Here is a 70,011-nt window from a genome sequence, read left to right as displayed (position 1 = left end):
GTTAGCTTTAATGACAAAGACAGCAATTAATGCCATAATGAACAGCACAATCATCAAATAAGGCATGTCCTCAAACAATGTTATACGCAGCCAAGTAAATAGCACACACACCCAACTGGGTTAGAAACACTCATGTCCCACCTTGTTATTATTTTTTATTCACGAACAGCACTAAATAGTACTTTGTGTTGATAATTGTTGGCTTGAATGAAAGCAGTCGCTGCTTCCCAATAATAAAGAGCAGACTGACCCAGAATATTGCTTAAACCCTGGCTGGATTACAGAATGAGCCCTTGGGCCCAAAGTGGCAGGGGGCCCTCTGGCCTTCACTTGCAACATGTCACTCAAATTAACAAGTACCGACCAGAAGAAGACTCGAAATGACCACAAAGAGATACAAAACAACCAAAATAGACACAAAATTACCTCAAAGAGACACAACTACAAAGAGACGAAAAGCCACCACAAAGTCTGTGTCTTGCTTCTTTGTAGGAGAGGTGGTGGGGCCTGTTTCCAGGGGTCCATCTTCTCATAATCCACCTCTTGTCTTAAGCCCCATTCGCATGGGATTAGTATTACCTGAAACCTCATGTGATTTAAGAATACATCCCCCACATCTGTGTTTCATTTGCAAGATAAACAAAGTCTGTATTTTACTCAAATTTACTCCCAGTTATGATGTCAGTGTTACTATTAACAGGCTACCACATAAAAACAGTTGAGCCTGTTGAAAGATAGAAAATGTTTCCCTTCTGCATGTAGTCAAGCATGTCATCCATCTCATCTCTCGAGATTTTGCTCTTGTGATGGATTTGGGCTTGCCTTCTTCAAATGGATCTCCATGCTGTGTAGTGAGATCAGAGAAACTTGCATTTGTAATTGCCAATGCAGTCTGTCTAATTCTCGTCCATGTAAGAGGCAGAAAAAAGCATTTGAGAAACAAAAAAACTAGCAAAAAAAAAAAATGCAGTGATGCCAACCACAGAGATGCCAATTCAAACAGGACTAACATTATTACATTACCTCTGTGTTTGGCAAAATATGGTGGGTAATCTCCAGCAACAACTGCACTTCCTCTGGAGGCTCAACTGGTTTGGGGGTGGTTAGTCTGAGTGGGTGGAAGTTTGCTGCATAGATCAGCCTCTCATTGGGCGGAGCGAGCCACCCGCTGAAGTCCCGCCCCACCACCTCTTGTTGTGTAGCAGTTTTCAACATTTCAACACGTTCCTTTACTAACTTTTGCAGTGTTTGATCTTGCGGGGATGTAGCCATTTTTCTGCCATAGTTTGCATCCTGTAGGCGATATTTTTGTGGGCGTGTTACACCAAAACCTGTTTTCCCCCGGCAATATTTTTGCAAGCGCACCGTTGCTGTGGCACCGCCCAGAACGATTGTGATTGGTTGAAAGAAATAAAAAAAGCCGGGGCGTTTTTTTTTTCCAATCTTAAAGTGAGAGTCGGTGCAGCCAGACCTTTCTTTTCTTGAGAAAGGTCTGGTGAGCGAGACTAGTGGGTGATAAGCTCATAACGCTTTTTTGTAGCTCCCCCATTCATCAACTTCTCTGTTTATATTTGTTTATATATTCTGTCACAATGACCAGTAAGATCATTGGCGTGCTCCTCGATCTGTCTCACATTTTTTGTAAGAGAGCAATTCCAAAGGCTCAAAGTATTTTTCAGTTTGCTCTTCCTCTCTGGAATGGAGAGTTTGAGCTACTCTTCTTAAGACTGCCAAAGGCTGTCTTACTTTTTATTTTTTATTTTTTTTGTGGCTTGATGCATTCATGTTCTATGTATTTACTCGTATTTTTTATACTGTTCCTTAGTCTGTGTGCCTATGTGTTTTTCCTGGCTGCGAGACTATTGACCCTCTGGGACAGTAAAGTTGAAGTTTATAACAAACAGTGAGCTAGAAGGACCACGAGAGAGAAACCGTTATAAAAAGATGTATTTTAAAGTTCCTTTACCAGGGCCCTCTGCTCAGCACCACAAGACAAGAGAGCAGCTCCTACTTATTTTTCCAGATTTTAAATGACTCACAGCAGCTCTAGTCCAGAGTGATGGGATTGAAGCAGCCATTAATACTTAGAAAATAGGCCATTATATCATAAAATGTTTACAGAGGTAATTATTGTCATAGTTACTTTGCCCTGCAGTTGTGATGTTTGATGAGCCACACATCAAACCCTTTTGGCGTTACACTCTTTATTCTAGATACCTGTGTCTAATTTGTTTAGCTTCCACTTGTATTGGGTAGTTATTTGTTTATGCCAGTGTTTTTATGTTGAATTGCTAACTTTATATCTGTTATTTATTTGCTTTGTGTCAGCATGATGGCATTAGATTGTTGTTTTTCTTTAAGTGTGTCTAAATAATCCCATAAGGGGTGGGCCATGATGAAACGGCCAGACATGAAAATAAACAATTAATTAATTTTTATTAACTTTTTACTGTGGCCTTTTATTAATAAGAATAAACAACGTCGCTGAAGAGATTTTATAGTGGACAACAGCTGTTGGAAGATTCTTTAAAAAACGGCGCTGTGTCTGTGATCTTCGTGGCTTCCTCTCGGATGCATACAGTTTATAGTCTGGCTGCTTGTCACTACCTTATTATGAAGTCCTGACCTCACCTGTGCGCTGTGGGGATGCATCCCGACCTGGAGGTAAATACTCTGCCATAAATTCTAGTGGGTCGTAAACTGTGATTGAGAGAGACGACTTTTGAATGAGTCCATACATTGTTTTAAAGGAAAATCCTGCATAGTGTGTGTTTAACATGTACATGCATTTATAAATGAATGAAAGTATATGTAATTCACTGGTGAAAAATTGGGTGTCATGACATTAGTCATAGTTTTGTTTGCTTACTGAAAAGAGTTGGAAGTGAAATAAATGTAATAATATTCCCATTATTTTGGAATTTCAGTGGCGACAGGAAGCCTATGGAAGCCCATCTGAAAATGGTGGTGCTGACATTTCATGCATACATTTTCAAAGTGTTCCACCTTAAAAGCAAGCATAGCCATTATTATGTATGTTTTATAGAATCAACATTGATAAATCAGAAGAAATTGTTAATAAAACATCTTTTTACAATACCAATTTCTCATTCTCCACACCAGTACAGGGGTTTTCAGAAGCAGGAGTGACTGTTGTGGAAACGGCTGTTTTGGGAGTTGTTGTGGCAGTGTTTGTTGTAGCTGTATGGTCAGGAAAAACTAAAAGAACGAGAATCAGATATTTTGTGAACTCTTTAACTCTGTTTTATCAACACATCATATTTTCATATCACTGAGCATGACTGCTGAGATTTCTTCATAGAAAGAGCAGATATTTGCACTCTGCATGATAAAATGTAATAAAGTCAATAACAGGTGATTACATTAAGGCTGACCTAATTAAATCAAATACACACACAAAACCACCGGCCCATGTCAGGATAGGATAGAAACATTTTGGATTTTGATTACCTGGACACAGGAGAGTGTGCAGGTGGCTGATGAAAGGGTTGTTGCCCTGTTTACAGAACTGTCCACTAGTGTCATCCAGGTCCAGAGACCAGACAAAAGCTCCTCCAAAGTTGTTAGCCTTTAGGTAACTGGTCTGAGAGGATGATGAACAAAACACTTTAACCACTGATGTCATGTTAGGAATTACTGAGCAATACTTTAGTATGAATGAAGCAGATGACTACCTTAACTTCAAGGCTGTAGTGATTGTCAAATCCAACCCACTGATTTCCTGTGGTGGCGTATGGAACGCTCTGACCGGACTTCTACTCTTTCAAGATAAAGGCATGTGTATATATATATATATATATATACATACATACATACATACATACGTGTATGTGTGCATGTATATGTGTGTACATGTATATAATATCTTATCAATTTGAGTTAAAAGGTAGTGAAGAGCACCAAAATCCAAGCACAATCACTGTGTTGAGTTGTATTATCAAGATATTATCAATGTATAATTAGTTAATTACCACTGTGTTATCAATACATTACTGCATCATCAATATGTTATCACTGTGTGAATTTAAAAGATAAGCCAAGCAAGATCCAAATATAATAGTAGAATGAAGCCCCTATAGTAAAATCAAGCCAGGAGAATGGAGGGGGGAGCTGGAGAACAGAGACACCAGGACACATTGGCAGGCAAATAGACACCATAGTACATGCAAGGCCTGGGACATACAAACACCCTGAGGCCAGTCCAAGCACCTGCAACATACACACCAACTCAAACTTGGATGATTGGGATACATCAAAGAGGGGGAGATCAGATATGGAAGACGTAAAGTGCTGAGGTTGACACTTTTGTGAAGGAAGGCCCCCCCAACCGGTTTTAACTGGTTTTAGGGGTCTGTCAGGGTTCAAGTGACATAGAAGTGATGTTGTGACGTATATGACTTAGGAAAAATAAGGGTAATTCTGCACATATGATTGGTTACCAAACTCAAGAAAGTGAGCAAGAGAGAGAGAGAGAGAGAGAGACTAGGTATAAAGGTCAGTGCCCGAGCCTTTTGGGTTCAGTTCTTGGTTTGGACCACCAACTCAAATGGGTTTATTTGGATGTCATCTCTGAGCAAAGAATAAACCCTCTTGCATTGGACTTCTGATCAGCCTCATAAGAGGCCCAGAGTCCTTCTTCACCAGTGAAGAGACCTGCTATACCAGCACCACTGGCTGGTGCTCCAACAACACTGGATGCAGAGGAGAGGTTAAAAACTCGCCTGTATGCCGCTAACCCCATGTTTATGGCATAGTCCTACAATGTGGAGAAAAAAACAACTGGGATGATATGACATCTCTAAATGAAAAGGCATTTATACAGTTAGAATATGAATTCCTGTACTTACAGTGTTAAAGTAGGTTTTGTTTCCAGTGTCCTGGGATCCCTGATATAAGGGGCTGTGATGTCCTGTGACACTTTCCCAGGGGCCGTGAAAGTCAAATGTCAGCGCATTAATGAAGTCCAGGTACCTCATTAAGAATTACATCAAGGAAGTTTTACGTTGCAATCTGTGGGACTTCATAACTGGCATCGATGATTGCTTTCTCAGCAGAGACACTGGCAGTGATCAGTAATCGGTTATCTGCTGTTCCCTCAGCCATAAAGGCCTCTTTGAGCTCCTGTACAACACAGAAGCACAGTTCAGTCTCAGTTAAATATAAAAAGGTAATATTTTCATAAATTCTATATACAGCATATTTCTGACATCGAAACCATTTGCTCTCAGTAGTGTGATAGCAGACCTGATAAACTTTGCTCTGTTTTGTTGTGTTGCCACCATTGCACTGAATCTGGTAAACATTTAAACAAAACAGTGTTTTAAAGATGACACTCCACAAACTGCATTTAAGGACTGCATTTTAAGAGCACAAACACAAAGTGCAGCACAGAGCACAAGGTCATGTAGCAAAGACCAACATACAGCCATAAGTAAATGGCCAGGTTACCATGTTTAACACATGTGAAACACATTTTGTGAGTTTCAGTGGAGTAATATTTGTAGAAGTAGGAGTAAATGAAAATGCTTTTCCATGGGCCATGGGTGATGCATTCAGCTGCACTTACTTTGCATTAGATTGAATGCAAACACTCACTGGTTTGCCACAAACACATTACATTTTGTCATATCTTTTTTAAGGGAATGTTGTCACACATAACAAAAAAAATGTAAATCTTTCAATAAAACACCAATTCATTTGCAGATACTAACAATACTGACCCCTTTATGTGCACATATTTGTGTGATTCTTCTCCAGCGACGGCTGTTGGTTCCCCATGATGTCATGAAGATATCAGATATCAACATTCCTGCTTGTTGAACTATGTTGCAGTGTTTGCATTAATATATTGTTGCTAAAAACTGACATTTTGTGTGCTGATAGGATCAGGGAATTAACTTATTTATGTACTTAAATACCATCTCACTCTGCTACCTCATTTATATGAAACCACATACAATGTATGCTGTGCAGAGCACAAAAAACACATGGACACAACAAGTTTCATGGTCAGAAAATACCAACGTGTTGAAGTGATGATTACACTTGTCTTTTCAATGACACACAAAAAAGACCTCAGTGTTCATGTAAGTAACTCACTTTTGTGTGTTAAAGTTCAGGCCACCAACAGCCAACAGGGTTTTAAGCAGTGGATTTCTGTGGAGCAAAATAGTTCAGTAATGATTGTTTAACAAAACAGGAAATTCAGCATCATTTCCACAATATTTATAGACTAAGGGGACAAAAGTGAAAAGGTCTGAATGCACTGATTTGGCTGAAGCACTGACCTGGTTTTGAGTCCACTGAAGGCCTGATAGCGTAGTATGTCAGTTGCTGTGCTTGGGACCAGCCTGGGTTGTTTTTTAATGTCAGAGAAGGCGTAGATCAAGTTGGTACACTTGTTTGGATCAATATTTGAAACCGTGAACTTCCCTCTTTTTTCAGACAAGCTGTTGTAGTAACACACCAGCCTGTGGGAAGAGGCTGAGGGAGAGGCTGAGAGAGAGGCTGGGGTAGAGGCTGGGGTAGAGGCTGAGGGAGAGGCTGAGGTAGGAAGAAAAATCATGATGGTTCTAATTTGTTTCTGGAGACATTATATTAAAGTCCTTGTTAACCAACAATGAGTTAGTGAGATTATTTATCTGCTGGTAAAACTGTTGTTTATTAATTATTAATAATGTATGTTGTAAACTTACCCAAGCTGGCCATCATCAAACAGAGACCTTGAAAGTGACAGACTGGTCAGTATTTAGGTTAAAAATGTAGCTTAAGAGGTCAGTTTGCCCAAATTCCAAATTCCATTCACTCTCATTAATCTGAGAGACGTGTAAGCAATGCAAAAAATATCTTTATGGTTAGATACCACTGGAGGAAAATGAGAAAATGTGTGTTTTTGTGATTTGGGTGAATTGACTCTTTAAGGAAACAAAACACGAGCAGCATGTCTTACCTGCAGTCAGAGTGAGCCTGCACATGTTGTCACTGTGTGGATAAGCAGAGGAAATAGAAAAAAAAAAGTTTGATATGGATCTGAAAAAACAACAGGATTTTCAAACAAATCCTCACTCTGTTATAAACAACAATATAGTTCAAGTCAGAAAACAGCGCAACTAATTCTCAGTATTAAAAACGAAGAAGCAAAATATGGTCTAATAAAATCAGAGTTAAAGGGATACTTACAAAGTCATGATGAAAGAAGCATATACTGTCTCTCTGCTGTGACTGATGACTGGTGGATCTCTGGATGTGCTGCTTTAAATCAGGTGGACAGCTGACAGGGTGGGGCAGTTCACGAGGGTGTGGATAATTACTGCAATGTCAGAATTTCCAAAGCAATCGGATGCTGATTGAAACTGGGTCAGTGGTTAAAAGTCACCTCATGCCAGGCCCTTTTGACTTTACATTCAAATTTTGGTCACGCTTATAGAGGAACTGAGAGGCCTGCAGTCATCAGTATTGATGTGGGCTACAGATTCACACAGAGGAGAAGTTATGTGCAACGAAGGTCTCCTACCAGACTCAAACCAGGAGAGTTTCAACTTATTGTCAGCATCTTAAATCCCTAGACCACCAGGACGCCCTACGTCTGGGGTATATTTGTAGCCAATAATCCAGCAAGTCTATATTTATGTTAGCTCCATCAACTATTCAGACCAAAACAAAACAAAACAAAACAAAAAAAAACCATCTTAACATCAGTATCAGTAACAACAGGGTTATTTCTATGATGATCTCTACGATCAAAAGGTTAATAGGCAAATTTTCACCTGTAGTTCCCGGACATCCATTAAAACAACATAGTTACAGCAATTATTAAATACAAAGAAACAATACATGCACATAACAAAGCTATAATTTGTGGAAATGACCAACAGGAGCATTGTGGTGTAAGGTGTGTCTAAAAACAAAGTGGTTATGAATAACTCTAATGACCAGCACAATCATCAAATAAGTCACGTACTGAAACAGTTTTATTGAAAAAATAACAACCAAACAGACAAACAGGATACACACCCAACAGGGTTAGAAACACCTGTCTGACATGTTGTTCTTACTTTGTCATGACAAACAGAACTGAACAGTACTGGGTATTCTAAACATTGGCTGGGTTTGTGTACTGTTTTAACTCGACGGGCACACTGACAAAAATATACTGTTTAATCATGTTGTTCTCTCTTGTGATTTTTGTGAGGAGCAAATTGTCTGCACATGGTTCTCAACATGATGGACAAGCTGTCGGCTTGCAGCTAACACTGCTAACTCCATAAACACTGCTAACAACGGCAAAAGTGCTGACAACTAATGGTGTTAATCTGGGGGGGGACCAGAGGGTGGGCGATATGCTTCAGTGACAACGCCATGGGTTGAGATGGTGTTTTAAGCAGTTTGAGCACAGTGCAGAGCGGCCGTGATTAGCCAGACAGTGGGGCACGCACACAGGGACTCACTTGCACTAGCATGCACATGCTGGTGGACCGTCTACCACAACCACAAACAGAGAAGCTCAGATTACAAAGCACACATTTCATACTCTGCACTGGATCCTCTGCAGTCTACACAGAGAGGAGAAACAATATGCAAAAAATGTCTCCTACCAGACTCAAACCAGGAGTGTTTTAATTTATGGTCAGCATCTGAAATCCCTAAACCACATGGACGCCCTACGCCTGGGGTATATTTGTAGCCAATAATCCAGCAAGTCTATATTTATGTTATCTGCATCAGCTATACAGGCGAAAACAAAAAAATACAACTATTTAACATACTATCAGTAACAACAGTTATTTCTCTGGCATGAGAGTTTTTGCCTGTAGTTCCTGGACATCCATTAAAACAACATAATGCTATGTGCAGGGTAAGTCAAATTACAGCAATTATTAAATACAAAGAAACAAAACATGCACATAACAAAGCTAGATTTAATGGAAATGACCAACAGGAGCATTGTAGTGTAAGGTGTGTCTAAAAACACAGTGGTTATGAATAAATCTAATGACCAGCACAATCATCAAATAAGTCACGTACTGACACAGACAAACAAACAGGACACACACCCAACTGGGATAGAAACACCTATCTGACGTGTTGTTGTTCTTACTTGAAGGGGGGGCGATATGCTTCAGTGACAACGCCATGGGTTTGAACAGCATTTTAAGCGGTTTGAGCACAGTGCAGAGCAGTGGTGATTAGCCAGACAGTGGGGCATGCACACAGGGACTCACATGCACTAGCATGCACATGCTGGTGGACCGTCTACCACAACCACAAACAGAGAAGCTCAGATTACAAAGCACACATTTCATTCTCCGCTCAGGACACCATTACCTCACTATATCTGTACATAGCCAACAGTTGTTTGCTATAATGATGCTCTGAACGTCCTGTACAGCTCCTTTAGAAAGTCGCTTGGATGCTATACTCCATCGTATATACTTCATCAAAACAGGACCTTTTTTTCTGTCTCATATTTAAGCGTTCTTTTGAACAAATTAATAATTGTGCCAGTGGCTGAGAACAAGTCCTCTAAGAGCATCTGTAATTTTATTCCTGTGGTCCTGACTTCACTGATAATGATTCAAATAGCTTATCAAAAGGGAGTTTATTTGGTCTGTGGAGGACTCACTGGGTCCCCTGCCATTTGCATAGAGGAACAAAACAGGGGTTGTTTTGTTGCTGTTCAAACTCTTGTTTACTTGATTTTGAAACAGCTTAAAGGCCTGGTGCACAAACTGAATGTCACCAAACCTAAAGATGTGTGTGTACATTTTAGAAGAAAGTCTTACACACCAATTCAGACAGTCATTGGGGTCAGATCATTGAACATGGGTGATTCCTAAACAAGTCCAAATTTTTCAATACCTGCGATTCTTCCCTTCACGCATTCATGGAAGGCAGCTTGTATTTCTTTTTTTGAAAAACTGAAATATATTATTTAATATGTCATTTTATTCTCACATAAGACACATTTATCCACATTTTAAAACTAGAAAAAAAACACTGTACAACAGTTAGACTAATTATATTCTTTGACTAAATGCCATGAATCATTTGACAAATCCTTTCGGGTCCAGCAACGTGTTCATTAACTTACGTATTTCATTTGCGTCTCCCTGGACTGCAGTGTTAGAGAGTACACAAAGGAGAATACTTTTTCTTTCAGGTTGGTTGTTGTGTCTGCTGTAATGGTACTCTTTTGTCTCTTTTGCACTTGTTCAATTGGTTGCTTGTAAAGTTGGAGATCTTAGAGATGTACATACTCCACTGCACTTATATTAATTGCTCTTGAAAAAGGCATCTGCTGAATGTCAAGTCTTATCGAAGAAAGAACTGTAGTGCATCACAGTGGCCTAACTGTTCAGTTCCCCTAGTCGCATTGCTGTTGGCTGCTCATTCAGTTATTTAGCAGTTGCTTGACTGACAGAAACAATCCAACATGCATCCCTAAAGTCACAATAAGTCCTACTGAATGAGTCTTGCTCAAGATGTTACTACTATGTTAGGGACTGTTCTTTATTTATAACAGGAATGAGGTGGTTGGGGTGTGACCTATTTTTTTTTATTTATTTTTTTTATCGTGACCCTCACCAAAGTTACAAATATTTTTCCTTGAGCCTCCCTGAGTGACTGGGGGGAAACACATGATCCTCCCTCCTCCATATATTACCATATTTTTCTCTAATCAATCAATCAAATTTGAAAATCTAACAATACAATTTATTCTTACAGTTTCTGGCCATGATAAATGGTGTAACTTTGGCAACTTTCGAAGTCAAGATGCTTTTCCAACCCTCTGGCAGATTTTGGGGTTCAGGGAGTATTTTAAATAAAAACAAAATATAACCATTTAAAGTCTATCTAACATTTTCAAGTATTTTCATTGTGCTTCATACTGAAATGCATATACAGTACCATCGAAACATGTAATGCAGAAAATGAAAATACAAGTAAATTCAGTGCTCACAAAATGAAAGACAAAAATTATATAAGAGAAAACCAATTAATTAACCCCTAATTTTGCCAAAACAGAAACAAAACCACAAACACAGACATTTTGAAGTCATCAAGCCTTTTTATTTAGAAAGCAGAACCAAAGTAATTTAAAGTGTGTAATCACAACTGGATCCTGTTCTCAGTAAAGTCAGAAAAACATAATTTTAATGGTTCTCGTCTGAGCAGAGCAGAAACCATTAAGAGCCTGATAGATTTATAAATAGAATTTTAAAATAGATTCTGTATTGCACTCAGAAACAGAGAAATAATTTAAGTAATGGTATCTTTGTGTGTATGAATAAGGACTCTGGATGCTGTGATTTAAATGAGCTGGAGCCTCTCCATTGATTCTTCTGGTAATCGAGTAAAAAGTTCATTACAGTAGTTTAACCTGTTTGAGATGAATGAATGAGACAGTTTCTCAGAAAGAGTTAAATGAATCCACAACTTTTGATGTTTCCTCAGGTGATATTCAACTAAATATGAACAACAACACACCCATACAATGTAGTTAGATACACCAACAGTTACATATGTCACAACCATATATTAAGTAATGCATGTCAAATCAAATGATGCACAAACAAACAAACAAACAAACAAACCAAGAACATACTTAGACAAGAAACTGTACATATTAGAGCTTTGGACAATGCCCCCATTTTCTTAATAAGAATAAACATTCAAGCTTATGGACAGTAAGGTGATAATTTGCAACTCTCTAATTAACAACAGCTGTTGCAAGATTCTTTAAACACCAACCCTGGTGAACAAGGTTGCCTGATGCCAACCCCAAAGTCAGAAAAGTGCCCAGATTGCTGTCCATGACATGGGTCTGTGTTATTGGCAGTTGTGGGAGGGTTAGCTAATTTCAACATTCATGACAACTGTACAGGGGGTGATTTTTGTTTTTTATTATAACTCACCCATTTACATTTACAAGGCTTAAAGTACTGTGAGCTGCTTTGACAGGCTGGCTGCCAATAGTGTCCTTGGCTTCTCAGTCAGATCCACCCCTCACTCCTCCACAGTGCCAGCCTCTCACCCAAATATGGTCACTTCTGGCTCCAAAAAAAACCAAGATGGTGATGGCCAAAATGCCGAACTCGAGACTTCAGAATGAGAATCCACAAACCAATGGGTGATGTCGCGGTAGTAGTGTCCATTATTTGTACGGTCTATGGCTGTGTCCAAAATCATTCACTCATTGACTACTCCCTACTCACTGTCTAGGAAGTATTATGTTGAGGACTATATTGTGAACATAATCGCAACATGAAAAAATGTTTTGGCCATGAATTGGGTTATTTTCTTTGCACTTTCAATTAAATTATTGCTGTTGCACAATTAAAACATGTCATATCAACAGCAGCTGGTGGTCCATCCATAACAAATACCGCTGTGGATATTTGCGATAAATATATGATATTATACTGAATGTATTTTCCCCAAATTAAGAAATAATGTTTCGAAGCACTTTGTGACCATTTGTGTTGTGTGTTACGCGCTGCTCTGCTCACATTAAACACTTAACATATTGTCAGTGTGAGTAGTTTTGTGTTTACCATTTGATAACGTTGAAGTTTGTTTTACCAGTTAGTCATTAGCCGACACCATTACTGCAAAAATTACAGTTAGTTGCGATCCAGAATGCTAAGGTGGCTAGCATTATTACCCCTCTTTTGTACAGCACTAGAGAAAACCAATTGCAGGTTTATTTTAATTTCTGCTGGACTGATGACGGTATATTAACTTTACAATTACAATAATTGACAACTACTTTTCACAATGCATTATGGGATACTTTGAGTCCACTATATAGGGTATAATAATTCCCACTATATGTTCAGACAGCACTGCAAAATGGCAAAGCCACGATGTAGTGGTCAGTAGGTGCATCTCAAGTCACTTAAATTGACGTTCCACGTTCCCCTCACTTGAGTCCTTTCCTTGTGTCCTAGTCTCTCCCACCAGGAATGCATGCAGAGATGCAAGGAAGCCATGCGAGGAGAGCGGAATTGGAGAAATAAAAAAAAATAAAATAAAAAATTTAGAGCAATGAGAAACCTGACAGCTAGGTAACCTGACACTCAAGAATGGTTAGTGGTGTAAAAAGTGTGTCTTGCTGACAGACACGCTATCTCTGACTTTAATTTTCTCCATACTAAATGTTAATGGGGTAAATAACAGATAGTGAAGAGAAAAATCGAATAAATGAAGACAGTTGTCTTTTTTGTTGTCCAGACCTACACTTTACACAGATGTTTTCTTTTTACTAGATGGTGAATCAGAAAGCAAAATATAAAATTTGGGAGTGATACACTTGAGTTTAATCTCTTATCTGTCTTCACTCCAGTATGAGACCCCGGTATGATGTGATGTATCAGATCCAATCAGTTGCAATATGGGGGCAAGCTGGCCAATAAAAGACTTCCGTGAAGGCTGCTGTTGTGTATCCTTGCTCATCGCTACTCAGAGCAAGGATAACACAACACAGTCCACTCTAAGGACTTTACTTGGTTGGGCATATTGGTTAAAACAGTGTTAGGTTTTTACCTCACTTGGTCTTCTTTGGAGCATAAAATAGTAAAAGCAAATGGTATACAACTGGTATTATATATGGATGATACAATGTAAATAAACACTATTCCATCACATAATTAAATAACAGCTACAGAAAAACAGTGATCACAAAAAACGAAATGTTAATATAAAAAATGGGCATCGTCACTAATAAGTGCATAGAAATGAGTTAGTAAGCTGTTCATCACTCTCTTTAAACATCTTATGTTGGTCTCTGAAGACGTGCTCTTTCCTGAAGTCATGGGCTGCAGTCTTTACGGCTGGAAATAGTTTAGTGGTTTTAATATGCGATGCATTTTATAAAAAGGTGTGTGTTTCCTTTTTCCAAGTCAGCCAGACCTTTATTATTTGTGTGTGTGCATGGTCTGAGATAGTTCTTAATTTGTTCACAGAGTACGAACAAATACCAGTCAGAAAATATTGATTAATCCCAGATTTGTGTATCAACGTTTGTACGAATGGTTAAAAGCACAGATATGTGTATATGCACTTTTTGTGAATGAGGCCCAGTGACCATACAAAGCATTACACCCAGGATGTTGCGGTTCCATCAAGGGGTCATTTAAAACAAAATAAAACAAAAAAAACACCCAAGTGGTTTAGATACACTTTTAATTTACAGACAGAAATAGGAAAACAATTAAATATACACATTACAAGCTGTGTATGGATAAATTAAATAATATAAATTAAATATATTGACAGATATGGATGGCAGGACATTGCCACTCTTAAAGGTGTACTACACATGACTTCTCAATTACTGTTTGTATGTATGCTCACCACAGAAGTGAAAGCCAGCCCCAAATTAGCTCTTGTTTGAGAAAGACCTTTTTGTGCTTGCCATTTCATCTAGCAATATTTGATTGTTTTAGGTGCCCTGTCTGAGATTTTAGCTTCCCCTTGGATGCATGCAGCTTATTGTCTGGCACTTTGTCACTGCCTTTTTATGAAGTCCCAACCTCACCTGCACACTGTTGGGATACATACCCAGAAATGTTCTACACATAGCAAAATAAGGGGAAAATTAGAAAATGCAGGCAGGGAGCAGTGTCTCAAACACACTGCCACACATTCTAGTGTGTCATAAGTTATGGTTGAGAGGGATTAATTTTGTATGACTGTTTTTAGGAAAACCCTGCACGGTATACCTTTAACATGGACACACATTTACAAATGGATGAAAGGCCTGGTGTTGTGATATTAATGTGTAGTTTTGTTTGCTATTCGAAAAGAGGTTGAAGTAAAATACATTATTTATTTTTCCAGTGTTTTAGCATTTCAGTGGGGAAGGGGAGCTTACACAAATCCATCTGAAAATGTTAGTACTGTCATTTCATACGTAAATAGTATTTTTTAAAGTTATGGACCTGAGTTTTCTTAGTCATGCCAAAAAAAAAAAAACCCAAAACAAGCATATGTAAAATTAAGCATTTTTTTTTCAAAACAACACTCAACATTGATGGATGAGAAGAAAGAATAAATGTAACAACTTTTGACAAAGCTCCCATTTGTTGAAAAGAACAAACATTAACACTTATGGACAGTAAAATGATAATTTGCAACTCTCTAGTTAACAACATACGCCGCAAGATTCTTGAAAAGTCAACCCTGTTGAGCATTTTTGCCTGATGCCAACCCCAAAGACACAGTTGAAAAAAAAGGTTGGGTCAGTACGATCAGGAAAGTGCCCAAATTGCTCTCCATTACATGGATCTGTATTAAGTGGAGCTGCAGTTGTGGGAGCTGCAGTTGTGGGAGCTGCTGTTGTTGGAGCTGCAGTTGTGGGAGCTGCAGTTGTGGGAGCTGCTGTTGTGGGAGCGGCTGTTGTTGGAGCTGCTGTTGTTGGAGCTGCAGTTGTGGGAGCTGCAGTTGTGGGAGCGGCTGTTGTGGGAGCTGCTGTTGTGGGAGCAGCAGTTGTGGGAGCGGCAGTTGTGGGAGCTGCAGTTGTGGGAGCTGCTGTTGTGGGAGCAGCTGTTGTGGGAGCAGCTGTTGTTGGAGCTGCTGTTGTTGGAGCAGCAGTTGTGGGAGCAGCTGTTGTTGGAGCTGCTGTTGTGGGAGCAGCTGTTGTGGGAGCTGCTGTTGTGGGAGCTGCTGTTGTGGGAGCTGCTGTTGTGGGAGCAGCTGTTGTGGGAGCTGCTGTTGTGGGAGCGGCTGTTGTGGGAGCGGCTGTTGTTGGAGCGGCTGTTGTGGGAGCTACAGTTGTTGGAGCTGCAGTTGTGGGAGCTGCTGTTGTGGGAGCTACAGTTGTTGGAGCAGCTGTTGTTGGAGCTGCTGTTGTTGGAGCTGCAGTTGTGGGAGCTGCAGTTGTGGGAGCTGCTGTTGTGGGAGCGGCTGTTGTGGGAGCTGCAGTCGTGGGAGCTGCTGTTGTGGGAGCGGCTGTTGTTGGAGCTGCAGTTGTGGGAGCTGCTGTTGTGGGAGCTGCAGTTGTGGGAGCTGCTGTTGTGGGAGCAGCTGTTGTGGGAGCGGCTGTTGTGGGAGCGGCTGTTGTGGCAGCTGCTGTTGTGGGAGCTGCGGTTGTTGGAGCGGCTGTTGTTGGAGCAGCTGTTGTTGGAGCAGCTGTTGTTGGAGCTGCAGTTGTGGGAGCTGCTGTTGTGGGAGTAGCTGTTGTGGCAGCGGCTGTTGTGGCAGCGGCTGTTGTGGCAGCTGCAGTTGTGGGAGCTACAGTTGTTGGAGCAGCTGTTGTTGGAGCTGCAGTTGTAGGAGCTGCTGTTATGGGAGCTGCTGTTGTGGGAGCTGCTGTTGTGGGAGCTGCAGTTGTGGGAGCTGCTGTTGTGGGAGCAGCTGTTGTGGGAGCGGCTGTTGTGGGAGCGGCTGTTGTGGCAGCTGCTGTTGTGGGAGCGGCTGTTGTTGGAGCGGCTGTTGTGGGAGCTACAGTTGTTGGAGCAGCTGTTGTTGGAGCTGCAGCTGTTGTGGGAGCGGCTGTTGTGGCAGCTGCTGTTGTGGGAGAGGCTGTTGTAGGAGCTGCAGTTGTGGGAGCTGAAGTTGTAGGAGCTGCTGTTGTGGGAGCTGCAGCTGTTGTGGGAGCAGCTGTTGTGGCAGCGGCTGTTGTGGGAGCGGCTGTTGTAGGAGCTGCAGTTGTGGGAGCTGAAGTTGTAGGAGCTGCTGTTGTGGGAGCTGCTGTTGTAGGAGCTGCAGTTGTGGGAGCTGAAGTTGTAGGAGCTGCAGTTGTGGGAGCTGCTGTTGTGGGAGCTGCTGTTGTTGGAGCAGCTGTTGTGGGAGCTGCTGTTGTGGGAGCGGCTGTTGTGGGAGCAGCTGTTGTGGGAGCTGCTGTTGTTGGAGCTGCTGTTGTTGGAGCGGCTGTTGTGGGAGCTGCAGTTGTGGGAGCTGCTGTTGTGGGAGCAGCTGTTGTTGGAGCTGCTGTTGTGGGAGCTGCTGTTGTTGGAGCGGCTGTTGTGGGAGCTGCAGTTGTGGGAGCTGCAGTTGTGGGAGCTGCTGTTGTGGGAGCTGCACTTGTGGCAGCTGCAGTTGTGGGAGCGGCTGTTGTTGGAGCTGCAGTTATTGGAGCTGCAGTTGTGGGAGCTGCAGTTGTGGGAGCTGCTGTTGTTGGAGCTGCAGTTGTGGGAGCTGCAGTTGTGGGAGCTGCTGTTGTGGGAGCTGCAGTTGTGGGAGCTGCAGTTGTGGGAGCTGCTGTTGTGGGAGCTGCAGTTGTGGGAGCTGCTGTTGTGGGAGCTGCTGTTGTGGGAGCTGCAGTTGTGGGAGCTGCTGTTGTGGGAGCTGCAGTTGTGGGAGCAGCTGTTGTGGGAGCTGCAGTTGTTGGAGCTGCTGTTGTGGGAGCTGCTGTTGTGGGAGCTGCAGTTGTGGGAGCAGCTGTTGTGGGAGCTGCAGTTGTTGGAGCTGCTGTTGTGGGAGCTGCTGTTGTGGGAGCTGCAGTTGTGGGAGCAGCTGTTGTGGGAGCAGCAGTTGTTGGAGCTGCTGTTGTGGGAGCTGCAGTTGTGGGAGCTGCAGTTGTTGGAGCTGCAGTTGTTGGAGCTGCAGTTGTGGGAGCAGCTGTTGTTGGAGCTGCAGTTGTGGGAGCTGCAGTTGTTGGAGCTGCAGTTGTGGGAGCTGCAGTTGTTGGAGCGGCTGTTGTGGGAGCTGCAGTTGTTGGAGCTGCTGTTGTGGGAGCAGCTGTTGTTGGAGCTGCAGTTGTGGGAGCTGCAGTTGTTGGAGCTGCTGTTGTGGGAGCTGCTGTTGTGGGAGCGGCTGTTGTGGGAGCTGCTGTTGTGGGAGCTGCTGTTGTTGGAGCGGCTGTTGTGGCAGCTGCAGTTGTAGGAGCTGCTGTTGTGGGAGCTGAAGTTGTAGGAGCGGCTGTTGTGGGAGCGGCTGTTGTGGCAGCTGCAGTTGTAGGAGCTACAGTTGTGGGAGCTGAAGTTGTAGGAGCTGCAGTTGTGGGAGCTGAAGTTGTAGGAGCTGCAGTTGTGGGAGCTGCTGTTGTGGGAGCGGCTGTTGTTGGAGCGGCTGTTGTGGGAGCTGCTGTTGTGGCAGCTGCAGTTGTAGGAGCTACAGTTGTGGGAGCTGAAGTTGTGGGAGCTGCTGTTGTGGGAGCGGCTGTTGTTGGAGCGGCTGTTGTGGGAGCTGCTGTTGTGGCAGCTGCAGTTGTAGGAGCTACAGTTGTGGGAGCTGAAGTTGTGGGAGCTGCTGTTGTGGGAGCGGCTGTTGTTGGAGCTACAGTTGTTGGAGCTGCAGTTGTGGGAGCTGCAGTTGTGGGAGCTGCTGTTGTGGGAGCTGCTGTTGTTGGAGCAGCTGTTGTGGGAGCTGCTGTTGTTGGAGCGGCTGTTGTGGGAGCTGCAGTTGTGGGAGCTGCTGTTGTGGGAGCTGCAGTTGTGGGAGCTGCTGTTGTGGGAGCTGCACTTGTGGCAGCTGCAGTTGTGGGAGCGGCTGTTGTTGGAGCTGCTGTTGTGGTGGGAGCTGCTGTTGTTGGAGCTGCTGTTGTTGGAGCAGCTGTTGTGGGAGCGGCTGTTGTGGCAGCTGCTGTTGTGGGAGTGGCTGTTGTGGCAGCGGCTGTTGTGGCAGCTGCTGTTGTGGGAGCGGCTGTTGTTGGAGCGGCTGTTGTGGGAGCGGCTGTTGTGGCAGCTGCTGTTGTGGGAGTGGCTGTTGTGGGAGCGGCTGTTGTGGCAGCTGCTGTTGTGGGAGTGGCTGTTGTGGCAGCGGCTGTTGTGGCAGCTGCTGTTGTGGGAGCGGCTGTTGTTGGAGCGGCTGTTGTGGGAGCTGCTGTTGTTGGAGCGGCTGTTGTGGCAGCTGCTGTTGTGGGAGCGGCTGTTGTTGGAGCGGCTGTTGTGGGAGCTGCTGTTGTGGCAGCTGCAGTTGTAGGAGCTACAGTTGTGGGAGCTGAAGTTGTAGGAGCTGCAGTTGTGGGAGCTGAAGTTGTGGGAGCGGCTGTTGTTGGAGCGGCTGTTGTGGGAGCTGAAGTTGTAGGAGCTGCAGTTGTGGGAGCTGAAGTTGTGGGAGCGGCTGTTGTTGGAGCGGCTGTTGTGGGAGCTGCTGTTGTGGCAGCTGCAGTTGTAGGAGCTACAGTTGTGGGAGCTGAAGTTGTAGGAGCTGCAGTTGTGGGAGCTGCTGTTGTGGGAGCTGCAGGAGCAGCTGGGGAGCTGCAGTTGTGGAGCGGCTGTGGGAGCTGCTGTTGTGGGAGCTGCAGTTGTGGAGCGGCTGTTGGGAGCTGGAGCTGCTGTGGGAGCTGCTGTTGTGGCAGCTGCAGTTGTAGGAGCTGCAGTTGTGGGAGCTGAAGTTGTAGGAGCTGCAGTTGTGGGAGCTGCTGTTGTGGGAGCGGCTGTTGTTGGAGCGGCTGTTGTGGCAGCTGAAGTTGTAGGAGCTGCAGTTGTGGGAGCTGCAGTTGTGGGAGCGGCTGTTGTGGGAGCTGCAGTTGTGGGAGCTGCAGTTGTGGGAGCTGCTGTTGTGGGAGCTGCTGTTGTGGGAGCAGCTGTTGTGGGAGCTGCTGTTGTTGGAGCGGCACTTGTGGGAGCTGCTGTTGTGGGAGCTGCACTTGTGGGAGCTGCTGTTGTGGGAGCTGCTGTTGTTGGAGCTGCTGTTGTGGGAGCTGCTGTTGTGGGAGCTGCTGTTGTGGGAGCTGCTGTTGTGGGAGCTGCTGTTGTGGGAGCTGCAGTTGTGGGAGCTGCTGTTGTGGGAGCTGTTGTTGTTGGAGCTGCAGTTGTGGGAGCTGCTGTTGTGGGAGCGGCTGTTGTGGGAGCTGCTGTTGTTGGAGCTGCAGTTGTGGGAGCGGCTGTTGTGGGAGTTGCTGTTGTGGGAGCTGCTGTTGTGGGAGCTGCTGTTGTGGGAGCTGCTGTTGTGGGAGCTGCAGTTGTGGGAGCTGCTGTTGTTGGAGCTGCAGTTGTGGGAGCGGCAGTTGTGGGAGCTGCTGTTGTGGGAGCTGAAGTTGTTGGAGCGGCTGTTGTTTGAGCGGAAGTTTTTGGAGCGACAGTTGTAGGAGCTGCAGTTGTGGGAGCGGCTGTTGTTGGGGGAGCGGGTGTTGTGGTTATTGTAGTGGGAGTCGTCTTAGGAGCAGTACTTGTAGTTTTAGTGGTACTTAGGTCAGGAAAACCTAAACGAATAAGAGTCAGATATTGTATGAATTGTTCATCAACCCTGTGGAATCATCACATCTTTTTTTTTTTTTGACTGTCAGCATAATACACTCTTAAAATGTAAAAACACGGTAGATTTCATTAATCCTGATAGCATTAAAGGGACTTTGTGTAGTGTTTTCAGTTGTTGATTGGCAAAAATCGATGTCTGCATTCACAAATATGTCATCATACGTGTATTATTACCTCCACCAATAATCTGATTCTTGTAAAAGGAGAATTTCGGATTTTTTTTGTACATTGGGTGGGTAAGTTGTTTGGGCGTTCCATAATGTTTCACCATTTTGAGAATACATCCGCCAGCAAGGGACATATAGCACTACCAGTGAATAGCCCCGTCTTTGGCGTTTTCGTTGAGAGCCAGGCCAGCGCTGCATGACTGAGAAGCCGAAGGAGAGGAGCAAGAAGCGCTTTTCTACTACCCCGGCAAATTTGAAAGCCTTCACTACTGCAGCATGACAAAGTCCCACTGTTTGGGCATAATGCAGGATCATGCATATGCAGCAGATGGAATCCTCGTCACCAAGAAAGCGCAAAAGGGAATCAAAAACGAGCGACCAGCGAATTCAAAAAACGAGGGTCAACATCGGGGTAGCCTTTCCCAGGTGGAAAGAGCTGCTGAAGGAGAAAGGTTTTAAAAGGGATGCTGTGATTGGCCTGCTGGTCTTCCTGTCATTTTTTGGCCAGGCAAGCCAAGCCAATGCAATCACAGGCCAGCGCCGCTGTCAGAGAGGGATGAGGTGTGTGAGGCTGAGCCACTTGTCAGTTGTCAAAACACAAGACGTGATTGATTTGTTTCGATTTACACCCGCACCAACAGTCCTACGTTGTAAACACAGCCAGCATGGTGATGAGGGGGTTTGTCAACTCACGTCACGTGTGTCTGTGTAGGAGCCTGAATGAATACTCCATGAAGTATCGGATGACATGGTTTCATCAATGTTATCATAGCTAGCTTTTTGGTACACAGTGGCTACCGTTGCTGCAATATGCGTTTGAAACAGTGAGGTGCTAGAGTGTGCTATGTGTTTGAATGCAATATACGATTTCAACGTTAGATGGGAGAAATTTCTACACACTTTGGCTTTCAGTCAAATACACATTTAAAACCTCCATCCCATGACAGGATAGGATAGAAATGTTTTAAATTTTAGTTACCTGGGACCAGCAGAGCATGCAGGTGGCTGATGAGGGGGCATTTGCCTGTTTTACAGAACTGTCCACTGTTGTCATCCAGGTCCAGAGACCAGATAAAGGCTCCTCCAAAGTTGTTAGCTTTCAGGTAATTGACCTGAGAGGACAATGAACAAAACACTTCAACAGCTTAAGCATTGTTGACAAAATATTTGTTTAACTGATCTCTGTACAACCAGTCCTTTCCAAAATAATTAAGCAACAGTTTGAATTAAACTGATGATTACCTTGGTATTCAGGCTGTCATTGTTGTCAAATCCAACCCACTGGTTTTCTGCGATGGCATATGGAACTTTCTGATCTTTTATCAACCGGGGTGTAACCCCCTCAAGATAAAGGCAAATCTGAAAAGAAAGGTCAAATTTCACATGTAGATCTAATGTATTCATTCAAACAGGAATTTTCACACTAAATACAGTAAAAGCCGTCAGCCTGTCACAAGGCTACTGATATAATTAATAACATTCATAATTTGCAGTTTTACCTCATAAGAAGCCCAGAATCCTTCTTCACCGCTGTAGCAGCCTTCTTCACCAGGACCATTGGCTGGTGCTCCAACATTACTGGATGCAGAGGAGAGGTTAAATGCTCGCCCGTATGCTGCTAACCCCATGTTTATCTTTTCTGGTGGTGCTCCCTTGTCCCGCCAGTACCGCATGGCAAAGTCCTGCAATGTGGAGAAAAATGAACAATTATAGTGAGTGGTCATCTCCAAAGGCTTTTAGGCTTTTACAATATGAATCCCTGTACTTACAGTGTTAAAGTAGGTTTTGTTTCCAGTGTCCTGGGATCCCTGATATAAGGGGCTGTGATGTCCTGTGACACTTTCCCAGGGGCCGTGAAAGTCAAATGTCAGCACATTAATGAAATCCAGGTACCTGAATAAATGCAGAGGAGACCACATTCACCAAAACATGACTGCAGCTAATCACGGGTATAATGTCAAGAATTACATCAAGGAAGTTTTACGTTGCAATCTGTGGGACTTCATAACTGGCATCTATGATTGCTTTCTCAGCAGAGACACTGGCAGTGATCAGTAATCGGTTATCTGCTGTTCCCTCAGCCATAAAGGCCTCTTTGAGCTCCTGTACAACACAGAAGCAAAGTTTAGTGTCAGTTAACTTTATTGTATTTTCTGCATGGTATATGAAGCGTTCATTCACACACACACACACACACACACACACACACACAGGACCTGACCTTGCAGAGCAGTGTGAATCTTTGCTTGTCCTGTGGTTGGCTTCCAGCTCCTCCAGGGTTTCTCCAGTCAAGATTTAGCCCATCAAACCCATGACCTCTCAGCAGTGTGATAGCAGACTGGATGAACTCTGCTCTCTTTTGTTGTGTTTCCACCATTGTGCTGAATCTGGTAAACGTGAACAAAACAGTGGTCTCAAGAAGCGCAGACAAATAGGCAAATTATCTGGTTACCACCTTTTCACTTGTAATTATGAGTGTAGAAAATGAGCCTCACAGTTATCCGTATAACTAAAATGTGAAGTTACCAACCTCATCATTCAGCTGCATTCAGTTTTGCAAGAATTAGTAGAAGTGTAGTAGCGAAATAAAAGTACATGGGTTTTTCTTCCCATAAATTCATTCTTTCACATTCTTTCTTTCTTTCACAGTATAGGGTATACACAAATATTAATATTATCAGTTACAATGACCCTAAAAGACATGAGAAAAGATGAATTGTTTTGGTTGAACAGAGATATGCACGCATGGGTGAGATTCTCCGTCAAGTTGCATTTTTTTTTCAGTTCCATAGATAAAGAAATGTACATTCCATGGTAGCCATCAATGTTCATACCACAGTATCCTGTGACACTGGTATACTGCTTCAACCCTATATGGGCCTTAAGTGATTCATTTGGTTCCATTGAGTTTGTAACGAAAGATTTAAGTCAGATCAAAGATTTAATGCAAATACCCAGTGGGTTTCAACATAAACAAATGTATTGCATTTTTTTCATTGTTATGTAAACAAAGTTCAGTTAAAATAATCTAAGTCCAATTTTTTACTGTTTGATGTTTGCAAATACCAGTGATACTGACCACTTTATGGGCACCTTTTTGTGTGATGCTTTTCAAGCATGGTATTTTTGGTTTTACATAATACAATGACGGTTTGAACTATTTTAAAGTGGGTATTTGCATTATTACGTACTTCCTAAAATTGTCATCACATATTTTGTTCCTGTGTGCTGATAGAATCAGGAAATGAACTTACTAATGTGGTTAAATACCAGCACCTCACTTTGTGACACCTCATTTGTACATAACTACACACCATGCATGCTTTGCAAAGCAAAAAATACCACATGAACTGGCAAAGCAAGAGTCGTGGTCAGGAAAATAACGAGATATTGAAATGTTGCTTATACTTGTCTTTGCACTGACACTAAAAGGCCCAAATGCTCTTGAAAGTAACTCACTTTTGTGTGTTAAAGGTCAGGCCACCAACCGCCAACAGGGTTTTGAGCAGTGGATTTCTGTGGGAGCATAAAAGTAGTATTATTTAATATAAACAAAAAATATTAATTAACAAAATAAAAACATTGAGCCTCATTTCCACAATATTAATAGGCTGATGCACTGACCTGGTTTTGAGTCCATTGAAGGCCTGATAGCGTTGTATGTCAGCTGCTCTGCTGGGGACCAGCTCATGTTGGTTATTAATGTCAGAAAAGGCGTAGATCAGATGGGTGCACTTGTTTGGATCAATGTCTGAAACTGTGAACTTCCCGTAATCTGCTCTGTCTTCAGCCAAGCTGTTATAGTAACACGCCAGCCTGGAGGAAGAGGCTGAGACATGGAGGAAAATCATGATCGTTTTAATTTGTTTTTGAAGACATCAATTATATATGTTACATTCCTGTTTACAAACAACCGGTTACTTATTGACATTATTTATCTCCTAGTAAGACTGCTGATCATTATTAATACATGTTATAAACTTACCCAAGCTGGCGATGATCAGACAGAGACCTTCAAAGTGACAGAGTTGTTAGTATAAGGTCAAAAACAAAGCTTATCAGGTCAGTTCACCCAAATTACAAAGTAATAATGGAAAGAAAACCCAGGTTTTCTCAGCAATTTTGAATTGGTAAGCACCACAAACTAAATTCCCTTCACTCTCACTTAAAGTAAGTATTGTAATCTGAGAGACAAAAATATGGATACACACCAGCTGCTATACATAAAACAAATGTGGGTCAAGGGCAGAAAGTGGGGGATCCGATGGCACTCTTCCCTACTTTCTACCCCCTACTGCCGGTGCCTTGCTTATACTACACCCATCTTCAAATTCAGCCTTCAATGTGACTAAAACTTCACACCTCAGCTGTGACACTATCACAATGACAAAAGTTGTCCACAGAGAACTAGACAGACAGATAGACAGCTATCTGAACACCTGGTAAGGTACACAAAACTGCCTCTGTGGTAGTTCCTGCTACAATTGATGTCTCAGGGACCACATTTTGCCATGTTGACACACACAGACACGTAGCCTCACAAAGTGAAAACAATACCAGCCCTGTTGTTGTATCTGGTAACACAACATGTGTCTGCATAGTTAGATACCACTGGTGATAAGTAAGAAAATGTCTTTATGTGATTTGAATGTACTGACCCTGTAAGGAAACAATAACTTTAGCAGTGTGCCTTACCTGCAGTTAGAGTGAGCTTGCACATGTTGTCACTGTGGATAAGCAGAAGAAATAGAAAAAATGTTAATATGAAGCTGAGAACAACGACATGATTTTCAAATAAGTCCTCACTCCATTGTTATTAATTTAAGTGTTTAAATGCATTTCAAGTCAGAAAACTGAACTGTGTCACAAAGCAAGCTTTGAATTCATCTCTGAAACAAGTCACATTAATACAACTTGTATATACAGATAATTTACATATTAACAGCAGGGTAAATCAGGGACATAGAGCAGTGTTTAAAAACAGGTGTTTGGTAGTCCTGTGATGTTTACATTAACTAACTTTCACTGAATGGTGGCAAAAGCAAACAGTACAAGTGACCACAGAATGTTCCCCTGAGTATTTTATCTGTTTACAGATGCTGGTCACCATCATATGATTATTTCTCAGTACCCACACACTAACAGTATCACACTAACCACACAATGAAGGTATGATGAAGTTAAGATCTGATCAGGTCTGATCTAACTACAAATCATGCATATCATTGGCACAACCACAGTAATAATGACATTAGGTACAACAAGCGAAAAGAGAAGGAGTCTACATGGTGTCTGCTGGTTCACTTCACCCCTCCACCTTCCTCCCTAAAATGTATTTAGTGTAGCTAGTTATAGAGATAGAGCAGGTATAGAAATATAAAAAGCAACAAGAAAGAAATCGCAAGTGGGTCATTAAAATCAGAGTAAAAGGGATACTTACAAAGTTACTGATGAAAGAAGCAAATATGGTGTCTCACTTGTAAGTGATGAATGACTGACAGATGTCTGGCTGTGCTGTTTTAAATGAGGTAGACAGCTGACAGGGTGTGACAGTTAACTGGGGTGTGGATAATTACCGCATGTTGCAATGTCCAAAACAATCAGATTCTGATGGAAGGTGGAACAATAGAGCAAAGCAAAGATACCTCATGCCAGGCCCTTTTGACTTTAAACTCAAATTTTATTCACTGAATTAGCATGATATCAACATGTTCACATTTTTGTTTGTTAAGGAGGTTCTTTCTCTCTTTTAGGGGGACTGAGAACCCCACAGTCATCAGTGTTAATGTGCACCAGAGTCCGATTCAGACCACTCAGAAAGTGTTGTTTTTGATGAAACTAATCTAAGAACAAATTTCACATTGTGAGCTTTTAGTGTCTTGTAATTACTTGCTTAAAACTCTGTCAAAGTGACCAGAAAGACAGAAATACTTTTGTGCCAATATAAGACATTAGCACTGCAATAATTCAGTGGTACTTTAAAGGGTCTTTTTTCTGATAATCAGCAGAAGGAGCAGAAATAATATTCATTGTCAGCATTGTTGTAAAACACCAGACCACCAGGACACCCATTAATCTAGCAAGGCTACGTTCATGTTAGCTACATTAAAGTATACAGGGAAAAACAAAAAATAACAAAATCAACATTTTAACACACTATTAATATTAACAAAATGTTTTCTCTGGCATGTATCAGTCAAAAGGTGAATATTCACCTGCTGTTCCTGTCCACTTGCTGAGAGACGTCTTGTGAACAACAATTATGTTTAAACAACGTCATGATATGACGTGTGACATATGTCAAGTTAACTGTTAAAGACAAAACTAACAATACATGTATAGAACAAGGCTACAATTAGTCAAAATGAGCAGCGGCAGCATTCTCATGTATAAGGTGGGTCTAATTACACAGTGGTTAAAAATAAACCAGCAAGAACAAACCTACACAAAAGGTTAGCTTCAGTGACAAAGACAGCAATTAATGCCATAATGAACAGTACAATCATCAAATAAGGCATGTCTTCAAACAATGCTATACACAACCAAGTAAATAGCACACACACCCAACTGGGTTAGAAACACCTATGTCCCACCTTGTTCTTTATTCACAGACAGTACTAAACAATGCTGTGTTGACAAGTGTTGGCTGGAATATGCTTCCCAATATGGACCAGTGCAGCATTCTGTTATATCACTGCTTTCACTGCAGACTGACCAAATACATTGCTTAAACTATGGATGGGCTGACTGGGCACAGGCACAGGGGCTCTCTGGTCTTTACTTGCAACATGTCACTCAAATGAACAAGTACTGACCAGGAAGAGACTCAAAGTGACCACAAAGAGATACAAAATGACTACAAAGAGAAGAAAGACCACCGCAAAGTTCTGCCCGCTCTCACTCCAAAATCATCAAATACCAGTGTTGGGGCAGTGACTTCCGCGTCAGACACACTTACACATTGGCATTATATGTGTGTGGGCACTGTCAGTATGTAACGGTGCCCGACGGCATCAGGGGCAAATGCAGCCACACAACAATGTAAGTTTACAGATTGAAAAGTCAGAGGAGGGTGGGTGGGTGGGAGTGATGATAAATGGTTCCAACAATCATCGACTTTCACCCAGGACGCCGGTGTTTGCTTCCCGTATCAATGTAAAGCCAAACCCTGTTATTTTTTTCTCAACCTAACCACGTGCCTCTGTCCCCTGAACCTAGCTATGTACATTTGTTGTTGAGGGAAGAATTTGTCAATTTGTGGTGTTGTACTGACATGGTACTTTTATTTTGAAATAGGCTGTATGCAGTCTGTACATTTAATCTGAAAACAGAAGTGTATAGACCCTTTAATTGTTAATGTACAGTATGACAAGAGCACCGCACTCTTGGAGTGCCTCTGGGCACTCTGTCTGGGGAGATGGGGCAGCAGTGTGTCGAAAGGAGTGAATGTGTTATTGACTTAACTGCTCGTTAATTCATATAGAAATATAACACTTCATTCCTTTGACCTACAGGGCTCTCATTTTAGCGTCAGACTGAATTTATGAACACATACATAACATACATAATAAACAGACAAGCTGACTGGCAGAATTAACATTACTGGATGTATAATGTGTAGATATTGCACAGTTGATATTGCACATGAGTGATGATTGATTGTAAGTAGTTATCATATGTGTGGTCTACTGGGAGTAGTGTTGGTTGTGTTGTCTGACAGCAGCAGGAAGGGAGGACCTGTAGTATCTCTCCTTCAGACACTGTGGCAGTCTGTCACTGGAGGAGCTGCCCAGTGCATCCAGAGTCAATATGTGTGCAGATCTGAAATATTGTTAGGAGTGTTGCAAATTGTGTGTTATATAATTCTAAGAAGGGCCCCCAGTATGCAGAAATATTTAAATACACCATTTTGAAAAAAGGCAATGGGCAAAGACTGTGGCCACCAAATGGTGTTTGCAACTATAAAGCCCGGCTACAACCAGAGATGGACAGTATTTCAATTAAATGTATTTAAAATATGTAAATAAATACTCTTAAGTATTTTGCTATATGTATTTTCTTGAGCAGAAACAAATATTATGTAATTCGTAACAAAATACTTTAAGAGCTTGTATTTGTGTTTTTAAATACTTAAAATAGGCCTATCTTATTTAACATGTCATTTTAGTCTCACATTAGACAATTTTCCATTTAGAATGTAGAAAAAAAACTACAACAGTTAGACAAATTACATTCTTTGGCTAAATGCAAGTGACTCATGTAACATTAGCTGTCGGGTCCAGCAACATGTTCAGTGTGAACTGTATTTCATTTGTGTTCCCCTGGACTGCAGTGTTACAGAGTACACAAAGGAGGATTTTTTCTTTTTTTTTTTTTTTTTGTACTGGGGGAAGGTAAGGGGTAGCTTTTCTTAGTTTTTCACTGTTTTTTACTGTTATACTCTGCTGTAGTGGTACTGTTTTGTGTCTTTTGCATTTATTCAATCGGTTGCTTGTTAAGTTGGAGATTTATAGATTTACCTATTCTAGTGCACTTATTAAACTTAGCCTTTGATCTTTGAAAGGTAGTAGTTGAAAACAAAATCTGGCAGTTGAAAAAAGCCTTGTTTTTTCCATATTGGCATGCATGTTGGAGCGCATTAGACTATTTAGTGTTTTTTGTTTGTTTTTGTTTTTTTTTACAAGATCTGGTACAAACGGTTTGTTTTTGGTGCAATTATAAAGGAGTCACGTAATAAAATAATAAAGAATAATTTGATGAAATATTCCTATGTTAATCTTAGATTTAGTCTTGTTTTCTCATAGAAGCATTCATCACGCATGATGTATTTACGGAACATTTATTTCACAAGTATATTCATTGTGCCTCATACTAAAATACATATACCATCTAAACAAGTAAAACATAATATGAAAAGTGAAGTAAAGTAAATTCCGCGCTCAGAAAATGAAAGACAAAAAAATGTTCAAGGAAAAACCAAATCAATAAATTAACCCCTAATTTAGCCAGCAGAAACAAAACCACAAACACAGACAGAGACATCTGAGGTCATCAAGCATTTTTATTTAGAAAGTAGAACCAAAGTTAACGGTCTAGATCCTGTTTTGGGTGAAGTCAGAAAAACATGATTTAATGACCTGAGAGATCTGAGCAGAGCAGAAACCATCAAGAGAATTTTAAAATAGATTCTGTATTGCACTCAGAGACAGAGAAGTAATTTAAACACTGGTATATTTGTGTGTATGAATAAGGACTCTGGATGCTGTGTTTGAATGAGCTGGAGCCTTTCCATTGTTTGTTCTGGTAATCGAGTAAAAAGTTCATTACAGTAGTTTAACCTGTTTGAGATGAATGAATGAGACAGTTTCTCAGAAAGAGTTAAATGAATCCGTAACTTTTGATGTTTCCTCAAGTGATATTCAACTAAATATAAACAAGTACACACCCATACAATGTAGTTAGATACATCAGCAGTTACATATGTCACAACCATATATTAAGTAATGCATGTCAGATCAAATGATCAAATCAAACAAACAAACAAACAAACCAAGAACATACTTAGACAAGAAATTGTACATATTGGAGTTTTGGACAATGCCCCCTTTTTGTTGATAAGAGCAAACATTATCACTTATGGACAGTAAAATGATAATTTATAACTCTCTAGTTAACAACATACACCGCAAGATTCTTGAAAAGTCAACCCTGTTGAGCATTTTTGCCTGATGCCAACCCCATGGACACAGTTGAAAAAAAAGGTTGGGTCAGTACGATCAGGAAAGTGCCCAAATTGCTCTCCATTACATGGATCTGTATTAAGTGGAGCTGCTGTTGTGGGAGCTGCTGTTGTGGAAGCTGCTGTTGTGGGAGCGGCTGTTGTTGGAGCTGCTGTTGTTGGAGCAACTGTTGTGGGAGCTGCTGTTGTGGGAGCAGCTGTTGTGGAAGCTGCTGTTGTGGGAGCAGCTGTTGTTGGAGCTGCTGTTGTGGGAGCTGCTGTTGTTGGAGCTGCTGTTGTGGGAGCAGCTGTTGTGGAAGCTGCTGTTGTGGGAGCAGCTGTTGTTGGAGCTGCTGTTGTGGGAGCAGCTGTTGTGGAAGCTGCTGTTGTGGGAGCAGCTGTTGTTGGAGCTGCTGTTGTGGGAGCGGCTGTTGTGGGAGCGGCTGTTGTGGAAGCTGCTGTTGTGGGAGCTGCTGTTGTGGGAGCGGCTGTTGTTGGAGCGACTGTTGTGGAAGCTGCTGTTGTGGGAGCTGCTGTTGTGGGAGCTGCTGTTGTGGGAGCTGCTGTTGTGGGAGCGGCTGTTGTGGGAGCAACTGTTGTGGGAGCTGCTGTTGTGGGAGCGGCTGTTGTTGGAGTGACTGTTGTGGGAGCTGCTGTTGTTGGAGCAACTGTTGTGGGAGCTGCTGTTGTGGGAGCGGCTGTTGTTGGAGCGACTGTTGTGGGAGCTGCTGTTGTGGGAGCGGCTGTTGTGGGAGCGGCTGTTGTTGGAGCAACTGTTGTGGGAGCTGCTGTTGTGGGAGCGGCTGTTGTTGGAGTGGCTGTTGTTGGAGTGGCTGTTGTGGGAGCTTCAGTTGTGGCAGTGTTTGTTGTAGCTGTAAGGTCAGGAAAATCTAAAAGAACAAGAATCAGATATTTTGTGAACTCTTTGACTCTGTTTAATCAACACATCATATTTTCATATCACTGAGCATGACTGCTGAGATTTCTCCATAGAAAGAGCAGATATTTGCACTCTGCATGATAAAATATAATAAAGTCAATAACAGGTGATTACATTAAGGCTGACCTAATTAAATCAAACACACAGGATGTCAGGATAGGATAGAAACATTTTGGATTTTGATTACCTGGACACAGGAGAGTGTGCAGGTGGCTGATGAAAGGGTTGTTGCCCTGTTTACAGAACTGTCCACTAGTGTCATCCAGGTCCAGAGACCAGACAAAAGCTCCTCCAAAGTTGTTAGCCTTTAGGTAACTGGTCTGAGAGGATGATGAACAAAGCACTTTAACTGCTGATGTCATGTTAGGAATTACTGAGCAATACTTTAGTATGAATGAAACAGATGACTACCTTAACTTCAAGGCTGTAGTGGTTGTCAAATCCAACCCACTGATTTCCTGTGGTGGCGTATGGAACGCTCTGATCAGAGATCATCCGGACTTCTACTCTTTCAAGATAAAGGCAAGTCTGAAGACAAGAATCAAATGTCACATTTAGAGTTAATGTTCTTCACAGAGAGGGCGACAAAAAGAAAACATACTGTAAAAGCATAAAGAGGTACACAAAGCTGTAAGATACACAAAGTTGTTTTGAGAACCTGAAGATAAGATGAAAGATGTAAAGCACTAAAATATTAAAAGACCAAAAACCAGATACAATAAAAAGATATCAATATACGACTAATAAATCAACAGCAGGTCAGAATGAAATAGAGCAGTGGCATAAACTGGGTAAAGCAGTCTGATACTAGATGAGGTTCTTGATCTCAGAGACAGTCAGAGTAAAAAGGTGTTTTTGAGCTGTTTCTTAAAGACACTCACAGAATCTGATTAACGAATATGCAGTGGTAGTGTTTTCTATAATTTGTGGACACAGGTGCTAATGGCTGCTTCTGCAACTTTTTTAATCAAGGAGGTTATTTATATGAATTAATTATATTCATAGCTTGCAGTTTTACCTCATAATAGGCCCAGAGTCCTTCTTCACCAGTGAAGAGACCTCCTATACCGGCACCACTGGCTGGTGCTCCAACAACACTGGATGCAGAGGAGAGGTTAAAAACTCGCCCGTATGCTGCTAACCCCATGTTTATCTTTTGTGGCGGTGCTCCGTGGTCCCGCCAGTACCGCATGGCATAGTCCTACAATGAGGAGAAAGAAAAAACAATTGGGATGAGACGACATCTCGAAATGGAAAGGCATTTAGGCAGTTAGAATGTGAATTCCTGTTCTTACAGTGTTAGCGTAGATGTTGTTTCCAGTGTCCTGGGATCCCTGATATAAGGGGCTGTGATGTCCTGTGACACTTTCCCAGGGGCGGTGAAAGTCAAATGTCAGCACATTAATGAAATCCAGGTACCTGATTAAATGCAGAGGAGACCACATTCACCAAAACATGACTGCAGCTAATTATGGGTATAATGTCAAGAATTACATGAAGCAAGTTTTACGTTGCAATCTGTGGGACTTCGTAACTGGCATCGATGATTGCTTTCTCAGCAGAGACACTGGCAGTGACCAGTAATCGGTTATCTGCTGTTCCCTCAGCCATAAAGGCCTCTTTGAGCTCCTGTACAACACAGAAGCAGTTTCTTTTAAATATAAAATGTAATATTTTCATACAGTACAGCATATTTCTGACAGTGTCTGTCCCAGAAGAGAAATTTTGACCTTGCACAGCAGTGTGAATCTATGCTTGTCCTGTGGTCGGCTTCCAGCTCCTCCAGGGTACCGCCAGTCAAGGGTTATCCCATCAAAACCATTTGCTCTCAGTAGTGTGATAGCAGACCTGATAAACTTTGCTCTGTTTTGTTGTGTTGCCACCATTGCACTGAATCTGGTAAACATTTAAACAAAACAGTGTTTTTAAGATGACACACAGCGGAGAGCACCAGGTCATGTAGCAAAGACCAACATACAGCCATCAGTAAATGGTCAGGTTCCCATGTTTAACACATGTGAAACACATTTTGTGAGTGTCAGTTGAGTAATATTTGTTAAAAGTAGGAGTTAATAAAAAGGGAATGTTGTCACCCACAATGAAAAATAATTTAAGTTAAATCTTTCAATAAAACACCAATTCATTTGGAGTTTGCGGGTACTAACAATACTGACCCCTTTATGTGCACATGTTGGTTCCTCATGATGTCATGAAGGTATCAGATATCAACATTCCTGCTTGTTGAACTATGTTTCAGTGTTTGCATTAATATATTGTTGCTAAAAACTGACATTTTGTGTGCTGATGGAATCAGGGAATTAACTTATTTATGTACTTAAATACCATCTCACTCTGCTACCTCATTTATATGAAACCACATACAATGTATGCTGTGCAGAGCACAAAAAACATATGGGCACAACAAGTTTCATGGTCAGAAAATACCAACGTGTTGAAGTGATGATTACACTTGTCTTTGCAATGACACACAAAAAAGACCTCAGTGTTCATGTAAGTAACTCACTTTTGTGTGTTAAAGTTCAGGCCACCAACAGCCAACAGGGTTTTAAGCAGTGGATTTCTGTGGAGCAAAATAGTTCAGTAATGATTGTTTAACAAAACAGGAAATTCAGCATCATTTCCATAATATTTATAGACTAAGGGGACAAAAGTGAAAAGGTCTGAATGCACTGATTTGGCTGAAGCACTGACCTAGTTTTGAGTCCATTGAAGGCCTGATAGCGTAGTATGTCAGTTGCTGTGCTCGGGACCAGCCTGTGTTGTTTGTTAATGTCAGAGAAGGCGTAGATCATGTGGGTACACTTGTTTGGATCAATATTTGAAACCATGAACTTCCCTCTTTTTTCAGACAAGCTGTTGTAGTAACACACCAGCCTGTGGGAAGAGGCTGAGGGAGAGGCTGAGAGAGAGGCTGAGGTAGAGGCTGGGGTAGAGGCTGAGGTAGAGGCTGAGACAGGAAGAAAATCATGATGGTTTTAATTTGTTTCTGGAGACATCATTATTAAAGTCCTTGTTAACCAACAATGAGTTAGTGAGATTATTTATCTGCTGGTAAAACTGTTGATTATTAATAATGTATGTTATAAACTTACCCAAGCTGGCCATCATCAAACAGAGACCTTGAAAGTGACAGACTGGTCAGTATTTAGGTTAAAAATGTAGCTTAAGAGGCCAGGTTGCTTAAATTACAACAGGTGTGTACTGTCTGGATTCTCCACAGTTAGTTACCAGTACATTTTCTAAATGCAATTTTTCATTGGCCAGCACCACAAGCCAAATTCCATTCACTCTCATAAATCTGAGAGACAAAAACATGTGCAAAGCTTAAGAATATCTTAGATACCACTGGAGGAAAGTGAGAAAATGTGTGTTTTTGTGATTTGGGTGAATTGACTCTTTAAGGAAACAAACTTGAGCAGTGTGTCTTACCTGCAGTCAGAGTGAGCCTACACATGTTGTCACTGTGTGGATAAGCAGAGGAAATAGACAAAAAAGGTTTGATATGTGTCTGAAAAAAACACCATGATTTTAAAACAAATCCTCACTCTGTTAATAAACTGTTGCCACAAAAATACAGTTCAAGTCAGAAAACAGCACATCTCTAACTAATTCTCAGTATTAAAAACGAATAAGCAAAATATGGTCTAATAAAATCAGAGTTAAAGGCATACTCACAAAGTCATGATGAAAGAAGCATATACTGTCTCTCTGCTGTGACTGATGACTGGTGGATCTCTGGATGTGCTGCTTTAAATCAGGTGGACAGCTGACAGGTTGGGGCAGTTCACGAGGGTGTGGATAATTACTGCAATGTCAGAATTTCCAAAGCAATTGGATGCTGATTGAAACTGGGTCAGTGGTTAAAAGTCACCTCATGCCAGGCCCTTTTGACTTTACATTCAAATTTTGGTCACTCTTATGGAGTAACTGAGAGGCCTGCAGTCATCAGTATTGATGTGGGCTATAGATTCACACAGAGGAGAAGTTATATGCAATGAAGGTCTCCTACCAGACTCAAACCAGGAGAGTTTCAACTTCAGTATCTGAAATCCCTAGACCACCAGGACGCCCTACGTCTGGGGTATATTTGTAGCCAATAATATCAATAATATAGCAAGTCTAGAATTATGTTAGCTCCATCAACTATGCAGCAGAAAACAAAAAAAACAAAACATTTTAACATCAGTAACAGTTATTTCTCTGGCATGAACAGTCAAAAGCCGAATTTTCACCTGTAGTTCCCGGACATTGATTAAAACAACATAATTACAGTAATTATTGAATATAAAGAAACAAAACATGCACATAACAAAGCTATAATTTGTGGAAATGACCAACAGGAGCATTGTGGTGCAAGGTGTGTCTAAAAACAAAGTGGTTATGAATAAATCTAATGACTAGCACAATCATCAAATAAGTCACGTACTGAAACAGTTTTATTGAAAAAATAACAACCAAACAGACGACCAGGATACACATCCGGGCAGTGGGGCACGCACACCATGACTCACATGCACTAGCATGCACATGCTGGTGGACCGTCTACCACAACCACAAACAGAGAAGCTCAGATTACAAAGCACACATTTCATTCTCCGCTCAGGACACCATTACCTCACTATATCTGTACATAGCCAACAGTTGTTTGCTATAATGATGCTCTGAACGTCCTGTACAACTCCTTTAGAAAGTCGCTTGGATGCTATACTCCATCGTATATACTTCATCAAAACAGGACCTTTTTTTCTGTCTCATATTTAAGCGTTCTTTTGAACAAATTAATAATTGTGCCAGTGGCTGAGAACAAGTCCTCTAAGAGCATCTGTAATTTTATTCCTGTGGTCCTGACTTCACTGATAATGATTCAAATAGCTTATCAAGAGGGAGTTTATTTGGTCTGTGGAGGACTCACTGGGTCCCCTGCCATTTGCATAGAGGAACAAAACAGGAGCTGATGTTGCCGTTCAAACTCTTGTTTACTTGATTTTGAAACAGCTTAAAGGCCTGGTGCACAAACTGAATGTCACCAAACCTAAAGATGTGTGTGTACATTTTAGAAGAAAGTCTTACACACCCATTCAGACAGTCATTGGGGTCAGATCGTTGAACATGGGTGATTCCTAAACAAGTCCAAATTTTTCAATACATGCGATGCTTCCCTTCACGCATTCATGGAAGGCAGCTTGTATTTCTGTTTTTTGAAAAACTGAAATATATTATTTAATATGTCATTTTATTCTCACATAAGACACATTTATCCACATTTTAAAACTAGAAAAAAACACTGTACAACAGTTAGACTAATTATATTCTTTGACTAAATGCCATGAATCATGTGACAAATCCTTTCGGGTCCAGCAACGTGTTCATTGTTAACTTACGTATTTCATTTGCGTCTCCCTGGACTGCAGTGTTAGAGAGTACACAAAGGAGAATACTTTTTCTTTCAGGTTGGTTGTTGTGTCTGCTGTAATGGTACTCTTTTGTCTCTTTTGCACTTGTTCAATTGGTTGCTTGTAAAGTTGGAGATCTTAGAGATGTACATACTCCACTGCACTTATATTAATTGCTCTTGAAAAAGGCATCTGCTGAATGTCAAGTCTTATCGTCCTCTAAAAGAACTGTAGTGCATCACAGTGGCCTAACTGTTCAGTTCCTCTAGTCGCATTGCTGTTGGCTGCTCATTCAGTTATTTAGCAGTTGCTTGACTGACAGAAACAATCCAACATGCATCCCTAAAGTCACAATAACTCCTACTGAATGAGTCTTGCTCAAGATGTTACTACTATGTTAGGGACTGTTCTTTATTTATAACAGGAATGGGGTGGTTGGGGTGTGACCTATTTTTTTTAATTTATTTTTTTTATCGTGACCCTCACCAAAGTTACAAATATTTTTCCTTGAGCCTCCCTGAGTGACTGGGGGGAAACACATGATCCTCCCTCCTCCATATATTACCATATTTTTCTCTAATTGCAATGCAATCAAATTTGAAAATCTAACAATAAAATTTATTCTTACAGTTTCTGGCCATGATAAATGGTGTAACTTTGGCAACTTTCGAAGTCAAGATGCTTTTCCAACCCATTGGCAGATTTTGGGGTTCAGGGAGTATTTTAAATAAACAAAGTACAACCATTTAAAGTTCTATGTCCTTCCTGTAAGCCAAAATAATTCAAAATACATCCCTCCCCAGTGCTTAAAAAAATCTATCTATTTATCTATCTATCTATCTATCTATCTATCTATCTATCTATCTATCTATCTATCTATCTATCTATCTATCTATCTACCTACCAAACATTTCCAAGTATTTTCATTGTGCTTCATACTGAAATGCATATACAGTACCATCGAAACATGTAAAGCAGAAAATGAAAATACAAGTAAATTCAGTGCTCACAAAATGAAAGACAAAAATTATATAAGGGAAAACCAAAGCAATTAATTAACCCCTAATTTTGCCAAAACAGAAGCAAAACCACAAACACAGACATCTGAAGTCATCAAGCCTTTTTATTTAGAAAGCAGAACCAAAGTAATTTAAAGTGTCTCATCAAAACTGGATCCTGTTCTCAGTAAAGTCAGAAAAACATGATATTAGTGGTTCTCGTGTGAGCACAGTAGAAACCATTAAGAGCCTGATGGATTTATAAATAGAATTTTAAAATATTCTGTATTGCACTCAGAGACAGAGAAGTGATTTAAACACTGGTATCTTTGTGTGTATGAATAAGGACTCTGGCTGCTGTGATTTAAATGAGCTGGAGCCTTTCCATTGATTCTTCTGGTAATCGAGTAAAAAGTTCATTAACCTGTTTGAGATGAATGAATGAGACAGTTTCTCAGAAAGAATTAATTGAATCCATAACTTTTGATGTTTCCTCAAGTGATATTCAACTAAATATAAATAAGAACACACCCATACAATGTAGTTAGATACACCAACAGTTAGGTATGTCACAACCATATATTAAGTAATGCATGTCAGATCAAATGATGCACAAACAAACACACAAACAAACAAACAAACAAACCAAGAACATGCTTAGACAAGAAATTGTACATATTAGAGCTTTGGAAAATGCCCCCCTTTACTTAATAAGAATAAACATTGACACTTATGCACATTAAAATGATAATTTGCAACTCTCTAGTTAACAACATACGCCGCAAGATTCTTGAAAAGTCAACCCTGTTGAGCATTTTTGCCTGATGCCAACCCCAAAGACACAGTTGAAAAAAAAGGTTGGGTCAGTACTGTCAGGAAAGTGCCCAAATTGCTCTCCATTACATGGATCTGTATTAAGTGGAGCTGCAGTTGTTGGAGCTGCAGTTGTGGGAGCTGCTGTTGTGGGAGCTGCAGTTGTGGGAGCTGCAGTTGTGGGAGCTGCTGTTGTGGGAGCTGCAGTTGTGGGAGCTGCTGTTGTGGGAGCTGCTGTTGTTGGAGCTGCAGTTGTGGGAGCTGCTGTTGTGGGAGCTGCTGTTGTTGGAGCTGCAGTTGTGGGAGCTGCTGTTGTGGGAGCTGCTGTTGTTGGAGCTGCTGTTGTGGGAGCTGCTGTTGTGGGAGCTGCTGTTGTGGGAGCTGCAGTTGTGGGAGCTGCTGTTGTGGGAGCTGCAGTTGTGGGAGCTGCTGTTGTGGGAGCTGCAGTTGTGGGAGCTGCAGTTGTTGGAGCTGCAGTTGTGGGAGCTGCTGTTGTGGGAGCTGCTGTTGTGGGAGCGGCTGTTGTGGGAGCGGCTGTTGTGGGAGCGGCTGTTGTGGGTGCTGCTGTTGTGGGTGCTGCTGTTGTGGGAGTGGCTGTTGTTGGAGCGGCTGTTGTGGGAGTTGCTGTTGTGGGAGCTGCTGTTGTGGGAGCTGCTGTTGTGGGAGTGTTTGTTGTAGCTGTAAGGTCAGGAAAACCTAAAAGAACGAGAATCAGATATTTTGTGAACTCTTTGACTCTGTTTAATCAACACATCATATTTTCATATCACTGAGCATGACTGCTGAGATTTCTTCATAGAAAGAGCAGATATTTGCACTCTGCATGATAAAATGTAATAAAGTCAATAACAGGTGATTACATTAAGGCTGACCTAATTAAATCAAACACACAAGATGTCAGGATAGGATAGAAACATTTTGGATTTTGATTACCTGGACACAGGAGAGTGTGCAGGTGGCTGATGAAAGGGTTGTTGCCCTGTTTACAGAACTGTCCACTAGTGTCATCCAGGTCCAGAGACCAGACAAAAGCTCCTCCAAAGTTGTTAGCCTTTAGGTAACTGGTCTGAGAGGACAAGGAAAAAAGCCCTGACGTACGTTTGGCAAAACATCGATTTAACCAGACTGTTCAACCATTCACTGTCATTTGTATTGGATTTACTGGGCAATACTTTGAATTAAACTGATGATTACCTTTGTATCAAGGCTGTCTTTGTCATCAAATCCAACCCACTGATTTCCTGTGGTGGCATATGGAACGCCCTGATCAGAGATCTGCTGAATATCATCATATTCAACATAAAGACAAATCTGAAAAAAGGTCAAATCACCCATTTAGATGAAACATGCTAACATATACAGAAATGTGTCAAACCAAATGCAGTAAAAGCAGCACAGCCTGTGATCAGGTTATTTTTGGAAATAAATTCCTGTAATGGAAATTCATAGCTTGCAGTTTTACCTCATAAGAGGCCCAGAGTCCTTCTTCACCAGTGAAGAGACCTCCTATACCGGCACCACTGGCTGGTGCTCCAACATTACTGGATGCAGAGGAGAGGTTAAAAACTCGCCCGTATGCTGCTAACCCCATGTTTATCTTTTCTGGTGGTGCTCCCTGGTCCCGCCAGTACCGCATGGCATAGTCCTGCAATGTGGAGAAAAATGAACAGTTAGAGTGAGCGGTCATCTCCAAAGGCTTTTAGGCTTTTACAATATGAATCCCTGTACTTACAGTGTTAGAGTAGATGTTGTTTCCAGTGTCCTGGGATCCCTGATATAAGGGGCTGTGATGTCCTGTGACACTTTCCCAGGGGCCGTGAAAGTCAAATGTCAGCACATTAATGAAATCCAGGTGCCTGAATAAATGCAGAGGAGACCACATTCACCAAAACATGACTGCAGCTAATCAAGGGTATAATGTCAAGAATTACATCAAGGAAGTTTTACGTTGCAATCTGTGGGACTTCATAACTGGCATCGATGATTGCTTTCTCAGCAGAGACACTAGCAGTGACCAGTAATCGGTTATCTGCAGTTCTCTCAGCCATAAAGGCCTCTTTGAGCTCCTGTACAACACAGAAGCACAGTTCAGTCTCACAAATGTTTTCATTAATGGGATATACAGTACAGCATATTTCTGACAGTGTCTGTCCCAGAAGAGAAATTTTGACCTTGCACAGCAGTGTGAATCTATGCTTGTCCTGTGGTTGGCTTCCAGCTCCTCCAGGGTACCGCCAGTCAAGGGTTATCCCATCAAAACCATTTGCTCTCAGTAGTGTGATAGCAGACCTGATAAACGTTGCTCTGTTTTGTTGTGTTGCCACCATTGCACTGAATCTGGTAAACATTCAAACAAAACAGTGTTCTTAAGACGACACTCCACAAACTGCATGTAAGGACTATCTATTTTCAGGTGATCATAAACCGAAGTCAACAAGTCGCCATAAATATTAGACACCATTTCTGCCAGTAGATGCTCCTAAATCGTACACACTGGACCTTTAATATTGTCAGATGTTGTTTGCATGTTCTAATGGAATCTTGAAACAAACTTATTTCAGTCAGGACCACTTTGTCAAAAACAATCTTTATTTACTTGCACAAGTTATATTACATTTGGCGGTATGGTTCTGTTCTGGGACCCCCTGCTTTTCCACGCGCTTGCGTAGAAAGCCTGAGGCAGGAAGAGCACACCTTCCTGCCCTTCATGAGCCATCATGAACGGCTGGAGCAGGGGGCGCAGCAGCAAAGAAACCCCAGACAGAGCAGAGCAAGCAACTGAATACAATAAAGTTCGGACCCGCATAGCAGGAGGATCTGGGACCCCCTGCTCTTCCACGCGCTTGCGTGGAAAGCCTGAGGCAGGAAGAGCACACCTTCCTGCCCTTCATGAGCCATCATGAACGGCTATAGCAGGGAGCGCAGCAGTGAAACAAACCCAGATAGAGCAGAGAAAAGAGCATGACAGGAGGAGCTGGGGTGGAGGTGGGTTGCGATTACCGGCAGAGGAAGCAGCAAAAGGGGGCCAGGCTAGAGCTGTTTAAATAGCGCGCTCTGAATGCAATTTTCCAATAGGAGCAAAGGGGCAGTCAGCTGAGCCATCAGCTGATTGAGGATTGCTTGCTTGTCGTTAATGGCTAATTTAGAGGTTGACGTCGTGGCCTGCCAGAACTAACGCTACGCTTGATTTATGTAATCAAATACCAGCATCTCATCTTGTGCTACCTCATTTGTGTGAAACTGTGCATGTTGTGCAAGGCACACACAAAAATTACTACTACTTGACTTCGCACTGATGCAAAAATGAGGCTTGTGTTTTTGCAAGTAACTTACCTCTGTGTGTTCAAGTTTGAGCCACCAACCGCCAACATAGTTTTAAGCAGTGGATTTCTGTGAGAATATAGAAATTCAGTAATGATTTTCGACAAAACACTAAATTCAACATCATTAGCAAACTTTTTACAGTGCATTCAGAAAGTATTCAGACCCCTTTGTTTTTTCACATTTTGTAATGTTGCAACCTCATGCTAAAATCATGTGCTCTGTGTGCCTGAAACCCCAGGCATGCTTCCTGTAGTGATTTTACACACAAAAACTGTCTAGGAAGGGGGGCCTTTAAATGCCTGGAATAAAAAGTTAGTTTTTTTTTACTTAATGTTTTCTGTATAATTAGTGCCATAAATAAATTAAAATCAGCAGAATACATCGGTTGAAAGACAGAACTTTGTATAAACGAAATATTGGAAGCACTCTGAGGCTCCTCTCTCCTCTTGAATGGTTTAGCTCACCCTTGCACTAGGATTTGTCTCTAAATGTAGCTCAGAACTTGGTGCTACCCCCCTGGATATATGGACAGTAGGAGACAGTACTGAAAACTGTTGGCACTGCTGCAATTATTGAATGTTGTTTGATCTCATCTTGGGTTTCTTCAACTGATGATGATATTTCATCAGTTGAAGAAAGAGTCTGGTTAATGTGGTTGAGGTGAAAATGACTCAGTATATACACATTTATTATCAAGAAACTACGCAGCTGACTGCAAGGTTCAGCAGTCTGTCCCGACCCTCTCCTCTGCACTGGGTGGGAATGTGATGGTAAGACAGCGCTAATGAAATATTGAGCTGTATTTGATTTGAGATTTGAGTTTACTTATATTTTTTTTAATCAACAGGTGCTTAGGAAAAGTTACAGCTCACTAGTACAAGCAGAAATAACACTGCTGCATTTGAATATTAATAAAGGGGTTCTGTTAAAAAAAAAAAAAAAAAACGTGATATGAGGTGAATATAAATCTGTGAGAGACATCATCATACCTGTAATAACTCACCTCACATTTGATTTCTACAATCGGGCTTCAACTCACCACCTCACATCTGTGTCAGCAATTTCCCATTTCCAAAATGTGTACATGCAAGGGTCAGAAATTTACACACATTTCTGCATCAAGTTTTTTTGTGTGTGTGTATGCAGTCGTTATAAATGAAAACCCAGGTGTTGTAAAGCTTGTTGTGTAATACGTTCGTAAGATTCGAGTCTGTAATTGCTGCCAAAGTTATTTCAACTAAGTACTGATTGGTGTGTCTGAATGCTTATGTGGATGTGATATATCAATTTTTTGTCTTTTTGTAAATTTGCTAAAGTTTCTAAAATCCTATTTTCACTTCTTCATTATGTGAGATTAAGTGTAGATTGATTTGAAGAATGTATATTAAGATTTTAGCATCAGGCTGCAACATTAGAAAATGGGGACAAAAGTGAAGGGGTATGAATGCGCTGTTTTGGCTCAATCACTGACCTGTTTTTGAGTCCATTAAAGGTCTGATAACGCTGTATGTCGGTTGCTCTGCTTGGGACCAGCATGTGTCGGTTGTTGATGTCAGAAAAGGCGTAGATCAGATGGGTGCACTTGTTTGGATCAATATCTGAAACAGTAAACCTCCCATCCTCCAGTCTATTTTCAGCCAAGCTGTTAAAGTAACACACCAGCCTGAGGGAAGAGGCTGAGGAAAAGGCTGGGACATGGAGGAAAATCTTGATGGGTATTAATTAGTTTTTGAAGACATCAGTCATAACAAGATTCTTGTTTACCAATAATTTTTGACTTAGGGACATTATTTATCTACTATAAGACTGTTGATTATGTTGATTTTTATAATGCATGATGTTACACACTTACCCAAGCTGGCAAGGATCAAACAGAGACCTTCAAAGTGACAGTATTTGTTATCAGTATTTGGTCAAAAATAAAACATTAACAGGTCAGTTCACCAAAATTACAAAATATAACTTTTGTAGAAGTTTGGCGGTGTGGTGGTGGAGTGGTTAGCACTGTTGTCTCCCAGGAAAAGGGTTTCAGGTTTGAACTTGCTGGTCGGCTTGTGTCTTTGTATGTAGAGATTGCATGTTCTCTCCGTGTAAAAATGGGTTCTCAGGCTTCATCCCACAGTCCAAAGATATGCAAGTTAGGTTAACTGGTGACTTAAAATTTCCCGTAGGTGTCTGACACTATGTGTCAGCCCTGTGATGGTTTGGCAACCTATCAAGGGTGTACCCCACCTCTCCCTCAGTGTCTGCTGGGATAAGCTATAGCCCCCTCTCCTGCCCCCCCAATAAATAAACTAGAAAAGTGCACCTAGTATGTTGCAGTCGGCTGGGCATTTCAGAATCATCACAGAAACTAATGAAAATACACACTTCTTTTTTTTTTTGACAGAGCCATGGCGCATGGCACTGAGCCATCATGTTCTCATTGCAACTCATCAAATACTGGCACTCTGTCAGTAGACCTACACATCAAAATATGATGCATTAGGTACCCTCCTGCATCAGCTTTGGAAGTTTACGGACGGCATGTCAATTTCCGCTCATTACAAGCATTGTCTTTTCAAAATACTCTTTCAGTTCCATGTACACTTTCACTCATTACATGCAGACAGTCTTTTCTAAATAAACTAACAACACAAGTAAAACACTTAGTTTTTAGGTCTACTCCCTTGGACCCTGGGCAACTAAACTTTGTGGTTCAGTTTAAGCAACAAAAGCAAGTGGTTAGGTGTAGAAAAAAACATCATGGTTTGGCTTAAAATAAGTACAGTTATTACTAACATAATGCCAAGTCACATGACATATGTTATGGGCCATACGCCACTAGTGGTGAATGAAATTATGCCTTTGTTTGACACAGAAACGAGCAGGCCCCTGGGTGAAAGTCCAATGTTTGTTTGACCCTTCTCTTTTATACACTACGATAGTTGCCCAATGTGTCAGGAACTGCCGCCACTTGGTGTGTATCATACCGCCATGAAGGGTGCCTCTGTGCGTTGTTTGATGCCAAGATCCACTGACAAAGTGTACTATTTGACAAGTTGAGAGTGAGATCAGGCTGACAGAGCCAATCAGTGTCTCCTGCTGACAAGCGGGCACATATGGGGAATATAGATACTAGATTATTATGAGGATTAATGTATATTTAATGACTAAAACACAGCCATAATTTTGTGACTATTGTGTTCATAACTGGACTTTTGACAGTATTAATTTTGTCTGTAGGCTACAGCACAACAACGTAGGCAATAACAACAATAAACACAACTAAAACAGACAACAAAAGAAACCATTTAACTTCATAGCCTACTCACTCAGTTATGGTAGAAGCACAAATATCAAGGAGAAATGATTTAATCAACAATGTCTGTGATTCTACAAAATCGGACAGGCAAAACTTCTGAAACACTGCCAGTGTGGTATGCAACAGACAGAACAAAACAAGGTTGCAGTCACGCACAGCGGAGAGCTGCACCTACAGTCAAGGTGGCAGGTAAGATAACAAAAAATGGGGATTTATTAATCTCGCATCATGCCCAACATCAGTAGATCATTATATTGTGGAATTAATCTGCAGATTCTGTGAATCAAAATCAAAAAGGATCAAAAAAGGACCAAAATGTTCTACGAATGTCAGCTCTGGGGCCAAGATGAAGGCGAAAATGTGTCCTGCAACAGATGGCAAGTGTTGTTGTTTTAAGCCAAGACCACATGAAGAAAACTTGCTGCCCCTTCCTGCCAGTTAAGAGGAGTAAGGAGTCAGCAGCTATAATGGTATAAAAAGTCAGTAAAACAGGTTTTTAAAAATCACCGCTACCACAAGAAATCCCTCAGCATACAGTCATAAATGTGCACACAAAATATGAGGCTGATTGGTCCAGCAGTTTGCAGGATTAGCTGCAGACAAACATTTAGTTTTCCAGCGTTCCTTACCTGCAGTTAGAGTCAGCTTGCACATGTTGTCACTATAGATAAGCAGAAATAGAAACATTTGATGAAACATTTGTGTTTTTTGCATTTAGGCAGCCATTAAACAGTCAAGTTGCGACTGTCACAAATGATTTGTGTTGTGGAAAAAATGTTGGATAGCAGGATGGTTATTGCTCAGCTCAGTTTTAATATCTGCTTCAGTTTGAAAGCATGTTGATAATACTGGCAGGAAAAATCAACTATTCCATCACATAGTCAAACCCAAGCAACTGCATCAGTAATATTTGTGCCCTCTTTTTATTGGTCACACAATACATTCACTTACCTTTGTCAGGGTGGTGGTAAAGTGATATCAATGATCAAACAGCATCTGGAATCATTGAAGTACAGATCAGATTGTTTTATTACAAGACACAAAATCAAAACAAATTGATGTAACTAAAAAACAGAAATTAAGGGATCAGAATGAAGAGAAAAATGTGCCAAAACAAATGTCACAAGTTCAGGAGGGAAAAGGACAGAGTGCTCAGCAGCCATTCGCAGAACCAGTCTTCAGTCTTGTTTACAGCCCTGCAATGTCAGTAAAGCTCCTTCTTGGATATCGGACTGCTTGTTTTTATCCCATAGTATCATTCGATCAGTAAATTGCCTGTGTAATGTGACAACACAGCTTCAAGACTGAGGTTGCTCACTATCTGTAGATAATTGGTTCAACATATAATTAAAACTCTATTAGATACAACAAATTTAAGAAAATAAAAGGTCTGCACAGTAACCACTGGTTCACACTCTGTCCCTAAAATCCATACACTGCAACAACAAATAAAATCTTTTTTTTTTTTTTTTTTAAAGAAAATAGAGTAAAAGAGACACTTACAGAGATAATACCAGAAGAAGCTTATATTGTCTCTCTGCTGTGACTGATGAATGACAGAATGTCTGACTGATGTGTTATTAAATTGTTATTAAACAGCTGACAGGGTGTGGCAGTTAACTCTTCTACCTCCGATAAGGAGGTCATGTTTTTGGTTCTGTTTGCTATTTGCTTTTTTTGTTCATTTGTCTTTCTGTCTGTCGTCAGGATTACAGAACAACTACTTGCCTGATTTTCATGAAACTTGGTGGAAAGGTGGGTGAGGGCAGAACCCATTATGTTTTGGAGTGGATCTGAATCACAGGGCAGTTACACAACTAATTTTTCACTTCATGCCAGGCCCTTTTGACTCTGACTTTAAATTTAGGTCACTGAAATAGCATTAAACCACTAATCAAATCACTGTGTGTTAAGGAGAATATTTTCCTCTTACAGGGGTGAGACAGAGAGCCCTGCATTCATTAATTTATTCATTAATTTATTCAATGAACTTGAAAATTGTATTTGAAAAAGTTACTAAAAAGTGATGGGAGACAAAGTGGCAACTACATATAATTATATGCAAACCCACAAATCTTCAACCTTAAGTAATCTGTTTGCAGTACATGAGGCTTATTGGGAGGGGTATGTATTGGACCAAACATAATCATCATAAATCAAACAGGGATAAATCATGAAATAAAATAGGTGATAAAAAAAGTCACTGATTAAACATGATTTGTTCATAGTCCCTGATGATGACAATTTTGTTGTGAACAAAACCAATATGTTTTTTGAAACATAGCAACAAACTAATTGGGAAAAGGAGATTTACAAACTAAGAAAAATCATTAATATGAGTAGGAGATAATTAGGGTCCTAATATCGATCCTTGTGGTACTCCACATGTTATATGCAAGCGGACTCTCCTGGAGCTGAGAATGAAGCCAACAAGCAAGTGCCAAACACTGCAGTTCTTTGGACGGCTGCTTGTGGCTGGCTACAGAAGTGAATCAATCGCCGTAGACCTCCCTGTGTTAAAATGCCCAACTTTACAGTGCCTGGTACAAAAAACAGTTTTGCCTAATTTATCCCTTAATCCTCTGAATGACAACTGTACTGGGAGTTGACTTTTTATGACTCACCTGTTCACATTTTATTAAGGCTTAAAGTTACACATAATTAAGGGCGGCTTGCTTTGAGTGACAGGCAGACTGCCAATAGTGTCCCTGGCTTCTCAGTTAAATCCACCCCTCACTCCTCCACAGTGCAGCTTCTCACCCAAATATGGTCACTTCTGGCTCCGGACGGCCGAAGTGCCAAACTCGAGACTTCAGAATGGGAGTCCACAAACCAGTGGGTGACATCATAGCTACGTCCATTGTTTCTACAGTCTATGATTATATGAACTATTTCTAAAGCCCAGCCATTAAAAAAACAAAACAAAACTGTACTGCTTTAAACATGATAACAGTGTCAGAAAGTTCTAAACAAATACCAAGCACAAATTTAATGCAATTTATAGCTACGTGTATTTTGTCAACAAGTTGTAAAAACACCATGTATAAATAAAGGCACATTTTATATATTAATATTAATATCTTTATGAGGAATGGCAGAACTCCTGAGGTCCCAAAATATTAGACTCTTCTTTAACTAATGAACTTAGCATGGCCAGCAGAGGTAGCAGAGGTGGGTTTTTTCAGTGTTTAATAACATCCCTTACTCCATCTGCAGTAGTTGAGGTGGATCAAATTGCAAGTTACACTAATGAAAATTTACACTTAATTCAGTACAAATTAATGACAAGAATATACTATAGTAGAGACAAAATTCATAAGTTTGAAAGTAGCTCCTCAGATAGATGTTTAAAATGTGGCACCCAGAGTGACTCCCTCATCCATGCCTTCTGGTATTGTGAGGAAACTAGAAAGACTTGGGAGAGTATTGAAAGGTGGATGTCTATAACTTGTAACACCAAAGTTGTATTTTCACCAACCATTTGTATCTTCCAAAATGTGGAGAAAGTAAGGTATCCGACTGGCTGGCAAATTCTTTTTTCATCATTAGTTTACAAAAAGCTTATACTGCAAAATTGGAAAAATAAGGAAGCACCTACAATTAAAAAATGGAAAGCATTAATGAAATATTATTTGAGCATTGAGAGGACAATGTCGGAGGACAGTAAGAGAGAGAAACAGTTTAACAAAATATGGAATTTAATTTATAAAGCTTTGTAGATTGAGGGAGCCTGCAGGATCACCACATCCAGCCTGCATGAATCAAGGGAACCCTGTGTCTGGTGTCAGTTCTGTCCTGTTCGTTGCCCTTGTGTGTCTGTGTGTCTGTATGTCTGTGGCTGTGTGGGTGAGTGTGGGTGTCCGATAAATATGTATATGAGCATGTATGTATATGAGTAGGGATGAAGTGTTACCTGTAATGATGATCGCAAGTAACTGTATAGTTGCTAACTTGATTTCTTAAGATAAGTGATGGTAAGTTAACTCATTCAATAAAAATAATTATAAAAAACAAATTGCAAGTTACAAAGACATGGGCGTTCCAAGAAATCTAAAAGACTAGACAAAGTGTTTTCATTTTTATTAAAGAAGGGAGCACCAACATTAGAAAAAAAGAACAAGTCCCATAAATATTTTATATCTCCACTGATCCAATAACAGCAGGTACCCAATAACAGGTCTTTTTTGTGGCAGACATTTCGACGTGTCAGAGCAGGAAGTGTACAGGTCTTAGTAATAACGATGCTAACAGCCTCAGGCCATGTAGCTGGCACAGTTTCAGTTTATGGTTTTGTGAGAACTGGCTATTAACATAACTATTGTCATCCTCATAATTAGTTACGCCTAAGTTCCCTGCTATGACAGAAATGCCTGCTGTGTCTTCTTTGTACATTCAGTACAGAATACTATAATCAGAAGTACAAAATCAGCACGGTTGCCAGAACTTTATGTAGAAGAGAATCCAGGAGTACAAATGACAAAGAGACAGTTTGTTCTGCTAGCAGTAGCTCACTGAGACATGGCTATAATGAAACCAGCCATAAGCATGAGGAGGCCAACCCAGCCTCATTATTTACTGAATAAGTTGTCTTTCAGTGGATTCTCTATTAAATTAAATACTCAGTGTGCTGCCAGTATAACTATGCTGGTTCAGCTTTTGCCCTAAACCTGCCTTGTGTTCCCCTTATACATCTCATACATACTGTATCTCTTCCAATACGCAAGAGGCCTTGGTTTTTCTTGAAATCTGATTTTCTCAGCCGCAGTCATCAGTCATTACCCATGGCAGACCAGGCTAGTTTGACTGTTAGTGCTAGCTACTGAGAAAGGAGAAAGAAACATGGATAAAGCCGATAAAAAAAGAAAGGGTGGCGCAGAAAAATCTTGAATAAAAAAACTTAAATCTTTACAAGAAGAGGCAGCAAAGTGCTCCAAAATAACCGACCTGTTGGGCCGTGGCGTTGGTCAGCGGGCTGAGGCTGCTGGTGTTGCTAATGACGGGGATGGAGCTGGAGCCGACAGTGCCATAGCAGGTGCATTAACGTTAGCTAACATGAGTGTGTAATGTGCAAGGTTGGCTTTGGCAAATTGCATATTTCTTCTAGGTGTCTGGTTCAAGAGGCCAACTAGCCTATTGCATTATAATAATCATAATAATTTAAACCTGTACTAAAAGATAATATGTGCTTGCTTTTTTCCTGTGGATGCATCATGCAATTAATGTTAGGTGGTGCTCCCAGTCCCGAGGACAATGAAGCTGAGGGACAGACTAACCCCAGTCGTGATGAGGAGGAGGATGAGACCAGAAATATGACAGGTGCAATGTAAAGGCATAGCCTACTATGCATTACATTTTAGCCAGAGGAAAAACTTCTTAGTAGTATCAAGTGGGATTTTTTTGTTGTACTAATAAGTTGACTAAAGGGCCTGTTTCCCAATTTATACCTCCTTAGTTCATGGCTGTGAGCCATGGAGATATGAATTGGGCTTATGTAATACAAGAGCACGGCTGGGCAGACAATTATATTGTGCATAAAATTAAATGCATTAGGATAGAGTCTTATGCTCTTTAAGTTGAATAATAAGCACATCGCCATTTGTGGCCAATTCATTATTGCATTTGTTTTATAGTCTGTAATTACCTGGAAGGTATAAGCCTGTATGCCTTGAAGTTGGTTGTTTCAATCTCTGAATATTAGCATTGATTTTACTGATGTCTTTGTATGATAATTAGTCAGTGCGTTTGTGTAGTGTGTACAAGCATATAAGAGGATTATAGGTAGAAACGCGTGGGCCAGTGTTTGGGCTGGTGCGTGGGCTGGTGCGCCTGAATGTCCCGGGCTGCATTTGTGTCCCAGTCCGTCCCTGGTTGTGGGTATCCATTTGTCACAACATGTGTTTACACATAAAGTAATTACTAAAAAATAAGTTCAGATGGCCCACTGAATCTAGGAGGTATCTCCCATGATAAATATCTGGTGTATGATGGGTTTCCACAAATTTTTTTTTATTTTTTTTTTTTTAAAAAGACCAGCCTGGAACATCACAGCTCGACTCTCCCTCCCTGTCCTGCCTCACAGACAGATTTCGAGAACACATTAATGACCCAGAGTTGAGGTCGAACACCAAACATGCATTCTAAACCTCTGAGGTCAGAAAGCTCAACATCACCTCCTCTCGTCTTCTTTGAGTATGCACAGCACAATGTATACCTGCATCACTTGTGCTCCTGTGTATACCTACCTGTTAGTTTGTTAGTTACCCACATTGGTCCCTATGAGACACATGGCTGCTTACCTATCGGCAATGTGTGTAAACTTTGCTTAGAAGTGGCATTTCTTGGGCAGTTCAGTAGCTCAGTGGGCACAGCATGCACCCCATGTACAAAGGCAATGTCCTTGCCACAGCGGCCACGGGTTCGATTTCAGCCCATGGCTCTTTGCTGCATGTCGTCCCCTCTCTGTCTCCCCCCTTCACACTTGAAACTGTCCTCTCATTAAAAGGCAAAAAGCCCCAAAATTAATCTTAAAATACAGAACCAGATCCTGCCTTCTACACAGTGATGTGTGATTATGCCTAAAAAAATATATTTAAATATATACAGTACAGGCCAAAAGTTTGGACACACCTTCTCATTCAATGCGTTTTCTTTATTTTCATGACTATTTACATTGTAGATTCTCACTGAAGGCATCAAAACTATGAATGAACACATGTGGAGTTATGTACTTAACAAAAAAAGGTGAAATAACTGAAAACATGTTTTATATTCTAGTTTCTTCAAAATAGCCACCCTTTGCTCTGATTACTGCTTTGCACACTCTTGGCATTCTCTCCATGAGCTTCAAGAGGTAGTCACCTGAAATGGTTTCCACTTCACAGGTGTGCCTTATCAGGGTTAATTAGTGCAATTTCTTGCTTTATCAATGGGGTTGGGACCATCAGTTGTGTTGTGCAGAAGTCAGGTTAATACACAGCCGACAGCCCTATTGGACAACTGTTAAAATTCATATTATGGCAAGAACCAATCAGCTAACTAAAGAAAAACGAGTGGCCATCATTACTTTAAGAAATGAAGGTCAGTCAGTCCGGAAAATTGCAAAAACTTTAAATGTGTCCTCAAGTGGAGTCGCAAAAACCATCAAGCTCTACAACGAAACTGGCACACATGAGGATCGACCCAGGAAAGGAAGACCAAGAGTCACCTCTGCTTCTGAGGATAAGTTCATCCGAGTCACCAGCCTCAGAAATCGCAAGTTAACAGCAGCTCAGATCAGAGACCAGATGAATGCCACACAGAGTTCTAGCAGCAGACCCATCTCTAGAACAATAGTTAAGAGGAGACTGCGCGAATCAGGCCTTCATGGTCAAATAGCTGCTAGGAAACCACTGCTAAGGAGAGGCAACAAGCAGAAGAGATTTGTTTGGGCCAAGAAACACAAGGAATGGACATTAGACCAGTGGAAATCTGTGCTTTGGTCTGATGAGTCCAAATTTGAGATCTTTGGTTCCAACCGCCGTGTCTTTGTGAGACGAGAAAAGGTGAACGGATGGATTCCACATGCCTGGTTCCCTCTGTGAATCATGGAGGAGGTGTGATGGTGTGGGGTGTTTTGCTGGTGACACTGTTGGGGATTTATTCAAAATTGAAGGCACACTGAACCAGCATGGCTACCACAGCATCCTGCAGCGACATGCCATCCCATCCGCTGCGTTTAGTTGGACGATCATTTATTTTTCAACAGGACAATGACCCCAAACACACCTCCAGGCTGTGTAAGGGCTATTTGACCAAGAAGGAGAGTGATGGAGTGCTGCGGCAGATGACCTGGCCTCCACAGTCACCGGACCTGAACCCAATGGAGATGGTTTGGGGTGAGCTGGACCGCAGAGTGAAGGCAAAGGGGCCAACAAGTGCTAAACACCTCTGGGAACTCCTTCAAGACTGTTGGAAAACCATTTCAGGTGACTACCTCTTGAAGCTCATTGAGAGAATGCCAAGAGTGTGCAAAGCAGTAATCAGAGCAAAGGGTGGCTATTTTGAAGAAACTAGAATATAAAACATGTTTTCAGTTATTTCACCTTTTTTTGTTAAGTACATAACTCCACATGTGTTCATTCATAGTTTTGATGCCTTCAGTGAGAATCTACAATGTAAATAGTCATGAAAATAAAGAAAACGCATTGAATGAGAAGGTGTGTCCAAACTTTTGGCCTGTACTGTATATATATATGTATATATACACACACACACACACACATATATATGCATATACAATGTACAGAGTATATCTAACTTCTATACAATACCATTTTCAGTACCACTGGAGAAATTATATTATATATTTTATTATATTGATACATCTATTTTTTTTTTTAATATATATATTTTTGACAACACTAATGAATATGTGTGTGTGTTATATGTGTATGTATGTATTTACCTCCCTTTATCCTCTATTTTTGTCTTCTTTCGCTTCCTAGTCATCCTCTATTATTAACACGCCTCAAAGGGCAGTGCAGTTCTGCACGTCTGGCATACAGGTTTAACAGATCCAGGCTGCAGCAGGGGTGAAACGAGGACAAACGTTTCCTCAGAAGTCACATTTTGGACATTCTGATCACTGGGTGTGATTTGGCACATATTTAATTGGGTGTAATTCACAGCATTCCACACCCACACCTCGTCATTAAATCATATGAACATAATGGACGTCAGAACAACTGCATGACACACACATTGTTGTGCCTGCCTTAGTAAAAACACTTGAAGATGACTGAAATAAAAAACATTTATGAGCCTGAGGACTTTCAGGCAACATTCTTAAGGGGGCAGAGCATTAATAAACTGTTCCCACTGAGCAAGCAACGTCTGTGGACGTCCAAGACTAGTTGATATCACATCCACAGACGTGATATCAACTAGTCTTGGACGTCCACAGACGTTGCTTGCTCAGTGGGTTGATAGCCTAGTCACTAATTGAGCTGTGGCATTTACATCATTGGTGTGTCTGCTATTCAAAGGATGTTTTCCTGATTAAGGCCTCTATTCTGCAGCCATATTTAAAGGGATAGTACAGATGTTTTGAAGTAGGGTTGTAATGGGGTACTTTCCCATAGTCAGTGTATTCTATACTGTAGTTGTCAGTTGGCGTGCCTCCAGTTTGGAGAAGCAGCCTGGAGTCCAACACAGAAGCTAAGCAATCTACAGCTGAGGATGGAGGTCAGCAACAAGACATTTTTTACCCACCTTAAAAAAAATCCAGCATAAAAAATCAATAGCAGTTTAAGTTTATGCTAAAGTGAGAGTATTTTCACTATTTTACCTTTTCACCATAAAGTCCATTCTGACGGGAAAACCGTTAACAGCTTCAGTTCCCCATCAATGTTCTTGTCAAAGCCACCAGACTCCATTGAGAAAAACAGTAATTTTAGCTTGCTGAACACAGGAGCTGCTGGTCTACTGCTGCTTCGATAAATTAATTAGTCTGTGTCAAAGTGTGACTTCAGTGAATCTGAATTAACCCTTTTAAACACTCAAGTCACACAGAAACACAAACAAACCAGCTGATTGATGCAGTGGTTAGACCAGCAGCTCCTGTGTTCAGCTAGGTTAAATCACTGTTTTTCTCAATGGAGTCTGGCTATGAAGAGAGCAATATCATGGCTTTATTCTCCCGGTGGAAACCAGTGTCTGACATAAAGGTGAAGCAGTAAAAATACTCTCAATATTGTGTACACTTGAACTGAACTATCCCTTTAAGCGTAGGTGAGCTAGGCGTCTCTAGTGCTGGAGACAAAGGAGAAGTCTTTTAGAATTAATTTTGGTGGCTCGCCTACTTTTAAAAGTCCTTCCCTAATTTGCAATGGCACACCTGATGATGAGAAAAATCATACAGGCAAACTCTCACTCCACCTGCTGACTGCCACCTGTTTTGCTACCCCTCAGCTGAATTACCCACACTGTTTTTGAATAATCAGATGACTGCTATGCTATGTAATAAAATTTCATTCAAACATTATATTAACAGGTGCATCCTCAACTCTAGATGATTGAGATCAGTATCCAGGCATATTCTGATAATCGGCTATAAATCCAGGCTTTGCTCCTGGAATGACAGCAGGTCATACAGATTGGATTCTATCTTAGATGTTGTTTCATCATTTGTTGTTTATTACTTGCTGGCCAGATTGGTCTGCTGGGTGCACCGGGTCACTGAGTATTGTAGTGCAAAAGTCAAACATTGTCTGGTCACAGCAATCTCACAAGGATGTGTGAATATGTTTTGAGCTTTTGCCACTTGTGTTGGGATCAGTGATTGATAATCACACCACAAACCTGTGCCTCAATCATCTGTAAAGGCACAAAGTTAGACGTCTAGTGTTTTTCCTGTATTAAGTAGTTGAAGATACTAATGTAAACCAATGAGTACAGTGCATTGATGGATTTTTCTGTAGATGGTAACATTTGTGTTTAAAAAAACACAAATTTATTTGCATTTCTGTTTGAGTTTTTTATCCACCTGTGGTTAGTTTGACTGTTAGTCTACTAGTGTGTGTGTGTGTGTGTGTGTGTGTGTGTGTGTGTGTGTGTGTGTGTGTGTGTGCACGCATGCGCAAATGACTGGGTTGGTGTGTGAGTGTGTGTATCTGTCTGTCTGCAGCTAATCTCACAAACCACTGGACTAGTCAGCCTAATATTTTGTGTGCTCGCGTATGACTGTACACTGAAGAACCTCACATGGTTGCAGTGATCCACAGTTTAAAAAAAAATGTTTTATTGACTGTTTAATATCATTATTGACTGCTGACTCCTCACTCCTCTTAACCAGCCAATAGAGGACGCAAGTTTTCCAGAAATTGACTCAGCTAAAACCAACCAAACTTACCCTCTGTTGCGGGCCACATTTTAGCTGTCGTTGTGGCTCAAAACTGGACATCCACAGAAATTTTTGATCTCATTTGCAGATCACCTGTAGTTTAATTCCATACTTGATATTTAATGATTTACTAACAATACGAGATAAATGAATAACAACTTTTGTTATTCTCATCACCGTCTTGACTGTAAGGGAGCTGGGAGGGACAATTCCACTGGTTGTCAGCTCTCCACAGTCCAGTTGCAACCTCTGCACAGCGTCATAACGCAGCAGGAGCGTTTCAGAACCCGAGCGATTTTGTAGACTTGCAGATTTTGTTGATTTGGTCATTTTAGATATTTGTGCTTCTACCATAACTAAGTGAGAAGGCTATGTAGTTGAGTTTTTTGTTATATTTTTTTCATTGTTTTGTACTGCAGCCTACAGGTTAAAAGTTAAAAGTCCAGTTCAGTCTGACAACTCACGTTTTAAATGTTTTTTGTAGTTAGAGTTTATAGACATGAGAGGGATGATTAAATATTTCCCCCCTAGGCTGAGCCTGCAGGTGGATACTAGTTTGGAGGTGGGGCTGAAAGAGCGAGCAGCAGTACCAGTGCAGGGCAGTAGCAGCATTGACCAGGCAGAGGGAGAGCTGGGAAGATTTAGCAGCTCAAATAGACCACAGATTGGGAGGGTGTGTTTTGTAGATGACATATGCAGAGTGATGTATGACGTATGTGTATGAGTCAGTGCAGCTCGAGTTGACTGCCTGAACTAGCTCGCACGCATTGCTCCATTTGTGACATGGATCAAAGATTTGTGGCTGTGTTTTATTTGTTAAAAATGCATCAATCCTAATAATTATATTGTATTTTCTGAAACACAGCTTCTCTGCTGGAATTAATAATTTATTGAGAGTGGCAGCAATCAGCTTTGGCAGCTGGAACATGGTGGAGGTGTTTTAACACAGGGGCACGGTGTTGTTTCAGCATGTGTGAGATCCTCAGGTCTCAGCAGATATAAGACATGACAGTTCAGGCTTCTGATGAAGTACATAAAGCCAACTTTAATTAATGTAATATTTACATTATGTATTTTTTATAGTAGTTTATATGTTGCAGTGTGATGGAAAGGAAACATGCTTAATGCATCAGACAGGGTTTAATTTGTTGTTTTTAGAAGAGAAAATAAATCACAGGAAGTTTTAAGAAAAAAAAAACAACAATGATTGTTTCCTTACTGTTGATAACTACAGATATCAGAACTTGTGGAACATAAAGTGATGTAACAAGCTCTTATGGCCAGTTGCAGCATTTGCAGCTGTCTTGAAACACCAAATTAGCTGGGCAGTTTTGGACCCAGGTGATGCCGTTGGCACAACTGTAAAAGGAACCTGGGGCATCGGTCTTGGCATAAATCCCACCAGGCTTTGTTGCACAGAAGTTGTCTGGGTTTTGGGATGAGGTAGGGGTTGTTGGTCTGGGATGAGGTGTAGCGTGAGGCTTATCTGTGTGTGAGGGTGGAGTTACTATATTGGGGATGGTTCTTTTAGTGGGAAGGGGAGGAAGACCTGGAGAAATAATAGTAAATTATCAGTTTTCTGTACAGTCAAAATTCACAAATGTCAGTTAATTTATTTTGTGTGGATTATGAAAGAAAACACTTAAACTAGCAATAAGTAGTTTCTACTTACTCGGGTCTAAAAGAGAGCGGAGGTGGCTGATGAGTGGGTAGTTTCCTTGTCCACAAAACTGTCCATTAAAGTCATCCAGATCCAGAGCCCAGACAAATGCTCCTCCAAATCTGTTGTCCTTTAGATAACGGACCTGAATAAATAATGATGGAAACACTTCAGTAACAATGTATACAAGTTAACATTGTATTTAAGTTCTTGTATCTGGCAAAAGAAATGATGAACAGTTTTACTGAAACACATGGCTACCTTTGTCTCAAAACTTGCTTTGTTGTCATATCCAACCCACTCATTTTGTTTGACCGCATATGGAACTTTCTGGTCCTCAATCAACTGGACACTGGCCCCTTGAAGAAAAGTGCAAATCTGAAAAGAGGGTTAAATTTCAAATTTTAAACTATAGTATAAAAGCTCTATTTGATGACTTTGTAATAAATATTATTTTATCAGTTACATAGAGTTACTAATAGACAGTTAAATGCAACTAGTTGTTTTCAGTTTCACCTCATAATAAGACCAGAATCCGCCCTCCCTCGTAAAAGTACCAGCAGTAGCAGGACCACTGGTTGGTGCTCCAACGCCACTGGATTGAGTAGACAGTCGAAATGTTCTCCCGTATGTAGCAAAGCCCATATTTAGCTTTTCAACAGGTGTTCCTTTATCCCGCCAGTATCTCATGGCAAAGTCCTGAAATGTGAATGATAAGTAACAGACAGAAGTCAAGTTTCCATCTAAATGTGGCACAAATTTAAACCAAATTTCCAGATATGGGTGAGAGAAAATACAAATTATATTCATAATCAATATCATGATCATTTGTCAATGTCATATGCAATATCATTTTTTAATATCATGTGCAATACTGCTTCTCATTGTTATATCATTTACACTTTTTCCATATTGTATTCATTTTTAGTTTACTCTTCTACCTAACTTATTTTGTACGCCTTAAACACCTAAATCTTGGCATGAGTGAACCCAGGGTGGGGGAACCCTTCTGTGCGGAGTTTGCATGTTCTCCCCATGTCAGGGTGGGTTTTCTCCAGGTACTCCAGCTTCCTCCCACAGTCCAAAGACATGCAGTTAATGCAAGTTAATTGGTGACTCTAAAATTGACCGTAGCATGAATGGTTGTCTATCTCTTAATGTTAGCCCTGCAATCTGGCCAACTGTCCAGGGTGTACCCCACCTGTTGCCCAGTGTCATCTGGGATGGACTCCAGCCCCCTCGCAATCCTTAACAGGATAAGTGGTTATGGAAAATGAATGAAGTGAATTAAATTGAATATTAGGAGTTTGGCTCATTGAGAAAAACAGTTGGTGGTGCTCCAGTTGTCATTAAACCATTGCAGAAGAAGGCAGTGCAATGAGATCACATAATTAAAAGTGCCAGTCAAACCTCACTCAAAGGAAAAACAGATGGACATATGCCATTTCAAATTGGTCTCCCTCCCAGGGCTTCATAATGTGCCATTAGGGCAGTGTCCCCCGTTGTCATTACAGCGGTGCTGGGGGCACCTTCCCCTACAGATTCGAGGTTGCTGGACAGCAGCACGCTGGAGAGAGATTTGTTTGCCCACGGGCGACTGTGGTGGCAGGGCCGCGTCGCCGCATCCTTGATCTTTGGTTTTCCAGCGGGCCGTTCGAGCAAGTCCGGCTTCTCTGCTGTTAACGCTGCTGCCGGGATACAGCTGAGGAGGAGCCAGCTGCTAATGCTATGTACCGGGACACTGCTAATGCTGCTTGCCGTGCTGCTGTAGCTCAGTCGTAACTTTAACTGATGCTGAGACTCTACTGACTGTGTGACTGGTAGACAGCGGTGGGTGGCGCAACAGGCTAAAACACAAATTCAAAACATAAACATGATTTGGGGACTGTAAAAATGTTTTTTAAATGCGAATATTCTGGCCGTACTATTGTTGTCGGTGAGATCAGTATGTTATATGAACATTATTCCTTAGTCTCTGTGACATATTAGGAGGATTTTACGACTATTTGCTTTAGATTTCTTACATACAGCTCCTTTAAATCATGATAAATTTAAGTATTTATTTTGTTGCACTTTGTCAGATTTTACATTTATTGACGCCCCAATGCTTCCACCTCAGCCAAGCATAAATACCTTTCGCTATATTTCAATTTTCAGTGATTCCAATGGGTTTTTTTAAGCACAAATTGAAAATCTGAATAAAATAGTTGGATGGAAAGTCTCTTAACAAGAAAAAAAGAGACAAAGAAACTTTGCATCAGAGGAGAGTAAAGCTGAGTACTCACAGTACTTAAGTAAACGTGTTCCCCGGTGTCATGGGATCCGTTGTATAAGGGGCTGTGATGTCCTGTCACAGTCTCCCAGGTGCCATGAAAGTCATACGTCATCACATTAATAAAGTCCAGGTACCTGTTAAAATGCATGTGAAATCAGATTCACCCAAAACGTGATGCCAGCTATACATGGGAATAATGGGAGTAGATATTTGATGTACTTTGCCATCTCTGCGATTTCATAACCAGCATCGATGGTTCCTTTCCCAGCAGCCACAGCAGCAGAGACCATTAATCTGGGCTTGCCACTGGCTGTTCCCTCAGCCTGATAGGCCTCTAGGAGTTCCTGTGCACCACAGAATCATGGTTAAGTCTCTTTGTGGTTAATGTTAAACATCATTTGAACATCAGAACAGTAATTTTGGATCTGACCTTGCATAACAATGTAAATCTCTGCTTGTCCTCCAGAGGACTTCCTCTTGCAGCGGGGTATTCCCAATCCAAATCAAGTCCATCAAAACCATGTTCTCTCAGCAGTTTGATAGAAGACTGGATAAATGTATTTCGGTTGGCGGGTGTTGACACCATTGTAGTGAATCTGGGTCATATTTTGGGGAGAGAAAATTGCTCTCAAGAAGACACAGTGCATTGATTATTATGGATTGTTTTATGTTAGATATCTTACTTTTGTGATCCAAAGTTCCAGCCTCCAACTGCCAACAGTGTTTTAAGATTTGGATTCCTGTGGGGATACACAAATTTAGTTGGCTGTATTCACTATTTTGCACAATATAATGCTAGAATATCCTGCACTGACCTCTGTTTGAGTCCATTAAAGGATTTATAGAGCACATCATCGTTCCATTCTATGGTGGACAACTCATTTGCCTCGCTTATACCAGCAAAGGCATAAATCAGGTGGGTACACAGGTTTGGATCAACATTTAGAGGCATAAACTTCCCACTGCCAGGTCGGTACTGGGACCAGTTAGTGAAATAACACACCAGTCTAAGGGATGAGACTAAACGTAGTAGAGCAGAAAATGTTTTCATTAATCTTTGAAGAATAATCAGTGACTAGACATTTAACAATTTACACTTTGTTCAGGTGCTGCTAAGATTGTTCAGTATAAATTATGGATTCACAAACTCACCCAAACTGCCAAGGTAAAGACAGAGACCTTGAAAATTACAGATTTAGTTAAATATTTGGTACAATAGATTTTGTATAAACAATTTTATGCATTTTTTTATGTCTTACCTGCAATCAGAATTAGCTTGGTCATGTTGCTTGTGTTTCGATTAGCTGTTGTTATGTAAAAAATAGAGCACCGAAAAGCTTTCTGTAGCTGACGAACAATACATAAACCATAGTAATCATTAACCAGGAACAAATTGAACGTCCCAAAGTTTGGACATTAGGCTGTTGCATCATCCAAGTAAGTCAAATAACAGAGGCTGGTAAAAGAGTGAGTAACCCTTTTTAATCAATACAGTCTAACTCCCTCTGTTGCTGATCATTACTCAATATTTGGCCCATCTGACATTTATATCAACCATGCATCTTGCAATTTCTTCAAAAGCTTTCGACATTCTTAGAACATCTCAGATATCAGCTTGTGTTTTATTTTCTAAGATGTTTGGTGGCATTGAGTTCAGATGAGTGGACTTCAGTGTATGTTCAGGGTCAGCGTCCTGCTTAAAAGTGAATCCTCCTTTTACAAACTTAAAGTCAGACAGGCATATAAAAGCCAGTAGTGTATCTCAGTGTGCAGTGAAGCAGAAAGCAAACTGATATGGTTACAAAATCTTGTAAACAAATTGTTTTCCACATGAAAAAGTAGCAAGTTGAGTGCTGTTGTGCAGTCTTGTCTTATTTTTGTGAGGTAAACCTTTTTTGTTTCATGCCAGAGTCATGTGAACATGTTTTGTTCATTGGGATAGTCTATGAATATGATTCTTTTAATAAAAAAAAGAGACATTTTAGAAATAAGACACTTCTTTGTTTCAAGAATTACACATTTATTTAAGCCCAGTTGCAGCAGTTGCATTTGTCATTGAAAACAAGATTAGTTGGACATTGCTGGAGGTATGTGATTCCATGGAAACACTGATAAAAGGAGTTGCGGTTCTTGTCATTTATATAGAGGCCGTCAGCCTTCCCAGAACAGAAACTACCTCCAGAAATAACACCTGTGGTGGTCGTTTTGGCATCAGTAGTTGTGGGAGTGGTGGCAGTTGTGCTGGGTAAGCCTGGTCGGGTCGTAGTGATCACTGGTGGATGTGTGGTTACAGGAGGTGGAGGTGGTAAGTCTAGTAAGATAAAAATAGAATTAAATTCAAGACATTATGGTAGGTTTTACCCGTAAAGTGGAGATGATAAAACTTTTACATGCCGTGCATTGTTGAGGTCTGATTTCTGTTTACCTGAATCCAGAAGAGAGCGCAGATAACCAATGAGGGGGTAGTTTCCCTGTCCACAGAACTGTCCACTGAAATCATCCAGATCTAGAGACCAGATGAAGGCTCCTCCATATTTGTTATGTTTCAGGTACTGTACCTGTGGAATATCAGATATGGAGAGTGCTGCAGTTTAAAATGCAAGCTCTGTTGTTTTATTACATATAACCAGTGTAACACATTGTTTGTTACGCATCCTAAGACCTTTGGAAGGGGAATGAAATTAGAAAAAAAACATTTTGTTTTTTTTATAGAAAAGAGTTTGATCACACTAATTGGTTAGTTTGGTGGTTTATTTTAATTACAGTCCAGTTAAAGATGAAATTATATTTGCGCTATTGCTGTTCTAAAATTTTGTGGCCTCTGAATGGTCTAGCTTGGCCTCATCCAGATATGAATTAATTTAAGAAAGCAACATTTCAAACTAAAAGAGATTCAGTCAGGCACTGTCACATAAATATCATAATGCAACAATATATTGAATGTAATACATGTTTCTTCTTTCATTTTCCATAAAATCATGTTTTATTTTCTGTATGTGAGTATCTGATATTGTCGCCTCACAGCAAGAGGCTTCCTGGTTCGAACCCAGGGTGGGGGAGCCCCTCTGTGCAGAGCTTGTCATAAGACATGCCGGTTAGGTTTATTGGAGACACACCCGTAGGTGTGAGTGTGAATCGTTGTCTCTATCTGTGTGCCTGCGATAGTCTGATGACCTGCCCAGGGTGTACCCCGCCTCTTGCCCAATGTCAGCAGGGATAGGCTCTAGCCTAGGTGAAGTCAATATCAACATATCCTGCATGTCTTATCAGAACATGCTACATTTGGAATAATGGCATAAAGCTTAATCAGAAATATCCATTCCGAATATGCTGTTTACATGACCTGTGTCAAATTCATGTAGTCATATTTGGAATATTCAAATATTAGCGTACATGTAAAAATACCCATTGTGATCAGTTGTACCCAGTCCAAGTGCTAATTTAGGAAGCAAACTGATAGCTGGCGAGAAGTGGTAGCGATAAGCACCTTTTATCTTGCTTATATAATCTCCATAAACATAGATGTGGAGGATGACATGTTATTTATTACCTTGATTTCAAAGCTCTGCTTGTTATCAAACCCAACCCACTCATTTCCTCTAATGGCATATGGCACCATTTGCTCATCAATCCAGTGGACACTGCCTCCTTGGAGGAACGTGCAAATCTGTAGAAATGAAAAAAAATGACATTTAATCACCTTCAACATGCTTTGTGATGTGATGAACTCTCTATTTATGTTGGGATTGTATTAATTCAGTCTGAGTTCAGTTTAGTTATGTATCAAATTGTGCCTCAGTGTTGCTCTCATGTTGAACCTGACCTCATAGTAGGACCAAAACCCAGCTTCACGGGTGAAGGGCCCAGCAGAGGCTGCTCCAGTAGCTGGTGCTCCAATGCCGTTTGCTGATGATGTTGTGCGAAATGTGCGTCCATATGTAGCAAAACCAAGCATGAGCTTTTCAAGAGGAGCTCCTTGGTCTCTCCAGTATTTTATAGCAAAGTCCTGTGAGAGGAAAATAAGATAATTTGTACTGAAAACTAAGACATGTTAGTTATTCAGCCTGTTGGGTACTGAGGATGATAACTGAGGATTTTACTCACCATATTGAAGTAGATGAGCTCACCCTGATCGAAAGAGCTGCGGTACAGAGGGCTGTTGTGACCAGTGAATGGATCCCAGGCTCCGTGGAAGTCATAGGTCATGACATTTATGAAGTCGAGGAATCTGATAGACAAGCATATTGTCACAAAGTGCAAAAGAAAGCATTTGTTTTTTTAACTTTAAAGCTGTAGTTGGTAACTTTTATGAAAAGTAGTGTGTTGTCATATTTACTGATATTATCACTATATTCACACAGCACTAAATGAGACAGATAATCTGTGGAAAATATCCTGTTCCTCTGCCTACTCTATACTTTTGCAGCACTTTTAAGGGCCTTACTGCAACTGAACCAAACCAACTAGTCAGCGCTGTTGAGTCTCTAAGCAGTTTTCAATCGTATCAATCACTGCGTGTAAACAGTGGTCAGTGCTGATCAAATATGAATCAAGATTCAAATATGGCAAAAGCTATTTTCATAAAAGTTACCAACTGTAGCTTTAAAGCTAAATGACTCCCTGTCACAGAAACTCACTTTGAGATGTCAGCAATCTCATATCCATTGTCGATGTTTCCCTTTCCAGCAGCCACTGCAGCTGTGAGCAGCAGTCGTGGTCTTCTGGTCTCAGCGGCTTCTTTTTCGAAGGCGGCGAGTAATTCCTAAACAATGTGAGAATATTAAAAGTCACACTGCTGTAGTATCTCAAATCAGTGTTGGTGTGGCATCCTGTAGGGCTCTGTCATTACTGGGGAGGGGTAGATTTTACAAACTGACCTGGCAGAGCATTGTGAACCTCTTCTTGTCTTCTGGTGGGCTTCCTCGTGCTCCAGGATACTCCCAGTCCAAGTCCAGCCCGTCAAAGCCATGCAGTCTCAAGAATTTGATAGAGGACTGGATGAATCTCTGGCGGTTGGCAGGGGATGCGACCATGATGGTAAATCTGTAAACATGTAAAAACAAGTTGGAGACATTGTTGATGGTGTTCTCATTATGAGATACAGCCTCAGAGTTCCTTGCTGTTGAAGTGTTGTGGACTCACTGTGTACTTCCAAAGTTCCACCCACCAACGGCCAGCAGAGTCTTCAGCCGCGGGTTTCTGTGCAGAAATGTGCAAAAAAATGTAAATTCAATTCTTATATTCCATTACAGTTAAAAGACCTGCATTCAAAATACAAATCAAAATGTTCTTTTCCTCCACTATATGCATTCATTAAATAATAGAACTACATACTGTATATATATATATATATATATATATATATGTACTTTACCCCCTACATTTTGCTTTTCCTTCTTCCTTTGTGCATGGGTTTGTGTTTTTTCCTGTAACCTATTTTTCTTTCCGTTTAGTTAAAATTCCACCACTGCAGTTAATCTACCAGTTTTTACAATCTCCATATATGGAAAATTGAATGACACCATTTAACCAACTTCCTCTCGACTGCTGATATGACTGCTTGTTGTGAAATAACAGTGCATACGACCACAGAAAGATGATAAAGCATGAAGGAAAAACTCACCTGTTCTTAAGATCATTGAAGGATTTATAGAGAACATCATCATTCCACTCATAGGGCGACAGCTCGTTAGAATGGCTGATTATTGAGAAGGCGTAGATCAGGTGTGTGCAGAGGTTGGGGTCTACATTGGCCGGCAGATATTTGCCGACACCAGGTCGATACTGGGACCAGTTGGTGAAGTAGCACACCAGTTTGGTGGAGGACACTTTTGGAGAGGAGAGAAATAATTAGAATCAAGTTTCTACTCAAGGTCAGGGTCATTAAAGGGACAGTTCACCCCATAATCAAAACTACATATATATCATCTTAACTGTAGTGTTATTCATCATTGTAGATTGTTCTGGTGTGAGTCGGAGAGTGTTGCAGATGTCTGCCCTCTCTTGAATATGATTGAACTAGATGGCACTCGATTTTAGGTGCTCAAAGTGACCAAAAACATACATTTAAAAAACTCAACATCTATGTCTCTTTCCAGAAATCATGACCTGGTTATTGAAGATAATCCACAGACCCTGGTGTGAGATGTTTCATGTAGGAACTATTTTCTCTCCACCTACTACACAGAAGGAAGCGTGTGTCTACTCTACTTAGTGGTGTCATCCTTGGCTGAGCTAGCTTGGTAGTGAGAAGTGAGCTTGCAGTAGATGCTTCCTTTTGGCGGGTGTAATAGGAAGGAAGAAAATAGTTCTCACATGAAACTGCTCACAACTAGATCGGTGGGTTATTTTTGCATAACCTGGTCATGATTTCTGGAAAGAGATGTTGCTGTTGCAGGGTTTTTGTTTTGGTTATTTAAGCACCACAAGGTGAGTGCCATCTAGTTTGATTATATCTAAGAAAAGGCAGACATCTCCACGACAGATATCTCCAACACTCTGCAATTCACACCATACAAATCCAGATTGATAAACAGCACTACAGGTAGGAGGAAGAGTATGTATTTTTGATTTCAATTGTAAAAATAATTAAAAAATGAATGCATACCCATCTGGAGACACATCAAAAGGGACAGTCCTAAAAAAAATTACACATTTAAATTCATTTTCTTTTTATTATTCATTTATATACACAATATTACTGCCTTTGAATTAATGAACAACAGAGAGACTGCGACTTACCAGCCAAGATTGCGAGTCGAGCCATGTTGTGTCAGCTAAGTCTTTTCCTCAGAGCTGCAACAATAAAAAGTGTTGTGTATCATAAATCTTTAAAAGATGGCATTATAGTTTTTATAAACTGCAACTGACTCTGCTGGCTGTAGTAATGCTGCACACAATAAAGCCCGTATTCATGTAGAATGTAGGCTACTAAAACTTCTGCGTGCTCATGACTTACCTGTTCGCAAGTGACTGGCTGGATGTGCTTGTGATCCACCTGCGAGTCCTTTTTATGGACGTGATAAGACAGGGGCAAAGGCTGCGTGACAGTGAGGTGTAATGGATGCTTCGGGAGTTGATAATTGCTGCTGTGAAATGGGTCATAATATGAAGATGACATGTCAGGAAGATTATGTTGGTTTTTACAGCCTGATAAATCTGGATCAGACCACATGAGGTTATGTAAACTTGCCTTTGTGATGTCTCTTCGATCAGGAGAGCTGGACAATTAATGCAGATAAGATGGCTTTGATACAGATCAACTGATCTTAACTGATACATTATATTTTATATGGCATAAGGATTAAAATGGTTTCCATAGCACCAACAATCAACACTTCTAAAGTGAACTTTAGATTAATATATATTAAACTTGCCTTTGTGGTTGCAAGTCCTGCTGCTTACAGCATTTGTTTGTGTTATAATCATGGTCGTAGATAACTCTGTTTTGGACTTGTGTTGAACTGGAGTTGAACTCGTCCCTGGCTCAGCCACTGTTGGCCTTTTCATCCGTCTAAAACTTCAAGTACTAACAACTAGCAGGTTATTTTTTTTAATGAATTGACTGGTTTGTCCTTGAAATGTCAAACAGCTGTTAAAAATGCCCGTCATGATTTCTCTTAGCTCAAAGTGATGTCTTTAACTTGGTTGTTTTGACATTTCAATGGTCCAAAACCCTAAGATATCATATCATATATAACAAGAAAAGCAGTTTTACACTTTTTCAACCTGACTTTCAGTTTCAGGACTACACTGTGATATCTACGTGGTTCCATGTCAAACACATCTAAGAACATCATATTTTCAAAGGCTGTGTTCTTGCCTAGTCTCAATCTTGAATATCATTGTTTGGTCTGAGCCTTTCTTGATGTCCTTGACTTTGCATTGACCAGAAACTTAACAAAAGAAAAGCCTCATGTGTTAATCATACTGATCAGAGGGGTACAATTATAAAAACTTGATACAGAGACAACAGTATCATGCACAGGCCTGATAAACCTCAAAGCTTTTAGATTAGATAAGATGTCCTTTTCCATTAAGTCATATTATCCCTTGATGATGTAACAATTAGTTACCTTGCAATGCAGCCAGCAGACCAGAGTTCAGTAAGATAGCTGCTAATATTTTTTCAATTTCGCTTTATACTGACAGATCAATTAATGCAGGCAGCAGTAGTTGAAGGAATAGTTCTACATTTTGGGTTGTTTTTGGCTTTCTTGCGAGAATGTTTGAGTGACTTGAGAAGACTGATATCACTCCCATCTGTATGGTAGATGTGAGGCTCCAGCCCGCTAGCAAAGAGAGTTGTATTGATGTTCTCTTTTAACTCTGCAAGAAAACAAATGAGTAAATTAGGTACACACTTCTGTGATTCAAACACAGACACCTACAAGCAGAAACCAGGGTGTCCACAGGGCCTTAAAAAGTATTAAAAGCTGATGAATCAATTGGCAAAAGTTAGGGCCCTTAAAAAGTAATAAAATAATAAAGTAATATGGCTTGTTTTCAAAATGAATATTTGTCCAAGGTGGTTATGTGCTAAAGTTTGCCTGCATTTAAAGGTACACTTCGTTCTCCAAATGACAAGCTGTGTGTCAATTACTCATCCTGTGTTACTATTTTATGACATACTATGCTATCACTTTTTAAATGACTTTTTAGAAAATAATACTATATATATACTATATACTATACAATGCCTTTAAAAAAAATCCATACTATACAATGCCTTTTTTTAAATTCCATACTGTAAAATGACTTTTTACATAATTTTTCTATGATATGCTATACAATGGTCTTTCATATTTTTAATGACATATTATACTATGACTTCTGTATGATTTTTTTTTTTTTTTTTTGATGATTTACTATGCTATTATCTTTTATACGAGTTTTCTTTATGGCATACTTAACAACAATTTCTTGATAATGTTTTTAATGATATAGTATACTATAATTTCTTATGACTTTTTATGGCATACAGTACTATGACTTTTGATATAATTTTTTAATGGTATACTATTATTTTTGTATGATAATTTATGGCATAATATACCCTGACATTATATGATTTTGTTTTTTATTTTTTTCTATTTTTTTGTGGTGCATTATGGTATGACTTTTTATATGATTTTACTGTGGCATGATATTCAGGACTTTATGTGAGTTTTTTGGGGGGCATTTTATTTTATGACTTTTTGATTACCTTTTTTTTGGCATAATGTACTGTGGCTTTTTATATTCTTTTTTATGGCTTACTATACTATGATATATATTTTGAGGATTTTATGAAATATTGTACCATCAAATTTTTAATGGCATTTTATGACACACAATGCTGCAACAATTTTTTTATAATGTATTATACAATACTATACTATGACATTTTTTATGACCTTTTTATCAATCAATCAATCAATCAAAAACGTCATAGTATAGCATGTCATTAAAAATCATGTGAAAATCTCATAGTATAGCATGTCGTCCAAAATCACGAAAAAAGTCATAGTATAGTATGTTGTCAAAAATCACGCAAAAACATCATAGTATAGTTTGTTGTCAAAAAACAAAAAAATGTCATAGTATAGCATGTTGTCAAAAATCATGAAAAAAGTCATAGTATAGTATGTCGTCCAATATCACAAAATAAGTCATAGTATAGCATTTCGTCGAAAAACACAACAAAACGTCATAGTATAGCATGTCGTCAAAAACTATGAAACAATGTCATAGTATAGTTTGTTGTCCAAAATCACAAAAAAAAAGTGATAGTATAGCATGTCATCAAAAATCAAGAAAAAACGTGATAATATAGCATGTCGTCAAAAGTCACGGAAAAATGTCAGTATACTATGTCGTCGTAAATCACAAAAAAAACGTCATAAAATTCAAATTTCAACGTCATCAAAAATCAAGAAAAAAACGCCATAGTATAGCATGTCGTCAAAAACTATGAAATAATGTCATAGTATAGTATTTTGACCAAAATCACAAAAAAAGTCATAGTATAGTATGACGTCAAAAATCATGAAAAAATTTCATAGTATAGTATGTCATCAAAAATCACAAAAAAAGTCTTGGTAAAGTATGTCGACAAAAATCACTTAAAAGCGTCATAGTTTAACATGTCATCAAAAATCACGAAAAAACATCATGTCGTCAAAAACTATGAAAAAATGTCATAGTATAGTATGTTGTCCAAAATCACAAAAAAGTAATAGTATAGTATGTCGTCAAAAATCAGAAAAAAATTCCATAGTATAGTATGTCCTCAGAAATTATGAAAAAACATCATAGTAAGGTATGATGTCAAATATCACTAAAAAGCGTGATAGTATAGTATGTCATCAAAAAT

The 70,011-nt window shown here is 40.5% G+C and overlaps 6 protein-coding genes across 6 annotated transcripts in view; all 6 read right to left on the bottom strand.

The window, feature by feature from the left end:
• LOC125891607 (acidic mammalian chitinase-like) overlaps positions 1-6,586 on the bottom strand; it is a 10,991-nt gene extending 4,405 nt beyond the window's left edge. Inside the window, exons 1-7 of the mRNA XM_049580987.1 lie at positions 6,309-6,586; positions 6,121-6,177; positions 5,229-5,313; positions 5,024-5,169; positions 4,869-4,992; positions 4,616-4,777; positions 3,472-3,604 (exon numbers count right to left, since the gene is read on the bottom strand). Of these exons, the coding sequence (XP_049436944.1) occupies positions 3,472-3,604; positions 4,616-4,777; positions 4,869-4,992; positions 5,024-5,169; positions 5,229-5,313; positions 6,121-6,177; positions 6,309-6,586 (985 nt within the window). The remainder of the gene's footprint in view (positions 1-3,471; positions 3,605-4,615; positions 4,778-4,868; positions 4,993-5,023; positions 5,170-5,228; positions 5,314-6,120; positions 6,178-6,308) is intronic.
• A 14,717-nt stretch (positions 6,587-21,303) lies between these two features.
• On the bottom strand, positions 21,304-25,052 carry LOC125891606 (acidic mammalian chitinase-like). Its single transcript, XM_049580986.1, has 10 exons — positions 25,028-25,052; positions 24,318-24,344; positions 23,957-24,161; positions 23,792-23,848; positions 22,554-22,719; positions 22,317-22,435; positions 22,102-22,225; positions 21,832-22,014; positions 21,575-21,691; positions 21,304-21,444 (listed from the first exon to the last, which is right to left on the bottom strand). Exons 1-10 carry the CDS (start codon positions 25,050-25,052, stop codon positions 21,304-21,306), a joined length of 1,164 nt encoding a protein of 387 aa, XP_049436943.1.
• Positions 25,053-29,424: 4,372 nt separating this feature from the next.
• Positions 29,425-34,465, bottom strand: LOC125891605 (acidic mammalian chitinase-like). Its single transcript, XM_049580985.1, has 12 exons — positions 34,441-34,465; positions 34,104-34,130; positions 33,703-33,898; positions 33,515-33,571; positions 32,721-32,886; positions 32,501-32,619; positions 32,286-32,409; positions 32,009-32,191; positions 31,402-31,518; positions 31,178-31,310; positions 30,840-30,940; positions 29,425-29,478 (listed from the first exon to the last, which is right to left on the bottom strand). The coding sequence occupies exons 1-12, from the start codon at positions 34,463-34,465 to the stop codon at positions 29,425-29,427; spliced, it is 1,302 nt and encodes a 433-aa protein (XP_049436942.1).
• A 462-nt stretch (positions 34,466-34,927) lies between these two features.
• LOC125891604 (acidic mammalian chitinase-like) lies at positions 34,928-45,497 on the bottom strand. Its single transcript, XM_049580984.1, has 12 exons — positions 45,473-45,497; positions 43,392-43,418; positions 43,011-43,215; positions 41,549-41,605; positions 40,387-40,552; positions 40,163-40,281; positions 39,948-40,071; positions 39,678-39,860; positions 39,410-39,526; positions 39,149-39,281; positions 38,871-38,911; positions 34,928-34,972 (listed from the first exon to the last, which is right to left on the bottom strand). The coding sequence occupies exons 1-12, from the start codon at positions 45,495-45,497 to the stop codon at positions 34,928-34,930; spliced, it is 1,242 nt and encodes a 413-aa protein (XP_049436941.1).
• An 11,118-nt stretch (positions 45,498-56,615) lies between these two features.
• On the bottom strand, positions 56,616-61,019 carry LOC125892233 (acidic mammalian chitinase-like). Its single transcript, XM_049582115.1, has 11 exons — positions 60,917-61,019; positions 60,810-60,836; positions 60,473-60,677; positions 60,341-60,397; positions 60,088-60,253; positions 59,877-60,001; positions 59,668-59,791; positions 57,899-58,081; positions 57,644-57,760; positions 57,395-57,527; positions 56,616-57,271 (listed from the first exon to the last, which is right to left on the bottom strand). Exons 1-11 carry the CDS (start codon positions 60,939-60,941, stop codon positions 56,997-56,999), a joined length of 1,437 nt encoding a protein of 478 aa, XP_049438072.1. The 5' UTR covers positions 60,942-61,019; the 3' UTR covers positions 56,616-56,996.
• Positions 61,020-61,659: 640 nt separating this feature from the next.
• LOC125892298 (acidic mammalian chitinase-like) lies at positions 61,660-66,643 on the bottom strand. Its single transcript, XM_049582234.1, has 12 exons — positions 66,616-66,643; positions 66,399-66,452; positions 66,265-66,294; positions 65,281-65,485; positions 64,800-64,856; positions 64,535-64,700; positions 64,295-64,419; positions 63,762-63,885; positions 63,481-63,663; positions 63,208-63,324; positions 62,083-62,215; positions 61,660-61,968 (listed from the first exon to the last, which is right to left on the bottom strand). The coding sequence occupies exons 2-12, from the start codon at positions 66,421-66,423 to the stop codon at positions 61,682-61,684; spliced, it is 1,452 nt and encodes a 483-aa protein (XP_049438191.1). The 5' UTR covers positions 66,424-66,452; positions 66,616-66,643; the 3' UTR covers positions 61,660-61,681.
• Between the last annotated feature and the right edge of the window lie 3,368 nt (positions 66,644-70,011).

This window comes from Epinephelus fuscoguttatus, linkage group LG7 (genome assembly GCF_011397635.1).
Source record: "Epinephelus fuscoguttatus linkage group LG7, E.fuscoguttatus.final_Chr_v1".
Taxonomy (NCBI): Eukaryota; Metazoa; Chordata; class Actinopteri; order Perciformes; family Serranidae; genus Epinephelus; species Epinephelus fuscoguttatus.
Note: the sequence above shows the minus strand (reverse complement) of the source record. Positions and strands in the feature narration are given on the sequence as shown.

What these genes read in the sequence shown, in the direction of transcription:
- LOC125891606 (XM_049580986.1), bottom strand. Translation starts at nt 25,052, where the DNA reads ATGTGCAAGCTCACTCTAACTGCAG. An exon ending in TTCAATGGACTCAAAACCAG is followed by an intron (nt 23,849 to 23,956) that starts GTCAGTGCATCA and finishes ATGCTCCCACAG; the next exon opens with AAATCCACTGCTCAAAACCC. An exon ending in CTGACCTTTAACACACAAAA is followed by an intron (nt 22,720 to 23,791) that starts GTGAGTTACTTT and finishes CACGTTTACCAG; the next exon opens with ATTCAGCACAATGGTGGAAA.
- LOC125891605 (XM_049580985.1), bottom strand. Translation starts at nt 34,465, where the DNA reads ATGTGTAGGCTCACTCTGACTGCAG. An exon ending in GACTCTGGGCCTATTATGAG is followed by an intron (nt 31,519 to 32,008) that starts GTAAAACTGCAA and finishes TCTTGTCTTCAG; the next exon opens with ACTTGCCTTTATCTTGAAAG. An exon ending in CAACAGCCGCTCCCACAACA is followed by an intron (nt 29,479 to 30,839) that starts GCAGCTCCCACA and finishes TGCTCTGCTCAG; the next exon opens with ATCTCTCAGGTCATTAAATC.
- LOC125891604 (XM_049580984.1), bottom strand. Translation starts at nt 45,497, where the DNA reads ATGTGCAAGCTGACTCTAACTGCAG. An exon ending in CAAGCTGACTCTAACTGCAG is followed by an intron (nt 43,419 to 45,472) that starts GTAAGGAACGCT and finishes GTCACTTTGAAG; the next exon opens with GTCTCTGTTTGATCCTTGCC. An exon ending in TTTAATGGACTCAAAAACAG is followed by an intron (nt 41,606 to 43,010) that starts GTCAGTGATTGA and finishes ATATTCTCACAG; the next exon opens with AAATCCACTGCTTAAAACTA.
- LOC125892233 (XM_049582115.1), bottom strand. Translation starts at nt 60,941, where the DNA reads ATGACCAAGCTAATTCTGATTGCAG. An exon ending in GATTTACATTGTTATGCAAG is followed by an intron (nt 60,002 to 60,087) that starts GTCAGATCCAAA and finishes TGTGGTGCACAG; the next exon opens with GAACTCCTAGAGGCCTATCA. An exon ending in GATTCTGGTCTTATTATGAG is followed by an intron (nt 57,761 to 57,898) that starts GTGAAACTGAAA and finishes CCCTCTTTTCAG; the next exon opens with ATTTGCACTTTTCTTCAAGG.
- LOC125892298 (XM_049582234.1), bottom strand. Translation starts at nt 66,423, where the DNA reads ATGGCTCGACTCGCAATCTTGGCTG. An exon ending in TTTGATGTGTCTCCAGATGG is followed by an intron (nt 65,486 to 66,264) that starts GTATGCATTCAT and finishes CCTCTCCAAAAG; the next exon opens with TGTCCTCCACCAAACTGGTG. An exon ending in AGCAGAGCTTTGAAATCAAG is followed by an intron (nt 62,216 to 63,207) that starts GTAATAAATAAC and finishes GATATTCCACAG; the next exon opens with GTACAGTACCTGAAACATAA.